This window comes from Thamnophis elegans, chromosome Z (assembly GCF_009769535.1).
Source record: "Thamnophis elegans isolate rThaEle1 chromosome Z, rThaEle1.pri, whole genome shotgun sequence".
NCBI classification, from domain to species: domain Eukaryota; kingdom Metazoa; phylum Chordata; class Lepidosauria; order Squamata; family Colubridae; genus Thamnophis; species Thamnophis elegans.
In genome coordinates, this window is record NC_045558.1 from 103385568 (window position 1) to 103457656 (window position 72089).

A 72089-nucleotide genomic window follows, 5' to 3' on the forward strand; every position below is an offset into this window, starting at 1 on the left:
CTGCCTGTCATTCTTGGCTCAGAGGACCAACATAGATGTCATATCACTTCTAATATGCTTGAAGTATATTGACTGGTAGTGACTGTTTGCAACTGTTCCTCCATGTTATTCCATAGGCAACCAGACAAAGGTTTATGTTGGGTGCAGTGGTGGGTTTCAAAAATTGTTCGAACCTACTCTGTGGGTGTGGCCTCCTTTGTGGGAGTGGCTTGCCACTCATGTGACCGGATGGGAGTGGCTTGCCACCCATGTGACCGGATATGAAGATGCCGACGACACTTGTCAGAACCACCTTAAATTACCTCACACACAGCACTGGCATGCATAAGAATATGATGTAAACTTGTTTTTTAAAAGGCATCTTTGGTTTGCGTTAAAACAACTTCAACACACGCAATGTTCTGATTGCACCACAAATGCAGTAGTCATCCTTACCTTTCACAGAGGCACTGAGTTTTATAAATATGAGCATGATAGTGTAGAATAATCATATCTAAGGACCAGTGGTGGGTTTCAAAAAAATTTGGACCTCTTCTTTGGACTGCTTAGGTGTGGCCTGCTTTCTGGTTCCACTGGTGGAACCTCTTCTAACCAGCTCGGTAGATTTGACGAACCAGTTCTACCGAATAGGTGCGAACTTGTAGGAACCCACTTCTGGTTGGGTGATAGTATCTCCTATCACAATGTAAAGGATGGAAAACGTGGGCAAGCTCTGTCCTTCAGCTGCAGATCTATGCAGGTGAGGAGCCTGCAAAGAGCCATTGACAGATTTCATGCAGCAACAGTCCGACTATCAGGAATATATGTTTCTTTGATGGGGGATGGGGGAACATTGCATGTTTTAGACCTTCCTAATTTCAATTCAGAATTTAAGATCTGGAGAGCTCCAGCAGACAATTTTCCTCAATCTGATGCCATCCAAATATACTGAGACAGCAACTCCCAGAATTTCCAAGCAACAACAATATTACAGGTATTAGTTGGGATATCAGAGATGCTAGCCAAGAGATACCTGCAACAACTCTGTGTATTCATATTCCAGATGTCAGCTACACAAGCAATAAATGATAGCTTTGGGGCAGGATTTATTTTCACCAATAATAAAAGATTATATTGTAAGGCAACAGTCTGCCCACATGACAGGCGCTGTGATAGCTATCTACAAGTATCAGCTCCTGTCAGATGAAGATGCAGCAGGATTTGCTTTCTTGTTCCAAAGAGCAAAATGAGAAGTAATGGATGGAAATGTCAAGAAAACAGATTTTACAATGTATTCCTGAGAAATTTCCTAGGTAGAAGAGATTTTTAACTACGGAAGAACTTTTTAGCAGAATATTATAAGTTCTTCTGCATTTGAATTTAAACAGAGATTATACCATTGTTGCATTTTGTACTGGAGATTTTCTACTGAACAATGGAATAATAGAACCACATTATTGGAACAGGCCATTGAAAGATAGATCCTTCCATTTTCATTTTGAGTATACAAGGTTAACAGTACTTGGATCATGACAAAAGTACTTCTTCAAAGAAAGCATAATTGTAACCCTAACATAGCTAAGGAAGGCATATTTTCAATTGTATAGTGGCAGAGCTGTAATGTTTTGCCCAGCAATGAATAATGTCAAGGAAGTAAGGAACATACTGCAGTTTGAGAAATCAATTCACTATCAGTTTCAACACCTACCAAAAGAAAGTAGCTAATTCTGCCACATCTGTAGTTCAAGCCAGATTTATGAGCTTTCCCTGTAGTTAAATCTGGCATTTATAACAGTTACTTCCCCAGCTCTGTGCACACAGAATTACCTCTAAGTTAAAAAAAAGAGATCTTACTACATTCCTCAAAAGAAATTACAAAAATAATTAAAAGAACTTTCTCTGTTCTGATTTCCTGCTCTGATTTTATCAATAGCTGATGAACTCTCATCTTTTGTTAATTTTTATTGGGATGTTACTGGGTAATTTGATCTTTTCTAATAGGGCTGTGTATGTTTCTAAAGTGCTGAAACACAGCACCTCCCTAGTATTCATTAAAAGTTTACACTTTTTAGGTTTCATCTGGGGGGGGGGGAAGCAGAGGTGGGTTGCTCCCGGTTCGGCCTGGATCGGGCGAATCAGCAGTAGCGGTGGCAGGAGGATCCGCCCATCCACCCGAACGTTTCTGTGCATGTGCACATCCACGAGTGAACTGGTAGGAAAAAAAAACCCGCCTCTGGGAAAAAGGTAGCAAGTGCTTTAAGAATCACATTAACTTTAATGTCAGCTGAAAAATAGTAAGGGTGCTTTAGCAAATAGCAGGCAATGCTATGTTTGTGTGAGGTCAGGTGCACTTTTTTCTAACCATTCCCAAAGTAAACCTTTAATTCTTCATGCATTTCTTGTTCTTTTCCAATTAAGTTGCAAGCCCAGTTCATTAGCATGCATCTGGAAGGGAAGACCTTTTGCCTCTTCCCAACTTCTACTAATATCAATTTTCTAATATTCAGACTTATGCTATGGTAATTTAGTAGCCTTCTTGGGCTTCTCTGCTGCCCTGTTGTTTCTTGTGTCTTCAGATAAATCAAAGAATCTTGGCTACACCAGTTCTTGTTTTTTTATTGCATGCTGTGCTTAAATGAGGATTGTTAATATTGATAAATTTTCTATCAACTTTAGAAAAAGTTGCCATTGTTCAGCTTTAAATCTCTTTTTTTCTTGGTAGTTGGAAGCAAATGCCTGACTTTGACTGATCTTAACATGAAAATGCTATGCAAATTGGACCTGGCATGAACTTGAGGAGCCTGTAGGGTAGATTGGGATGTTTAAAATATATTTGTAAATATCATTGTGAAGAAAGGACTCACGTCCTTACTAGAAAAAAAAAACATGTATGTACTCATGTAACAATCAGACATCTAAATCAATTCCAGAGGAGCTTTATTAAAGATACATATCCTCCTTTTCAGCAGGAGCCTTATAGCCTTATAGCCTTCTGGCTTTTACTGGATTTTTCCTGGGGCATATGATCTCCATTTTCCATCCATTTTATTGGGCAAAAGGATGTGAGCAGTGGTTGTGGAACTATATTGCATGCTAGAATTTTCTAAGGCAAGAATTCTGATATTAGCAGCCTGCTATCATCTAGCATTATGCCTGGGGAATGTAAAGCCAAGTATCTAAGATTTATTTCATTTATCTCATTTCATTCCCTGTCAAGGTTTACCTTCTGCTCCAGAGAATCCAAAATTTGTTCATTGAATCTATTTCTGTCTCTGTAGAAGTGAAGGAGTTGTTCAAGGTGGATTCATTTTGTTCCCTCACTGCAAAAGAATGGTTTGAGAATTTGATTCACTGTAAGGCTACTTCCTAGAAAGCCGTAAGTGATGTGCACACATTTCATATTTTTTATTAAATCCACCTGAAGCACCTCTGTAAACTATGTGATTGGCTACATGAGAAAGTTGGCAGAGATTCTAATTCCAAGGAAGGAGACTTGGTGTAGGATACAAGCAGAATTTTAGGTGAATAAGGAAGGAGCTGCAGGGATAGATCTATTGCTTTTCAGCTCTGACACAGGGAAATTGTATCTTTTTCTAGAAAGAGAAAAGGAGCATCTCACTAGCTTCTGCAAAAGATGGGTCTTCTGTGATAGAAACCAAAAAGGAAAAGCAGAAATGCCACCCATTCCTGACACTTATTCTGGAGGCCTTCTGCAATGGCAACAGGGAACATGAAAGGAAACACATTTTCTTTCTGCCTCTCTGAATCGGGAATGAGGAATAGTCCCCGATCCTTCCAGATGCTTTTAAGAGGAAAGGGTATAAAAGATGCAAAGGAGTATGTTGAGAACTCACATTTCTCAAGGCAGGAATGTCTTGTTATGTCAACGTTAAATTGTCACTTAATATGAAGCATGAGAAATGCAAAGCAAAGTATCTGTTAAGTCAGGGGAAGGGCAGGAAAAAGAATTAGCCAGCCTAAATTGCAAGGGTATAAGGGAAGTATGCCCTAAGCTGGCAAATGGCAATTGACTCCCTACAGTGGCATCATTTTGGAATGCAGTAAAACATGCATTTAGCCATGCAGTTTCAAGTGTTTCTGCTGAATTCAAGACAGGAGATCTGACAGTGATGTTGCCATGAATGAAAGTTTTCTGAAATGGTCCCTCTGGGTTGTTCCCAGTTCTCTCCTCTCCCCCCTCAACTGGTTCTTTCTTCACATTCCTTCTTTGGCTGTTTTGTATAACAACTGGTGATGTTTTTTCCAATGTCCGGAGGTTGTTGGGGCTTGGATTAGAAGAAAAAAGGTGAAGTTGAACCCCAAAAGACAGGACTATTGTTTGCTAATCAAGGCTCTCCATCTGCTCCTGTGTGGTCTTTTGAGGGAGTGGCATTGCCCCTGAAGCAGCAGGTTTGTAACTTGGGAGTGGGGGTCCTCTTGGACTAATGGCTATTGCTATATCTAGGAAATCATTTGCCTGGCTCAAAATGGGACACCTGTTGAGCCTTTCCTGCACTCAGGGGATTTTGAAACTCATAGCATTTTTGCAATGCATCCTCATGGGGCTGCCTTTAATGATCTAACAGATATCACAGTTTAGGCAAAATGAATACCTAGTCATTTGTATATTTACCAATTGGTATTAGGTGCCAGATTCATATTTACTCTGCTTTAGCTGCCAGTAGACTTCCAAATGTGATTTAGATTGTGATGATATAGACATTTAACAAATAAAGAAATAGTTTATTATACCTGTGTTTTTCCTTTATTATGTCAACATTTATAGTTTAATGGCAACTTGGGGATGAGCTTCTGGACACTGAATGTGAACCTGAAGCTTTAAAGTTATGCTCTTGATTGTTCAGATAAAAATGACAAGTTTACACTGTTACTCTGAAGTTGGTGATTATATCCTGCACTAAAATCTTCCTGTTTAATATGGAAATTGTAAATGGAAATGATGCAGATGATGCACAGGATTTTATACATTAAGTTTGAAATCTTGCTCTTCAAAATATTCAAGGCTGTCTACTTGTACTTTCCAGATCACCATCTGACCAATGGCTATGACTGGTCACTCTTTAAAATGGTCTAGTTCAGTGGTAGTCAACCTGGTCCCTACCGCCCACTAGTGGGCATTCCAGCTTTCATGGTGGGCGGGTTTGCTGTAACTCTGCTTTATACATTTTATAAAGTAAAGTTACTTCCCTACTTTATAAAACACCATGACTGTGGAACCGGTGGGCGGTTAGAAAGTTTTTAATACTAACAGAGATACAAAAGTGGGCAGTAGGTATAAAAAAGTTGACTACCCCTGGTCTAGTTCATCTAAAGGACTAAAGCAGATTTCCCCAGATGGATACTTTCCAGATATGCTTTAGTACAATTTCCATAGGCCACAGTTCACAGAAGACTTTGGCTTGACTGTCCTGAGAAGTGTGAAAATTGTAGGGCAGCACATCCAGATTTTTGAAGAATGTAGTTGGGTTCAGTTGGGTTTCTGTTTGCTTCTAATGTAGGAATGTCAAATGAGATAAACTTAATATCTGATTAAAATGATCGTACATTAGGTCAAACTATTAGGGCTTCTCACCAAGTCACCACAACTTTCCAATTCTAAAAAGAAATTTTGTGGCACTTCACTCAAACTAAATGTTGCCTATGTAATTATGTTCTCACCCTGATCTGTACAGCATGAATTTGCAGCTTTATCACTGTCTAAATAATGTCTAAGAAATAATGAATCTATTTAATAGATTGCAACTCTGAGAATAGAGATGAAAGGTCATGCTACTTTCTGAACTTGGTTGTTTTCTTACAAATGTTTTATTACCCAAACTAGGTAACATAATCAGTGCTCTGAGGATGTTATCCAGATGTTACCTAGTTCGGATGATGAAATATCTGCAAGAAAACAATCAAGCTCAGAGAGCACTAAGGACCCTCATTGAGCTACAAATATCTTCCTTTACTGACAGCACAGGGTTTGAGAAATTTCTCTTTTGGGCAGTTGGGATGTATGAAGCCCATTAGAAGGGGGGGGATCTTCAGTTAAGTCAATTTCCTTGATTCCACACCAATGATCCAATGCATAATTTTTTTTGTTTTTTATTTGCCAATCTGATAAATCTTCTTGGCCAAGTCTTGGAGCTTGCCTGTAGCAAAAAGCAGTATCTTTGGGAGTATCTTTGTGTGCAGGGTTAGAAGTGATTTTACCATTTGTGTTCTGCTTTTTCTCTTGCCCAGGGTTCAGCAGAGACCAAGGAACAGTGCTCCACAGGGAAATTTACTACCAGTGGGGAATGCTGCCAAGCCTGTAACTCTGGGGAAGGAGTTGCCAAACCTTGCGGAGTAAACCAAACTGTTTGTGAACCTTGCTTGGACAGTAAGTAACATATTATTAATATTGCAGTAAGTACATTGCACTTATATCCCCCTTTTTTTCTTTCAGTATTGATTCAGCATCAGCAAGGTTTCTCTTCATTATACTCCTCCATAGGAACAGTTCTCTTGCATAGACTGAACTTGAAAAAACAGATTGGTCTAAAAGTAGTAGTGAGCTCCATGCCTGAAATTTATGCAACTTTTTTAAATCAATTGATTAACCCAGTATTTGAAGGAACATTCTGGTCAAAGAAGAATCCTTTTAAAGGCAGAGTGGATGCCCAGTAATGATCAGTGATCTACTGGACCATGTGGGTAGAGGAAGGATTAGGGGTACTCCTTCAAGTGGTAATTCAAGTTGGTAGTGGGGAAAGAGAGGTCCCCACTCACCACTGAAAAGATCATCAGCATGATACTATAGCCAAAGGTATCAAAGACTACCGAGAAACCTTAAGGGCTTTAGTGCCTTGGGAACATATGAGCATTGTCCTGAACATCCCTAAGAGCACTATTCTCCTTTGTACTCAGAAGAAGATTAAAATTGCATGTCCATTTGGGTATGAACCCATTATTAAGCATGTTTTTTGAAGGCAAAGGGGAAGCCCAACAAGTAATAGTTTTGTAAAAAAACCTTTAATGTAGTTTTTTTTTTCAAGGTTAATGCTTTCCATCTACTTTATCTATTAAACTGATTTATATTCTACCTTTCTATTTAAGCAGGTAGAAAAGTTACCTGCACAAATTATATAATAGAAAATACAGAGTAAAGTTTTTAAACATAACATAAAGCTAATAGTAAAATAAGTTTGGAGTCAAAAGCATTCTGTGGAACTACAATCCACATCATGCCAAAGTTTCATGTTCCTCAGCACTTTGGCTGGACATAATCACAGAGTAACCCACTCATTTTACAAGGTGCCTTTTTGGGGAGTCCTGCTTAAATTGTTCAGGTAACAAGTTGCAGATATACTGATTTTGCCTTTGTCAGTGAATTTTACTTTGTGACAATTGGATAGAGTTTAATTAAACAGTGAAAAACAATACCCATTCTTTCCTTAATTTAAGTTCCTTTTTTTAAGAGGAGGGAAATGTAAGATGTTTCTATGAAAATTGAAGTCCATAAAATGAGCTGCTTTTCAATATATTTTTTATTATATGTACATGTCTTAAGCCAAATGTCACTAATTTTCCTGTATGCTTTAATTACAAAATTACTTTTACTAATCCTTCCATAGAATTTGTAGATAAACTGCTTTCCTGCATACATCTATTTATTATGAATCAAGTATTGATTGCTTTAGAACTTCAGAAATTGTGTTCATGTGACCATGGCTCATTCTGGGATGTTAAAATTGGAGGTAGCTAAGTACCAGTGACCATAGGGATGCTGTGATGGCCACAACTTTGAGGACTACCACTTGTTCAACATCATTGTAAGTTTGAATGGTCACTGAATAAGTGATCATAATCCAGAGCCACTGCATACCCAAGTACAGTAGCAAATAGCAAAGCAAATTGTTCCTTCTTAACCAAAGCAGTAATTGCTCTCATTGCAGTTTGTTTTTAATTGTACATTCAAATAATATCATATTTAGTTCTTTGGTAAATTTAGATAAATAATAGCATGCAAGATGTTTATATTTTGGTTATATTATTGGTCATTCCAATACAATTTGCCTATAAATAATATTAACACATATTCACTAAGCAACCAAACAGACCAAAAAGGACATCAAGTAAATTATTTTTTAATACAAATTTATCCTGAGCAAGGAGGTTGTATCACCACAACCAGTATCCTGCAAATAAAGATTATTTAATGTAGACAAATATGGAAAAAAATCTATACAAGTAACCCTCAACGCTTAACCACAATGGAGCCCCAAATCTCTGTTGCTAAGTAAGACATTTATTAAATTTCACCCAATTTTACAACCTCTCTACAACAGTTGTTAAACAAATTACTGCAGCTGTGATGTTAATAACATTCCCGCATTGACTTGACTTGTCAGAAGTCGCAAAGCAGGAATCACATTGATCCCGGGACACTGCAACTGTCACAAGTGCTTAAATTTTGGTCCCATGATAATGGGGATGCTACAATGGTTGTTATTGTGAAAAAAGGTCATAAGTTACTTTTTTCCTGGCTGTTTGAATGGTCACTAAATGAACTTTTGTAAGTTAAGGAGTATCTGTACATTCCTAAATGTCACAAATCAGCATTTTGATAGGGCAATATTTTTCCAGGATACTTTCACAATGCTAGAACTATTCCTTTAGAAGACTCCATAGGGTAGGACACATGATAATAATAAAGCCACAAACAAACAAAGTTTGGTCTCTGTTAAAGGAGAATAGAATAGAATAACTTTAACTTTATTATCATTTTGAATGTACACTAATTGGCACACATTAAAATGAAATTTCACTGCACACAGCTCTCAAAGGGTCTCCACCAATAATATACACTACATAAACATAACTAAAAAAGCAAATAAATAAAAAGTATGCATATACCCAAATATATGACATGGAGAAACAACATATTCTAATTTGGATGTAAACATGTACATGATGAGAGAAACGAATCTTGTAAGTTTGCCAGATGGATGGCATAGGGAACAAAGTAGTTACAGAATCTGGTAGTCCTGCTAGAAACACTTAAAAATCTCTTCCCAGAGGGAAGCAACAGAAACAGACTGTGAAATGGGTGTGTGGATTCTCTGACAATTCATTGAGCTCTAAGCACATAGCGCTTATAAGCAGTATTTTGAATGACAAGAAACAAGCTTCTTAAAATCTTCTCGGCTGTCCTTACTACTCTATGTATGGACTTTCTATCTCAGGCACTGAAGCCACCAAACCAAACAGCGATGCAGTTTGTTAAAACATTCTCAATCATTCGTCTATAAAAAGTGGCCAGGACAGAAGGAGAAACATGTCCTCTTCTCGTCTGAACACAGGAAATACTGTTTTGCACCTTGATGACTTTTGGAGAGAGCAGTTCAGATTGTTAGTTTCTGCACCCCCAGATATTTAATATTGTTGACCTGACAGTGGTGGGATTCAAAATTTTTTACTACCAGTTCTGTGGGCATGGTGTGGCTTGATGGGTGCGGCTTGGTGGGCATGGCAGGGAAAATCTCCATTTCCACCAACTCCAGGGCAAAGATACTGTAAAATCCCCATTCCCTTCCCACCCCACTAACCTGCTTTCCAGCTCTGTTCTCCTGTGCAAGGCAACAGAAGAAGACCCAGCCTGTCAGCTGGGACTTGGGAGGCAGCAAATAGATGGGGGCAGAGCCAGCCAGAGGTGATATTTGCCAGTTCTCCGAACTACTCAAAATTTCTGCTAATGGTTTGCTATAACCAGTCAGAACTGGCTGAATAGCAATAGCAATAGCACTTAGACTTATATACCGCTTCATAGGGCTTTCAGCCCTCTCTAAGCGGTTTACAGAGTCAGCATATTGCCCCCACAGTGTGGGTCCTCATTTCACCCACCTCGGAAGGATGGAAGGCTGAGTCAACCTTGAGCCAGTGAGATTAGAACCACTGAACTGCAGATAACAGTCAGCTGAAGTGGCCTGCAGTACTGCACCCTAACCTCTGCGCCATCTCGACTCACCTCTGGTTGACCACCAGTACAGATGCCTCTGTAATACTGAATGGCGTATGACCATGCCAGTTCTTTCTAAAATCTACAATGATCTCCTTAGTTTTATTAACGTTTAGAACCAGGTTACTTGTATTGCACCCGTCCACCAGAGCCTTCACAAAAAAGTATCATTCCTTCTAACGAGGAATCTTGCTTTGATGGTGATGGAACAGCAGTTTCCTAATTTAGAGAGTCAGAGCTGATGGCCTGGAATACACGGGTCTTAAAGGCTGCTGCTGCTGCTGTTCTTTCATCTTCTTGGCAATCCACTTGAGAGGATTGCCTAACTTTGCCTAATGTTATAGCCAGGATTCCTGCAGGTCAATATTAAGCACCTTTGAGGAACCAACCTGACATATTAGCAGAGTTAAATACATTTAAACTGTGCTCTTTTTAGACTCTAAATCTACATTTATCGAGTTTAGCAATCATGCATTTTGATCCTTCAGGATTTTCTCAGCACAAAGCTGAATCTGTGTTTGATTACCCGCAGATACCTCTGATGTCTTCAATTTTCTTGGTAACTGAGCTATTCCATAACTGCTATGAAAATTCTTTGAATGTATACGTTTATGATTCCCATCACGTTCAGGATGGATCTTCTGAGTAATTCATTTCCATTTCATTCTCAGGAAGTCATTTTCCTCCACAAAATATCAAAAAGCTGGCCATGTTTTGTTTAAAGAAAAAGACATTCCAAATATTTCAGCTCCCTTTTCTCTAGAAGGTTTTCATCTAAACTCTTTATTAGGTTGTACTTTTGTGTTATTGTTTTAGAAATACCGTTTACCACAGTGTGTCCCTGTCCCTGTAACATATTTAAATCTTTTTCTGCTTCAGTTTCTTTAAAAAAATATAATCTGTTACACACTCTATACTACATTTGCAGTACTATATATCTGAAACCAAGAACATGATGTTGCGGTAACCACTAGTAAAACATGTTCCAAGGTTATACAATATCCCATCTTTAGTGTCTTGAACCAAAAAACCTAGGTTCAAATGTCAACTAGGATTGTATATGCCCCGCTTTCATTCATTTCAGCTTTCTTGTGGAGTTTCTGCCAGAGTAAAATGCTACTCCAAACTCCTTCTGTGGACTATAGGATAGGAGTCAAATAAATCAATGAAAATGCATTTAAAACTTTCTCTTAGGCCCATAATAGTAATCCATTCAGGAAAATGTATATTAATGCTTCTGGAGGATGCTTAGTTTTAGGCTTTGGAAGTTCTCCAAGAGCAGTAGGAATAATTATAGTGTTACTGCGGTTATTGCTTTATATTGCCTTTCATTTTCTGGGTGGGATACTGTGAAACTTATTAAAGTACATACCACTCCAAAACAGTTATATATTTCTGTTTATGTCTTAGAATTAACCTTAACTGTGCTTCAGAGGCTGAAAGAAAAATAAGGTATTTCATACTCCCTCCTTCCGTTTGCTCCACAAATGGAAACCCATTGGGTAGCTTGGGGTCTATTCAATATTTTTTCTGGAAGAGTAGCAATAGCAATAGCAGTTAGATTTATATACCGCTTCATAGGGCTTTCAGCCCTCTCTAAGCAGTTTACAGAGTCAGCATATTGCCCCCAACAACAATCCGGGTCCTCATTTTACCCACTTCAGAAGGATGGAAGGCTGAGTCAACCCTGAGCCGGTGAGATTTGAACAGCCGAACTGCAGAACTGCAGTCAGCTGAAGTAGCCTGCAGTGCTGCATTTAACCACTGCGCCACCTCGGCTCTTCACAGAGAGTGCTAAACTGGTACTAAGAGCAGCTTCAACAACAGTTGGCAGCAGTGGGCGTGACTTGGTGGGCATGACTTGGTGGGGGTGGCAGGGGAAGGTTACGGCAAAATCCCCATTCCCTCCCGATCAGCTGGGACTTGGGAGACAGAGAATAGATGGGGGCAGGGGCAGTCAGAGGTATTTACTGGTTCTCCGAACTACTCAAAATTTCTGCTACCAGTTCTCCAGGATTGGTCAGATCTAGCTGAATACCATCTCTGGATGGCAGTAAGGGAAAGCGCATAAGTATCCCCTCTCCCTGGTGCTTCATTATGCAATCCCACATCCAACTCCCCAGTTATTGTTCAGGCTGCTTTTTGAACACAGTTTAATGCTGCATTCCAAGTAGCACCTAGAAAGCACTCTGAATGGGGCCAGAGTTATCCCATAAAGCAGCGGAGACAGAGAAGTCCACCTCATTCTGTCCTATTCCAGCATGTATCATCTTCTCCATCTACCACCCACCTGCTTCCGTTCAGATTGATATATTGTATACCTGTGTGTAAAGGGAGACAGCCAAGTTTGAACCATGGAGGAAAGTGCCCAGAAACCAAAGCATACCACGACCAGTCAAAAATGGCCAGTCTGTGCAGATATCTTTCCCCTAAGGATCACCCGACAGTGCTGTAAAAAAAATGTTAAATTTTGTTGAACTCTAACATGATAAAATTGCTAGAACATATTGGCTCATTAAAGGAATTTCAATATTGGAATAGCTAAAGGTGGCTTTAGGCTGCCTTAAATATGTGTTGGGAACAAGATAGAAAGTTTTGGAAGAAAGCATTAATGGTTACCCGAGCAGGCACTATGGTTAGATGCAAGCAGTAAATTGCTTTTAGACTTGATCCTGGTGCAGTAGCTCAACTAATGTCATCCTATGATGGATCTCTTTTATATCCTGATATTGCTCCACTTGCATCAATTATTTAAAAAAAAAGATCAAAAGTTATTTTCTTTCCCCCAGAATCAGCATATTGGAGACTCCGGGGCACATGTAGAAATTGAGCAATTGATTCTGTTTGTTTTGGGGTTATGTTTGGAGCTTATCTCTAAATATGAGCGAGTCTTTTTCTGCAAAACTCTAGGAAATCTCATCCTGGACCAGGCAGGCTCTGCTTCACGCCTTCAAATGCACAGGGAGGACCCTGGAATTAAGAGGGCTGGGTAGAGGAAATCTAAAGTCTCTTCTGCTCTTCACAGCATTTGTTAAAATAGCTAAAAATAACCTTGTACAAAATCAATGGCTGCTACTTAATCTCAACATGGAAGGGCAGCAGAGATGCAGGATATCAAATACCAACCAAGAATCTGACCTTGGAAGAGTTGCTGTATTGGCATTTGACAGTGCAAGGGGAAAAAAATAGAGAAGCTAGTGGCCATGTTTTGCAAGACAAGGGGGTCCGGGAAGAAATACAAAGCAAATTGGTTTTATGTCTCAGGTTCTTGTCAAATCTCAGAGGGCTCAGATACCCATTTAGTACTTTTCTAGAAAAGCACATAGCTGTATCAAAAAACAGTTTCTTGAGCTGGGTGATTCATTTAATCTGCTCCAAAAAAAATGGCCTGCCATCATTTCAAAACATCATTTATGTCTCATTTAAAATTAATTTTCAAATTGAGGGGAGGGGAGGAGAGAGAGAGAGAGAGAGAGAGAGAGAGATGGATTCAGCGTGGGCAGCATACATGAGGTATGTGAACAATAACTATCATTGTATTACTAAATATAAAGAAAACAGTATAAATAATTAAAACAAAGTAACGCAGCAGTACTGCAGAAATCATATACCACTGTGCGAATACCACTAAGAGAAATTGGATTTCCTCTCTCATAATTTTCTGAAGTGTCAGACAGCAATGAGTTAGGACATTTTAGACTTGGGATTTAATGGTTCCATCACTTCTCATACTTATTTAGTTAATTAATTATTTCAATGCATATAGCCAGCCACATCAACTCAACTGTATGATTGGGTAATTAAAAAACTGAAAAAATAGCAAAATGCAACTTTAAACATACAAAAAAATATTAAACCGTATAAAACCTATGGAACAGAACAATTGACAGTCAGCACAATCACTGCATACGTTTTATTGCACATCAGATTTCCAAACCTGATGGCAGCCAACCCATAGCTTTGAGGCCTTAGAAGCCAATTGGGGTGGGGCCAGTCTAACCTCTGGATGGATATGTTCCAAAAGGTGGATGCTGTGACAGAAAAGGCTGTCTTCATGTGTCCCACCAAATGATATTTTCTACCAGGTAGGAGCCAAAGCAATGCTGGACCTACTGGGGTGGGTAAATATAATGGGAGAGAGTCAACCTTTCAGATAATCGGCTCCTATGCCATTAGGGGTTTTATAGGTCATCATCAGCACCTTGAATCTGGAAGCATTTTGGCAATCAGTGCAGTCTATGGAGCAGTTCGTCCCAAACATGACCTGAACAACTGAAAATCTCCTTAGACATTATGGAGCAGATGTATAATCCTTTGAGGAGCATACATACAGTAAATGCTTGTACGGCCTCATTTTGCTATAGCTTCCAGATGCTGGTCAATGGCAGCCCCAACCACTGCACTTGGCTAGGTTCTATGAGTACAGATTAAGTGAGTAGTTTAACCCCTACTGAGTTAAGGAGAACTCATTCCTTCTTTTTGTTATTCAACTTAGCATCAAATTCCAGAATGCTACTGGATGGCAATGTTTCCTGCCTCATCTGGGAGAGCTATTTGAGAATATGGGTGGGAAGAAGACTTACTATTAACAGATTAATTATTTGTCTACCACATTGGAACTACAGATTTATGTCTACCACACGAGAACTCCCACATTTGTCTACCACATTGAATGCTGCACAATAATGTGTGTGGGCGGTGGTGGGGACAAACACATGTGCTTCTGTTTCATGTTAGCATTGCATACAGCTGACCTTTGTGTTGTCCTTGTGGTTCTGAGATGTTCATAAGTTTTGCAAAATGGGAATCTCTGGCTTGGAATCCATGGACCCAAGGGGAATATCATCAAGACAGGGGGAAAAAAGGAGAAAAAGTAACAAATGAAAAATAAATGAATAGACCATTCTAAGGGTTTCCTCCCAAGTAATGAAAAATGATGAAGCTTGTTAGAAAGGATTCAAGGGAGGGGGAGTTGCTTTTTAACCATAAAAAAATCAAAATTCATAGTTGGAAAATATGTTTATTAGAATTACCAAAATGCCAGACAATAGTGAAATGAATTGAGTTTTCCAGAACCCTGAAAAATGAGAGATCAGTTTACAAAGTTTGTTCCAGGGTTGAAATACAAGTCAGCTAGATTTTATTTTGATCCTTACGTACAGATTGATTTCTGCTCAGAGGTTGATGCCATTAGATAGATGGCAATTTACCTCCAAGTAAATGCATGTAAGAATGCAGTTAAGAGTTGATTAGGCCTGCCCATTTATCTGACAATATTTTAAGAATCATAATTTAAGAATTATGTTAAGTTTAACAATTGCATTAATAATTCCACTTCATTCAGAGATGAGAGAAGGTTTCAGCAGATTAGAAGAACATGGAGATCTCTTATGCCATTTTGGTAAAAAGTAGGGATACCATGATGGTTTCTGACCTGAGGGGTGGTAGATATCATGATATACAACTATGCCTTTCAATAGCCTTTGATGAGATCCTCTAGAGTCCTTCCAAGAGCAGTTGCAGTTTTGATTCTGGAAGAAAGAGAACTGAAATACAAAAAGGAAGTGTTCATAGTAATCGCATTTCATTAATTTAATTTAATTGAAACTAAACCATATTGTGTTCTTGTCTTGCCTTTGCTAACTTTTTTTACTTTGGCCATGTCCACGGAGAGGGACCCCAGATTTGCCAATTCAAAAAAAAAGGATCTCAAATCCCTTAGTGCTCTTTTGAAATACATTAGCAATGAATTCAGTTGTCCAACTGCAAGAGACTAGCATCCTAATATTCAAGCTATCTCAAGGTTTGCAGGAGTTCAAAGGGTGAGAGTGTATGCAACACAATGGAATGTTTTGTAAGAGGTTTCAACTGCCCAGCTGGTAACTGTTCTATAGTTTTGGAAGAGGGTTTGGTGCTCAGGAAGATCAGTTGTGACTTTCTTCTTATATATGTGCTGGGTGCTAATATTTATATTATTTCCAAACTGGGGGGGGGGGAGGGAGTATAATGTATACCAATTGAGAACTGCAGCTTTTCCAAATCATTTTCAGCTCTTTTAGAAATAAATGTCTTTCTCCAGTTCAAGGTTAGGTGTTCTCGATGTGAGATGTAAAATTAGCAGAGGGCACTACTCCCAAATTTTCCTCTGGTGTGAATTCAAAAAGGTTTGCCAGACTTTCTCTGCATGTCAGTTAAGGGCACAGCTAATAAAGAGAAGAGTCAGCTTGCTAATAGGAAATTTAGAAATGTATAATGATTATTTTTCAGATGTGAATGTATTATTATAACTGGCATGTATGCAAACTATGAAACTCCTTAATTATATTTCCTGTGATTCCCCATATTTATGTTTATTATTTTAATGATGGAGAAGGACATGGAAGTTTAGGAGCAGAGATTGCAATGACAGGAGAACCTCTCAGGTTGACGAGTGTTCAATTGGAGAAAGATGAGGAAGGGGAAGAAGAGGAGAAAGAAGAGGAAAAGGATATTCTATTCTATTCCATTCCACTCCACTCCACTCTATTCTGTGAATATAAAAGTTAGAAGAATGATGTTCATGGATAAGGGATCAGGCTTAGAACTGCCATTGCAGTGGAGTAGGATGGTAGCCAAATGGAGCCATTCTTTTACAGAAGATATGTGGCTAAGAAGAGCCCTAGTGTTGCAGTTTACAGGCAAATTCTGCATACAGCTTGCAGTTTGATCCTGATGGAGCTCAAGGTTGACTGAGCTTATCATCATTCTGGAGTCAGTAAAATGAGAAGCCAGATGGTCGGGGACAATATGGAAGTAATGCTTCTACACTGTAAACCACTCAGAGAATGCCGTAAAGTGCTATGGGGTGGAATATAAATCTAAATGCTATTGGTAAAGAAACAATGATAAGATACAAGTGAAACGAATCTGTTTTTTGGAACTAACCCAAAAGCGCAAGCACTCCCCAGATCCTTAAAGTATTACATCAGCCTAATTTTTTTTCTTTTTAATTATAGGATTAATTCCTTTTTAATTCCAGGATGCAATTTCTGGGAACATTTAAATATTCCCAAGTGGAAGGTAATATTTGGAATATCAGACAGTGATTTTAAGGACAATGAATTAGGACTTCCTGTTATCTTGTTACCCTTTGGTTGTGCAGTCTTTACAGCTTTGGAGGTTTTTTTATTGATTATGGGTCATTATCTTGGTGTTGACTCTTAGCAACCACATAGATAGATTTTCTTCATGATGAACTATCCTCAATCTGGTCCTTTTCCTCTTCCAAACATGCATTAATCACCATTGATTGATTAATTGTATCCATCCACCTTGCTACTGGTCATCTTTGTCTTTCTCTTTCTTTCCACCTTTCTCAGCACAAAAGACTTTTCCAGAGAACTAGGTCTTTGGACAATGTGTTTGAAGCACGATAATTTGAGCCAAGATTTTTTGTGCCGCAAGTAATACCTCTAGTTTGCATGATGATCCATTTGTTTGTTTTATTGATGGCTACAGTATTCTCAAGAGTCTTCTGTAACACCAAAGTTCAAAAGTGTCAATGCCATTCTATTCTGCTTTTTCAAAGTTCAATTTGCATTTTTATAGATAGAGTTTGCAGATCCTTTGAATTTTGGCTACTGGAGATGTGTATTAAACTTTCTTCCTCTCGTTTTGAAACCATATTTGTTTTTTTCCAATCCAACTTTACTGCTCCGCACCCTCTCCCTCCCTCCCTCCCTCTCTCTCTCTCACACACACACATACACACACACACCATGTAGATTGAATAAATAAGAAAAATATCTTAGTCTAAAGCTCTGATTCGTATATAGTTTTGTATGAGGACAATAAAGTGTTCTTTGATTCCTATTTTTTTAAACAACTTGAAGAGGTTCATATAATTGAAACAAATATTTTTCTGTAATCAATAAGGCACATATTGACTTCCTTCATGCATTCTTTGCTTCCTCAATTATCCACCATGCATCAGCAATAATATCTTGTGTTCTGAAGGCTTTTCTAAAGTCAAGATGAACATCTGGCATCACTTTTTCCATGTAAGGCTCTAACATGCATTGTATGATCCTAAGCACTATTTTAATAGCATATTAAGTAAAGCACACTGTATGACAGTTTGCACACTTTATTAAATCTTCCTTTTTTGTTATTGGAATGTGGATTGAGTGATTCCCCCCCCCCCCAGTTATTATTCTTCAGATTTGTTGGCAAACCTTGGTTAGAACTTTTACTGATTCTTATTCTGGGTATTCTATCAATACCTATAGTCTTCTGGCTTAGTAATGGCAGATTGCTGATACAATTTCTTCTAAAGTTTCTTGAAAGTTATAATGGGTAGAAAGATTGACATAGCAATAGCAATAGCAGTAGACTTATATACCGCTTCATAGGGCTTTCAGCCCTCTCTAAGCGGTTTACAGAGAGTCAGCATATTGCCCCCAACAATCTGGGTCCTCATTTTACCCACCTCGGAAGGATGGAAGGCTGAGTCAACCCTGAGCCGGTGAGATTTGAACCGCTGAACTGCTGATCTAGCAGTAGCCTGCAGTGCTGCATTTAACCACTGCGCCACCTTGGCTCTTAATAAATATGTAATAAATATGTAATAATGTCTAAAGTATTTGGATGTTGGCATCTCTACTGTACAGTAGTTCAATATACTCCTTCCATCTTTCTCTGATCTTTTTGAATTAGTTACTATCTGTACATTGTTATCTTTCATTCTGAGAAGGGAACCTGCTTCTGAATTCAGAAATCTTTTGGAAGATATTCCAAGTTTTTTCATGTCTATTTCCACCAACAGTTGTAATTTCTTGTTTCTTGTCTCTTTTCACAGTTCTCTGAAATTCTTTCTGTAGATATTTGTCTTTCTTGGCTTTGGCTTCTCTTTCCATAGTTTATTTTTATATTTCGCTTGTCTTCACATGTAATTTGTTTTCCTCTTAATCTTTGGTGGGTATCTTTTCACATTCACTTTTTGTAGAACAACTTTCAGATTTAATGTCTAGAGATAGATCTGTGAACCTTATTTGTGTTTTGCTTTCAACACTGTAGAATAACAACAACAGCAACAATTACCTTTCTCCAACTTTGTTATGTGAAATAAAAGAAGAAATAGTATCCATCACATGATGTGATTGTTTCAGGAGAGATCTTGAAGTCCTAGTTAAGGCATTAAAGGAAGCGATTTCTTACTTCACTCTAATCTATAGCAATGCTTCAACTTACTATTTTGAATCCAGTTTCCTTGATACAATTATTCAATTTGAAATAATTTGTGATGGCCAATTGCTTGATTGGAATTGTACTTTTTTTTTTAATGAGCCAAAGGCTCCAGTGGACAGAATGAAATGTTGACTAGGAACTAGCAGAGATTGTAGTTCAAATAGTTGCAAGGAATCAACAATGACCCAAAGGCACATGTAGACATACACAGAAACACAGACACAAATACAAGGAAATGAATATCTTATTTTGTTTTGGCTCTTCCCACTACTTCTTTGTAGAGCAGAGCATTGAAAAACTATTATCTTCACCCCAGAGAAACCTTTGTATCCCTGCTTTAATGGAAGAGTGCGAAGATTGTATTGGGGCATCCATACAAAGCATGTGTTCAGTCACTAAGTTATAGCACTTCCCCTATCACAGAAGTCTTCCATGGTGCTCTCAGTATCTCCTAATGGTTTCGGGGGGAAAATTATTCCAGCTGTTTAATGTTCCTTTCTTGCAATTTAGGATTCATTACTCCTTTCCCAAGAATTAACAAGGGGGGATTTGACAGAGACTACTGACGAGGGCAGGGACAAAGGCCATGCTCTCATTGATAGTGACAGCAAAGGGCAAGTTTAAATGAGCACCCAGCATGTTGTGATGGAAGCATTCAATCTGTAGAGTGACTTCTGCATCCTGCTATTCAGAAGAAAAATGGCTATTTCCCAAGAATGTCCTCAGGAGATCAGAGAACTCATTAAGGCTAATGTGGTACATTAAAAGGGAGAGCAAAATGGGGGTGAGTAGGCAGGGTCTTAGACTGGTCTGAAAGCAAGAAGGAAGGAGACAGATCAGTGGTAAATTAAAGCTGAACCCTTTAACACCCATGGGAAAAGTGGATCAATCCCTTCACTCCTTATGGTGGGCTGATGAAAGAAGGGCAAAGAAAGATGCATGGCACAATCATTGTCCATACTGAATCAACAATGCTCTATATTTATTTGCCACCGTAATTTGTCAATTGTCAATTGTGGTTTCAGAAATAGGGCTGGACACATTTTGAAAACTATTCAGAAGTGCCTCAGACTTTATCTTGCTAAAAGCTCTTCTCTGCTATGTATTAACACAGCCTGAGTTTCCACATGTGCCTGGAAAAGAAAGTTGTGGCTGCTTTAAGTGGTGCATGATCCCTCAGAATAGCCACAGTTATTTTTCAGGCTCGTGAATGAGTCTGAAAAGAGTTTAATGGCTTGAATAAATAATAGAAAGTGCTGTGTTCCTGAGAGGTTCCAAGTGCTTATTTTGAATACTGTTGGAACTATGCCCATTCTGAAAGTGTTTCCCACCCCCAAAGATATTCGTGTAAGTGTGCATATACATCTACATATATGCATGCACTATAGCTGCCCAAATAGCACAAACATCTAGCCAAGTAATTTTTCTGTGGGTTGGATTTTACTCAAATTGTGCTTAGAGTAACATGACACGCTTAGCTTTGTTAGTAAAACTCAATTTATAGTCTTAAGTGGGCTGGGTTTGCACAAAAAAACTAACCAAGGATAAAACTAACCAGCTTACCAGGTTGTAGATATAACTGTATCATCTGGTTAAGCAAATTTTGTCCTCTTCACCCGGAAGCTTCTAATTTACAGAAGCAACAATAGGTCCTCTATGCAAGAGAAAAGAGACATGTCTTTGGAGCCTGGGGCAAACTTGGAATGTAGGGAGCCTGTGGCATATGTGCTCATAATATAGCTGCTCTGGAAGACTTACCTGTTTACAAAATGCCTCCCATGGTGGGCATCATCAATCCCGAATTCCTATTTACTGGGAGATGAATGAGTCCTAGAAAAGATGGTTTCTATACAATCTTTTGGGGATTTTTGTGAGAATCACAGGTATTCCAATAAATAAATAAATATGTTGCTAGAAGCTGGAGATTTGCTTTTATTTTTTAAATATTTTAAATATTTTTTTTATTTAGCAGCTAGAGCATCAAGGGAAAGGTTAAACATTAGTTCCCTGACTCCCATGTTGCCTACATCTTTTAGGAAGGGCACTGTACCTTTAAGGATTACTCACTTAATTGAGTTCAGAAATTAGAGCACTGGATTCCAGCAATGGCAATAGATAGGTCTGCAGCAGATAAATATTTTATTTTAAGTGCAATATATTTGTGAGAAATTAAAATAAGTAAATTAGGAATAAGTAGTTTCATTTCAAAATCTTTTGATAAACCCTTACTCCAACCAGCACAGATTTTGTTAAAATGTTTTACATGATTAGTTTGTGTAATCTATAAAAGTTTATAATGACCACGTAATTCTCTACATTACAAAAAGAATTTGGAAATTGGCGGGAGAAAGCAAAAGGCAGGTTCCTGAAGGGAAAGTAAATGATGGAAATGGATTCTCTCTTTTATATATAGTTTAGGATCAAAATAAATCAGTGGGTATTTTTCTGTTCCTATTCTTCATTCAAATCAGAGGCCACAGGGAGGTGGTACTTGTGCTGTAAATAATCAGCCTGGATATCAATAAATACTTATGTTCTGATTTCCTCACATAAAAGGCTAATTCTTTTGAGCTAGCTGGTGACTGTGTTCCTAAAACCTTTAAAACAACTGTTCCTTCTTCAGACATTTTGGGGAAATGATGGCACAGGGAATTCTGTAGAAAAAAATGAGACAAAGAAGTTGGAGATGTGGGACAGGTCAAGGAAATGTTGCTTTACATTCAAAACTAAATTCCCTGCAGAGAGCAACTGAAACCCAAGACATAGGAACAAAGCGGCAGGTCAGCAGAAAGTCAGCAATTTTGGCACTCTAATCTAATGTTTACATTGGACACCACCATATTAAATCTTTCCCATAACTAATGGACGGAAAACAGATGCAAGTCAGAGCATGATCAAACACGATCCTCCCGACTACTACCTGCACATAATATGGAGCAAAGGTGGCGATGGTGGAAGGCTGCCAGATTGATGTTATTTATTTATTTCCTTCTTTCCTTAGTTAACGTTTTTATAAGCATTGTTAAAAGGGAAGAACCATATCAAATTCAGAGAGTAAAAATAGGCTTAATGCTAAACCTCTTCAAAAGGCACCCAAAACAAAGGCCATTTGATCTTCAATTTCTTCAAATGAGTCAAAAGTTGGTCCATTCCTTCTAATATGCTATGCATACTTGGGGAGCTAACACTGAAACATTGAAGCCACTAAAATAGCTAGACATTTTATATATATATATATATATATATATATATATATATGTATGTATGTATGTATGTATGTATGTATGTATGTATGTATGTATTCATTAGATAGATAGTCATTAGATAGATAGATAGATAGATAGATAGATATAGATATAGATATAGATATAGATATAGATATAGATATAGATATAGATATAGATATAGATATAGATATAGATATAGATATAGATATAGATGTATATATGATAGAGATAAATGATTGGTAGATAGACGAACAGACAGACAGACATCTTAGTGGCTTCTATGTTACAGTGTTGGCTCCACATATATGCATGGCATCTTGGAAGGAATGGTACCAACTTTTGATTCATTTGAATAAATTCAAATCAAGGCTTTGTTTTGGGTGTCTTTTGAAAAGGTTTAGGATTAAGCCTATTTTTACTCTTTGAGATTTGAGTGGGCTCTTTTTTAACAAGTTAACAAGGCTTATAAAATGTTAATTAAGGAAATTACACACAGAGACATCATACATAGACATATACATAATCACAACTGAATAGATCATCGTGTTCATGGTTCACCACCTGAACAACTCTGAACAACTGAGTTTCAGTTGTTACTGTCTGTGACACAATTCATTGTGTCATTCTGGTCCAAGTAAGTAATCCAGTAGGTTTGAGAAGACACATTGTATTATACACATATGAAGTTTATGCTTGTGGTAAGGTGAGTACCAAACAAATTTAACAAATCATAAAAAAAAAATATTTAGTTTGGATTGGTGGAAATTGAAGCTTAAAGAATCTGGAGGGCTCTAGATTCTGGGAATCTCCAGCCAGAATGTTGACTTTATAAGTAGGAAATAATCAAGGATGGTAAATTCCCAATGAATAGAATGATGCAATCTGAAGCTCACATATCTTAAAGTTGTCAAGGCTGAGAAATACTACTCTAGCTGTTCTCCCACGCATTTACTGCATATTTAAGAGTTTGAAAATGAGTAGAATAGCAGAGACAGACCTGTTGGTCTCTTTACATGCCCTTGTGGTCCAAGCACCTTGCCCTTTAGTCTCCACACGTTCATTTGGAAGTTCTAAAGGAGAGTTAAAAATGAGTACAATACACTACACAATTTTGTTTTATTAAAGGTCTTAATTGTGTGAGAGCATGTTAGGAAAGATATGGGGTGCCAAGGTACAATGTATTATAAGCTTTTATGTCTTCAAGCTAATGTCTGAACATGTTAGGATTTTTCAGTTCACTCCCATTCCCTCACATCTTGTTATCTTAGCCATTTGGTCTCTTGCTTAAGAATCCTATCTGGCATTCCTTTGACATTGTTAAAATTGGCTTTCCTAGAATTTGAGGCACCCAAGGATTCCAGCAATGCACCATTACTTCCCCACAAATATCTCTGAAACAAATCATTATGTAGATAACATGTACAAAAACACATGTTGCCACACAGTGCCACTGATATGGATTGTTGTAATTTTAGATGAATTTTGCTACAGTTGTAAATAAATGTATAAAGCAATAGGCATATGTACCAAAGTTTTAGATTTTTGCTACAGAAAAATATCGCTTCGCGTCACTGATCATTCAGCTAGACCGATTTTCATTAAAAAGCTTTTCATGACACTTGGAAAAAAAAACGCATTAGCCTATTAGGCACATTTAACAAGAAAACATTTACTCTCACTCAGAAAAGCTGCATATTAGAATCCAGTTATATTTACTCTTTTCAAATATCTGTAATTTGTCTCAGGAAAGTGTTGCTGGAACCTTTTCTTTGATTTGTAGAGTCCAAGCAAGTGTTGTTTTCATGCCTTTTTTTCCTGTTTATTTTTTTTTATATCCCACCTTTCCTTCTTCCCAACTATTTTCACCACCATCACCACAACCCTGTGAAACAGGCTGAACTAAGAGAGAATGACTGTCACAAAGTCACCCACTCGGCATCTGCATTCTGTTAAATGCTCTCCATTTTGCTCACTTGTTTGGATTTTGCCAATGTGCATATTTTGACATTAAAATTACCAGTATTTTTCAGAGTATAAGATGCGCCTTTTTTCCTCAAAAAAGAGGCTGAAAATCCGGGTGCATCTTATACATCGAATACAGCATTTTTTTGCCTTCTGAAGCCATGTCCCTCCACCAAAATGGCCATGCAGAGCCTTAGGGAGGCTTTCAGAGAGCTCCTGGGGGCTGGGGAGGGCAGAAATGAAAAAAAATGGCCCATTTCTGCCCCCCCAGCACCCAGCAGCACTCTATAATCCTCCATAAGGCTATTCATGGAATTTTTTGCACAAAAAATGGGCCTGTTTTTGCGAAAAATAGGCCTTTTTTGCTTGTTTTTGGCCCCCCCCCGGAGTACTCTGCAAGTCCCCCCACCAAGGTTATTCATGCCCTTTTAAAAAAAGAAAATGGGCCTGTTTTTGCGAAAAATGGGAAGTTTTAGGGAGGTTTTCAGAGTGCAAAAACTTTTTTCCCCCTTTTGGAAAGCTCTTTAGTTAAAGTGATTGATGAGAATTACATTGATCAAGTGCTGTGCCAGCAGAAACAAAGTCTTAGGTGCTGCAGATAGTCAGCAATTTCCTTCTCCAGCACATGGATAAATACACCTAGATACATCTACCTACCTACTTACCTACTCTCTCCCTGCCTACCTACTGTATTTCTCTCTCTCTCTCCCTCCCTCCCTCCCTCTACCTACCTACCTACCTACCCTCTCTCCACCTATCTACTGTATTTCCCTCTCTCTATCTCCCCCTCTATCTAGCTATGCACCTACCTACTCTCTCTATCTCCCTACCTATCTACTGTATTTCTCTATTTCTCTCTATTTCTCTCTCTATCCCTTTATCTACCTACCTAACTACTCTCTTTCTCTCCCTACCTACCTACTGTATTTCTCTGTCTTTCTATCCCTCTATCTACCTACCTACTTTTTTTAAAATTTGCCTCTTCAAAACCTTGGTGCGTCTTATATTCCAGTGCATCTTATACTCTGAAAAATATGGTACTTCATCCTTTTTCTGAGGCATCCCTTTGATGTGTCCTTATATGGCTACATTACAATCATGGGAGTCATCCTACCATGTCTCAGTTACACCTATAACCTCTTTGTCCTCCGCCTCTCCCATCCTTCACCTCTACCATACATGCACCACGTTTGTTTTGTCTGACCTTGAAAACTCAGAAGATTTAGTTAAAAACTGGATTGGAGAACACCCAAGAATTCCAGGACTCTAGGCTACATTGGGAAGTCAAATGCACCAGAGGAAAAAGACAACAGTCAACCGTTGCTGTTGAAATGAAAACCGCATGAACTTGTTCATGAAGTCTTCAAGTATAAGGCTTAATTGGAAGTAGACACTGCCATTTCAGACTCATCTTGTTAATTTCTCATATCTTGTGCTGTGCATAAATGGAATATAGAGTTACTGAAGACCTTGAATATTTAACTCCAGCTATTTAATTATGAGGCTTTTAGGACTCCTCATAATTTCTCTACTTTTGCCTCAGGACCTCCTCTTAAGCTACTCTCTCCATCTTGCTCTGGTTTAAATTTGAAGGGTTTCTTTTTTTTAGGTCAGGTGGACTTTGCCTCCAACAAATAATTTTTCCCAGTCCTTGTCCATCTTTTGTTGACCACTTTTATAAATTTATTATTCCTTAATAATATAGCTGGCAAGAGAAAACCTTGAAATAGCTTGGCAAGAACTGAGTTGCTTCATCAAATCCATAAATATTTTTCAGAGAAAGTTTCTTTAGCTGAAGTTCTTTCTTAACCTTCTGTGGGCTGATTTGTTTGCTTAAATGGGAAGAAGAGAAACATTTTGCATAGATTATGGTCCATTGCAATTCAAATGGATGTAAATTGTGAACACAGAAGTGGCTGGGATGGGCAGCCAGAATTGGATTCAAATAATATTGTGTTAAATCTGTACTGAAATTTCTCTTGTTTTTCTTCGTGTGAAAGAGGCTCCTATTTTTCTTATTTTTACAGGGCTTCTTAATTTATTTTGAATTTCTTCTAGTGCTATTTTATTGTTGGAAATGGTGAATGTCACTACTGTGGATACCATTTTGGGGGGTTAAAAAATGTCCATCTTTTCCTTCTTCCTCAATGTGAAAGAAACCAGTGAGAGGATTTGCCTTAGGAGGTGTTTCTTTAAGACTTATTAGAAATGTGAGAATTCAGGAAGAGATCTGCAGACCATTGAAGAGATTTCACTGCAACCTCTAATCAACCATCAGGCTTCCACTCTTCAGAACCTTTGGATTCAAACGCAACTGGTAAATGTAAGACCTATGATATATGATTAGGGAAACTAAGACAGGATTAATCCTTTTAAAATTCATCAGCTATTTTTATCCTGTAATTAAAGAAATCCATAACATCTGATATATTTGATGTATCATATATTAAGAAATAGTTTAGAAATAATATTGGGGAGGGGAGAATTAATGTGAGCATATGCTTGTAATGAAAACTGTCTGAAAAAAGACAAAAGATCAGGCCACATGGTTATTCTCCTGCCTCTTCTGAAAAGAATCATTGTGCCAGCTCCCCTCATATCTCCTGGGTCTTTCTTGCCTTGTATAAGACAAATGGAAGATACAAAAAAATGTCCTGCAGATACTCAAATTCATTTCCAAGTTTATGTTTGAACATTCACTGATAGACCCCCGGGCTTCTTCCAAATAAATAAATGCAACAATGTTTTACTCATGATGAGAATTTCAGACAAACCATCCTTTTCTTTGAAAGAAACATTGGAAGTGATTTGTCTAATTCTTCAACTGAATTAGAGCTGAAGGAAAAATATCAGAATAGCATTTCTGCATGGACCTCTTCAACTGAATACTCCTCAGAAGCTATTGAGACTAAGGACCAAATTTTCTGATCAATCTATGTAGTTGCAATCAAAAAGTATCTCTTGGTAGTGTTGTTCCTTTTGTGACATCAAAATTATACAGGGTTCTTTAGTGGCCTCATCCTAGCAATAGACATTTAGTGCTGCCCAACCTCTAGCTCTTCGTACCTGTGAAATTGGAGAGCTTCTGCTCTTGTTTTCTATGTAGGCAGGCACGCTGGAGCCAAAGCAAAATCGTAATGCATTGTTTAACCTTGTCAGCTTGTGTGCTGAGCTCCTTCTACTGGTATAACTCCCCATTAAATCATAATATATGGCTTCTTTAGGCAGTAAAATGCACTTTTATAATACTCAGTGGTGTATGATTCATCCTATGAGATCTTTGTGAAGGAATTGGGTCAATTTTATTGATATGAGCAGATGATAACTGCAGCAATTAATAGCAAGTGAATTTTGCGTTCCAAACCTAGTTACACAAAGTCCAACCTATCTCCACTCCCCTCCTTCAGAATTCACGAGTTACTGCTTAATTTGGGACCTGAAGGGTCAGACAAGGGATACGCTTGTGAAAGGTGACATAATAGCTTTCTTGAAAGTATGTTCAACTGCATCAATCAGAATAGAGCTGGAAGGGACCTTGGAGATCTTTTAATCCAACTCCCTGCTCAAGCAGGAGACCCTTTATCATTTCAAACAACTGGCTGTGTTATCTCTTCTTAAAAACCTTCAGTGATGAAGCACCCACAATTTACGAAGGCAAGCTTTGCCACTGGTTAATTGTCCTCTCTGTTAGGAAGTTTCTCCTTAATTCCAGGTTGCTTCTCTCCTTGATTAGTTTCCATTCATTGTTTCTTGTTTTGCCTTCTGGTACTTTGGAAAATAGGTTGATTCCCTCTTCTTTGTGGCAGTCCTTCAAATATTGGAATATTGCTATCATGTCGCCATCAGTTAGAGTTATCTTATCCTTATTTACCATGATAATACTGGATAGTTTGAAAAGAGTATAAAAAATATGTCTCAAGCAGTAATGTGTTGATCCTAATTTATAATGTGGACATCTATTTAAATGCATTAATCTGGCAATGATTTATTAGGACTGAACAATTGTCATAAATCAAGGATCCTACCACTTAGAGGATCTGAATTTGTAGACATCTTTGATTTTAAAAAAGCAACATATCCCAGTATCCCACCCTCTCATTCAAACCTACTGGTTGGCTGCCTAGATTTCTTTTTCTCGCCCTGTTCTTATTCTTCTCCTTAAAAGAAGGGCTGACAGAGTAAGTGGAAAGAATTGTCTGAAATCCATGGTTATCTCTCAGACTTGAAAATACCACTAAGTGATGATTATTCCAAGTTAATGCTATGGACTGAAAATGGTGCAAAAAAAAATCTAGCAAAAATAATTAGGATTGGAAATTTTGAATGTAAGGCAATGTTCAGGTTTTTCAGTTTAAGAAAAAAAAATAGTTAATTGTGATCTCAAAAGCATCTAACTTTTTTGGTAAAGACACATGAAAATTCTATGGATAATCAAGAACAAACAAATCAACCTGGAATTCTCCCTTCAAAGGATAAATAATCAGGCTCAAATTATCATATTTTGGATACATGAAGACCTAACCTTTTTGAAAGTCTATAATTCTGGGAAAGGTGGAAGGAAAAACAGGATGGCCAGAAGTATGATGGATGGACTCAATTACAGTGATAAGAGATCCATTATTAGAAGATCTGCAGGACCAAGTTGGAAACAGGTTATATTAGGGAAAATCTATGTGGTCACTAAGAGCCAGCTGTCTTGATGGCACATAATCAATCATTCATACAAGACTATGCAACAGTAAACTTTTAGGAATAATTAGCACTTAATAGCAAGTAAGTAAGTATGGAATTCCATTTCCAATTTCTGGAAACAAATTTATTAAATTTCATGGGAATTGCTATTGCACTGTAATAGCCAATGTGCATATAAAATCAAAGATCTTGATTAAGATTTATGGGGTTTTAGCTTAAGGAAAGAGAAGTTGAATAAAGGATAGCCTAATATAATTGTATATAATACATTACACATGTGAACAAAATGGATGTGATTCATATTAGAACTCAAGGTCAACCCAATGAAATTGAATATTGGGAGATTTAGGACAGATTAAAAAGAAATTATTCTTGATGTAATGCACAGCCAAATTGTGGAATTCATTACCATGAGACGTAATGATGCAAACATAGAAGATTAGACCAGTTTATGGCTGCTAAATTTATTAATGCTTGTTAGTCATATTTTCTTCATATTATATCCAGTTTTGGAGACTTAGCTTATAATACCAGTTATTGGGAAATGCAAGATCCAATTATATCTTGCTTGAAGTCTTCCTATGGGCATCTGGCTTTCTTTGTGAGATCTTTTTCTTCAGTCCAAAATGTTTTTTATGTCCTTATAATGTTCAGTGTAGAGCAAGAAATAAGCCACTGAATACTTCATTACTCTAAAGTAAGTATAACCTGGCAGTGGAATCAGAGCAAGACCATGGCATTGAAAAGAGATAGGACTTAACCTTTTTACTCCCATACGTTCCTATAACTGTTTCTATTTACGAAAGTGGGAACACCAAATACCAATTACTAAATTTCTATAGCATGTTTAGTTTGGTTCCACTACTTTGGGGGAAAGTACCCTTAACTATCATTTTCTCTTTTTAGAAACCATATAAAATAATTTTGCTAACGCAAGGACTGTTCAAGGACTGGAAGTTATGTATGGTGTGGAAAATGAGAAATGTATCCCATAATCTGGAATTCAAGTTTTACAGTAACACTGATTGACACAGAAATTTCAAAAGACAATACAGGTAGTCCTCGACTTATAACAGTTGAGACCAGAATTGTCATTGCTAAGCAAGATGGTTGTTAAGTGAGTCGTGCCTAATTTTATGAACATTTTTACCATGGTTGTCAAGTAAAACACTGCCGTTGTTAAGGGAATCACATAATTATTTATTGAAACCAGGTTCCCCTGGGTTTCATTGCTTATCAAAAGCCAATTGGGAAGGTCATAGTTGGTGATCAACTGACCCTGGGAGACAAATATATTTATATATGTATATGTGTGTGTGTGTGTGTGTGTGTGTGTGTGTGTGTGTGTGTGTATGTATGTATGTATGTATGTATGTATGTATGTATGTATGTCAGCTGCTCCTGGGATGCTGGGATAGTAATTAGTGTAAGAATCAGTCATATTTTTTTCCAGTGGGCTTTTAATTTTAAACAGTCACTATATGAATGGTTGTAAGATGAGGAATACTTGTACTTCATACAAGCTGTAATTAATTCATGCAATTCATACCAAAAGAGGTGATGGTGACCATTGGTCTCAATTATTTAAGGTTTGTGTGGAGTAGGGATGGGGAGACATTAGGTTTTATATTTAAATAGAATTTTTGTGTTACTACAACCTTTTTTACTACTTTTTTCTGTGGGTTGAGACTAAGGTACTTTCAAAGATATTCTGAGAATAAAAACTAAACAATAATGATGGAGAAATGCTTTGGTCTGGGAAAATTAAAATCCTACTACTTTTTATTTTACCTCAAAAGGCCAAAAAGAGATTAGGAGCATTAAAGTGCAGGAGGTTTGTGGTTCCTTCAATTAAACATGATTGTATTATTAAGAAAAACAAAAAGTTGTTTGAATTAACCTACCAGGATTTTGCTGTTTGAGGTGAAAAAATGGGAAGAAAAGGCAAACATTTTCCACTGAACTGATTACCTGTTATTATTTTTTGTCAACAAAACATTTCTGAACTTTGATTTACCGTATTTATCGGCGTATAACACGCACCGGCGTATAACACGCATCCCCCATTTTAACACAAAAATTTGAGTAAAATTTTTTTTCATTAAAAATAAATGACTTGGAAGCTCGGAACTTAATGTTGGATTAAAATTTATAACATTAGAACATGAATTATAACATTAACTCCTCAACATAAAGTGCCTTCCTTCCTTCCCTCCCTCCCATCCCTTTCTTTATGTTTTCTTCATGCTTTCTTTTCTTTTTCCTCTGCTCTTTTTAAATCCCCCCCCTTCTTCTCCTCCTCTACATTTAGGTTGGATTAGTTTGTACAACGGTCATCAAACTTCTGAAGTAAAAATAAATAAATAAATCATATTTAAGAAGAAGAAGAAAAAGGAAGACGTTTTTAGTTAAGTCAAACGTTTTAATAAAAGTTTCATCTTTTAAGATTTGTCCAACACATCCAATTGTAACCTTAACAGTAAAGAATATCACCCCAGCTGCTAAAGGTTCAACCAGTCTGAGAACCATTGAAAAGACAACAGTGCAAAATCCAAAAGACACAACTTCCTCACCGCCATTGCTTTGGTACCAAATCTTTGAGGAAGGGGCTCCAGAAAGAAGAAGGAGGAGGAGGAGGAGGAGGAGGAGGAGGAGGGGGAGGAGGAGGGAACCAAAGAGAGGCTTTTACCGAGTCTGCGCCCCACAGCCAGGACCGTCCTTGCGCCTCAAGCCGCGTTTCTTCCCCGCAAAGCCCTTCGGGCAACCCGAGAGTTCCTTTTGGCGCCAGAAGGGCTTTGCAGGAAGAAACGCCGCGTTTCTTCCTGCAAAGCCCTTCTGGCGTCAAGCGGAACTCTCGGGTTGCCCGAAGGGCTTTGCAGGAAGAAACGCGGCTGGAGGCGCCAGGACGGTCCTGGCTGTGGGGCGCAGACTCGGTAAAAGCTCTCTTTGGTTCCCTCCTCCTCCCCCTCCTTCCACAGTCTGTGTGACGCTGCCGCCAGGCTGAGAGCTGCCGCTGAAACAAGTTTGGGGAGGTCCTTTGCAGGCAGCCAGTTCTAGCTGCCTGCAAAGGACTTCCCCACGTTTGCTTTGAAAGAAACCTCTGCGCGGGAGTTAGAAACCTCTGCGCGGGGGTTTCTTGCCATGTGCGCGGCCGCGCGGCCGCGCACCTTAGAGGGAACAGTGGACCCGGCGTATAACACGCAGTATCGGCGTATAACACGCAGGCAGGGTTTAAGCTTGCAATTTTAGTTTTAAAACTGCGTGTTATACGCCGATAAATACGGTAAATAAGTCTAAATAGTTTGTAACATGTAGCTTCCTGTTTTGCAATCTTCAGGTCCCAGAGATCAAACTGCCAAATTTCTATGAGGAAAAAAATGGCAAGGAAGAGGAGTGAAAGTTTAGTGCTACTTTTCTGTATGGAAAAAAAATACATAACTGAAGTTGCTTTCTCTAAGTCTCACAAAACCAAGCCACTCTACAGTGTCAGGCCTACAAAACTCCCAGAAATACTAACTCGTCAAGCTTCAATGATTTAATGGAATACCTGCATCCACTCTAGCCTCCCTCAAATAAAACACTTGCTTGCTTAACCTCAGCCTCAATCTTGAACTACAGAGCAGTTGCTTGCTCTGTAAGCAAACAGAGCAAATCTTTGGGAATAAGAGACTTTGTGCTAACATTGCTAATTATACAGCCCTGTCAACTTGTCTTAGCCCAGACAAAATTATAGTGGATCTCTTCTTCCTAGCCATAAAGCTTTTCCTCAGAGTGCATTTTCATCCAGTTCTTGAACAGGCAAAAAAAATATATAGTTTCATAATTGGTGCTACTTTCATAGCTAAACTCTAATCTGTGTCTACAGAACAAAAGAGATTGATGATTACATCAATCCTTATATACCCCTTACATCTGTGGGACAATTTAAGGGCAATCATTGGTGAATTTCCCTGGGTTTATTTCTGCCCACTTACACGGTGGGCAGAAATGGTGGGGTAGGCTTGGGGGAAGACGGGCAGCATAGGATGGATAGATAAGAGAGAGGGAGGGAGGAGAGAGAGAGGGAGAGAGAGAGAGAGGGAGGGAGGATAGATGGATGGATGGTAGATAATGGATGGATATTGAAAAGGGTGGGGGAGTATCAGAGATGAAACAGCAGGTTGCTAATGTACAGCTGCTTCATCAAAATAATCTGTTTGTGACTGCCACAGAATACAGGCCTACTGGTCTTTTGGAAGAAGGATTTGTGAGGAGCATTAAGTGTACTCCTGCCTTCCCATTTCCTCCAACTCTAACTATAATAATACAATACAATAGCAGAGTTGGAAGGGTCTTCTAGTCCAACCTCCTGCCTAGGCAGGAAACCCTATACCATTTCAGACAAATGGCTATCCAACATCTTCTTAAAGACTTCCAGTGTTGGGGTTTTCACAACTTCTGGAGGCAAGCTGTTCCACTGATTAATTATTCTAACTGTCAGGAAATTTCTCTTCAGTTCTAAGTTGCTTCTCTCCTTGATTCTCTCCACCCATTGCTTCTTGTTTTACCCTCAGGTGCCTTGGAGAATAGTTTGACTCCCTCTTTTTGTGGCAACCCCTGAGATATTGGAACACTGCTATCATGTCTCCCCTAGTCCTTCTTTTCATTAAACTAGACACACCCAGTTCTTGCAACCAATCTTCATATGTTTTAGTCTCCAGTCCCCTAATCATCTTTGTTGCTCTTCTCTGCACTCTTTCTAGAGTCTCCCACATCTTTTCTACATCATGGCGACCAAAACTAAATGCAGTATTCCAAGTGTGGCCTTACCAAGGCATTATAAAGTGGTATTAACACTTCACGTGATCTTGATTCTATCCCTCTGTTTATGTAGCCTCGAACTGTGTTGGCTTTTTTGGCAGCTGCTGCACACTGCTGGCTCATATTTAAATGGTTGTCCACTAGGACTCCAAGATCCCTCTCACAGTTACTACTATTGAGCAAGGTACCACCTATACTGTACCTGTGCATTTCGTTTTTCTTGCCTAAATGTAGAACCTTACTCTTTTCACTTTTGAATTTCATCCAAATCATTTATGAAGATGTTGAAGAGTACTGGGCCCAAAACAGAGCCTTGGGGTACTCCACTACATACTTCCGTCCATGAAGATGCAGTTCCATTGCAGATTACACATTGAGTGTGGTTGGTCAGCCAGTTATGAATCCATCTGGTAGTGATGCTGTCCAACCCACATTCTTCTACTTTATCTAGTAGTAGGTTATGGTCTACCTTATCCAATGCCTTACTGAAGTCCAAGTAAACTATATCAACGGCATTCCTCTGGTCCACTAATTTTGTCACTTTGTCAAAGAATGCAATAAGATTAGTCTGGCACAATCTGTTTTTGACAAACCCATGTTGGCTTTTGGCTATTACTTTGGTTACTTCTAGGTGTTCACTAATTCATTGATTGATTATCTTTTCCAGAATCTTTCCTGCTTTGAGGTCAGGCTGATAGGTCTATAGTTTCCTGGATCTATTTTTTCCCCCTTTTTTGAAGATGGGAACCAAATCAGCTCTTTTCCAGTCCTCTGGCAGTTCCCTGGTGCTCCAGGATCTCTGAAAGATATAGTTCAGTGGTTCTGAGATCTTATCTGCCAGTTCCTTCAGAACCCTGGGGTGTAATCCGTACAGTCCTGGTGAATTGAACTTGTCTAGGGTAGACAGGTGCTCATTTACCATTTTCTTCCCTATTTCAATCCTAATCTGATTTTTGTGGTACTGTTTTTGATAGGTTGGACTGTTTTATCCCTTTGTGTAAAGATGGATGCAAAATAATGAGTTAAATAGTTCTGCTTTCTCCCTTTTGTGGCAAGCCTTTCTTCATTGTGAGCCTTAGCTTTCCTTACTTCATATTTACAGGGTCGGGCTTTTTGCTGATATTCTGCCTTAGTTATAACTGTAACCCATCACTTGGGCCAGACACCTAACCAAACTCATTTCAATTTCTCTTCAGCCCTCAATTGTCTCAAATGCTAAGCACAATGAGAAACCAAAGACTCCCTGTGGTACTTATGGAAAATTGGATAGGGAAAACAGCACTCCTTCCCATGATAAAAATACTAAAAAGACATTTATTTTCTTGTAAGAAGCAGCAGCAGAAAATTGGAACGTAGTCATTTGGAATGAGTATGTGATGGATGCCATTTGGAAAGCCAAAGCGATGATGTTAGAGAAATAGTTACAAAGAAGTAAAATTTAATGAAATATAGTTTCAGGCAAACTTGTTGCATCTGTTTCCTGGCCTCGCCTACCGTAAAAGTCTGATGAATCACGAAATACCCATTTATAGAATGAGAACTTGATCCCAAGAACAAGTGCTATCATTCTCAAGGATTTTTAGAAGTTCATCTTGACGGTTCCACCACAAATGCGTGAACGACAAAAGCGTGCCTCACTAAACCGCGGTGACAAAACCGCACCGACAAAACCGCGCGACGAAGGATCGACGAATGAGTCCTGAAGCGCGCCGACAACAGCGCGCCGACAGAAGCGCGCTGTAACCTAACCCAAAACCTAACCCTAAACCTAACCCTAACCCTAAACCTAACCCTAAATCTAACCCTAAACCTTACCTTAACTTAAATCGTGCTTCTGTCGGCGCGCTGTTGTCGGCGCGCTTTTGACATCACGGTTTTAGCGCCGCGGTTTTGTCGGTGCGCTTATGACGTTCGCGCTTTTGTCGGGTCACGCATCTTGACAGGCATTGTGAGAAGTGTCTACGTTGTCCTGGGATCCACATTACTTCCTTGGACATAAGCCCAAAAGAAAACAAACATCTTCCCCAATTTTGCATATGCAGTTTTGCCACCTATATGACGGAATCATGATTGATGTCACTGTCCCATCCATTTCAGCCTTTCACTTCCCCATAACCATTGTGCACTATTGTGCAGGCCTCCAGCTTCCCCGGGGTTGCCTATACCTGGGTGAAAGGAGCCCACTGCGGTCAAATGGGGGTGGTGGTGGTGGTGGTGCTCAACTCAGTCATTTGATAACTCACTTCTCAGTTTACTTGCTTCGACCTTCCAATGTTTTACAGGCATCAGCTATTCAGACACGGTGAGTGCCACTGAGCCATGCAAGCCCTGTAAGGAGTGTGTGGGCCTGGAGAGCATGTTGGCTCCTTGTGTGGAATCAGACAACACCATCTGCAAATGCATCTATGGCTTCTATCTGGACGAGAACAATAATTGTAAAAAGTGCCGCATCTGTGAAATAGGCTACGGGCTTGTCTATCCTTGTGGGGAGAATCAGAACACGTTGTGTGAGAAATGCCCGGCAGGGACGTATTCTGATGAAGCCAACCATGTGGACCCCTGCTTCCCTTGCACAGTGTGTGAGGAGGATGAAATCATTGAGAAGAACTGTACTCCAACTTCAGACGCCAAGTGCAGAGGTAATTATACGTTTCTAAAATGGCGGTGGTGGGGAGAAAATGGAGCTAAACAATGTGCATAATCCTGCTATGGAGTAGCACAGATCCTGCCCCTTCCTAGCCGATATTCAGAAATAGGCAACTAGCATTATGCTTCAAGCAATGAAGTATGGATGGGGGTTCAGCAAAATGTCCTTTGGATAATGTTCTTGGTTCATCCCCCCCCACGAAGGCTATCCTGGTTTTCTCCCAGTGTAGTCCTGAGTTGTTGGGAGTTTTTTCCTCCATCACTCTTTACATGTATGTTATGGTGGGTTGCTCCCTGTTCGGCCTGGTTCAGCCGAACCGCTAGTAGTGGCGGCAGGAGGCCCGCCCGCCCGCCCACCAAGACGCTTCTGCGCAGAAGGTTAAGGAAAGGAATATGCTGATTTGTTCTTTTCTTTTTCTTGCTGTTTGAATGTCCAAATAACAAAACAAATGGTAGAGCCATTTGGAATGATCAGCTACAAGGAAATTCTGGTGGTCCCCAGTGGGAGGATGGGGATGTCCAGTGGGTGAGCACACATTAAAAATGAAATTATGTTGCCTGCTCTCAAAAGTGTAAACATACATAACACACATACACACATGTTATATACATACACAGATACAGAAACAAACACACAAACATACACACAACACACACAAACATATATCTCACTGTCCTTCTTGCATTCATATCAGAAAGAGGAAATTTGGGAGTTCACAAGGTTGATACTATATGGATACTATATATGTATATGTATATATGGATATAATATATATAATATATATATATATATATGTTATATTTACGCTGATAAATAAACAAAGGGAGACAAGCTATTTAGCTCTCATCAGCTAGCCACACCCTTGTTGGGAATCGAACCTGTGCTCTATTGCCTCTTAGGCAGATGTGTTAACCATTGAGCTACAGAGCTCGACTCCTTATCATTCATATATATATATATATATATATATATATATATATATATATATATATATATTTTCTGAGGTTTTCGCGGGTGTTAGTATGTAGGTCTCTAGTTGTTCGGGTTTTCTCCCGCGTAGAATTGGAGATGTCTTGGCGACGTTTCGACGAAGTCACATTCGTCATCTTCAGGCTGCTGCTGACTACTTCAGGTTTGGTGTTTCCAGGAGTACTGGAAACACCAAACCTGAAGTAGTCAGCAGCAGCCTGAAGATGACGAATGTGACTTCGTCGAAACGTCGCCAAGACATCTCCAATTCTACGCGGGAGAAAACCCGAACAACTAGAGACCTACATATATATATATATATATATATATATATATATATATATATATATATATATATATATATATATATATATATATACAGCCCATCTTGCCAGCTCAACTTTTTTTATACATTTAAAAAGTCTAGAAAAGGGTGCCTGGAATCATAGAACTGAAACTGAAGAGATTTATGTATGTATTAATCTTTTTAAACCTGCCCTTATTATTTTTAGAAATAATTCAAAGTGGTGAACATACTTAATAATCCTTCTTCCTCCTATTTTCCCCACAACATCCTTTTATGTGAAAGGTGGGACTGGAACTCACAGTCTCCTGGTTTCTAGGCCAGCACCTTAACTAGTACAACAAATATCAGAATTCCTGAACACATGAGATATTGACATCCATGTGCACATAAAGAAGATTGAGAATGGTGCTGTAAAGTGAAATAGCTTAAGGACCACACACTATTGAGCAACTCCTTTTTTCCTCCATATACACAGGACAATATTTGCAAGAAACTTCATAGTGAGATCATGAATTTCACTCAACATTGTACTAATATTTCTCCCTAGTGGAATGCAAAGGAAGTTATCAGTCCCTGATGTCTTTTGTTCCTGATTCTTCAAAAAATCATTCTCAAGTTTATGTTTCGACTGGATAAACAAATCAAATCAGAAGTGGAAACATATTGTGTAGTTGCATAAATATACACAAAGATATATAGCCAATGACATGCCCAATTCAACCTCCACTGATGAGAGGTGGCTATGATTACAATTTTCCATTTACAATTTTAATTTTTTTAATACGCTCATGAAGCTAAAGCATATCCTCCCCCACAAGTCCCTCCTTCCCACATATTATCAGTCTCCCAGCACTATTTTTTCCTGAAATATATGCAATAAATGAAAACAAAATCACCCAAGATGCATTCCTTTTTTTGGGACTTCCCAAACAGTTGTATGTTAACTATCAGAAGAGGAATGTGGTGGCTTGCGTGGTTAGGATGCTGGGATTGAGGTCAGCAAGCTCGTGTTGGAGAACCAACTGCTTCTGTGGGGCATCCTTCGCTCCAAGTTCTCCAAACATGAATGGAGGCACCCAACTAGGCATCCCGCTGGCAATGTTGATGTCACCAGCTAATTCTTTCATCCTGGAATCTCTTCGGTGCTCCTAACATGAGTGCAAACTCTCAGAATTGTTCTCCCCTGGGCAGAAGCTGAAGCCCATCTTTTGACATAAACATAGAAGCAGATTTGTTTTGCTTAATCCACAGAGGGATGAGTTTTTCCCGTGACTGATAACACAACAAACAGAAATCAACCTGCTCTCTTCTTGCTTCCTAAGTATGTTTTGACTTGCTTCAAGGGAAATGGCAAACTGTACTGTAATAATAGGGTGCAATTCTGAACTTAGCAACCAGTGCCAACATTAGAATTGGAGGACTGTTTGGAAACATATTCTTAAAGACATTCCCCTTTTGATTGGGCTTGCTGTCATCACTACTGTACATATGACCTCTCCTTGTTGGTCCAACCTCTGTCATTGTTTGAATGACAGGATAAGGCTAATAGACACTTGTTTGCCTCCTCCTCTTCCTCCTGAAGGTTAAAACATACAATGAATGGTTGCAGGAACTGGCACGGCTGTTCTAGTGAAGAGAAGGACCAGGGGAGATATGACAGTAGAGTTCCAACATTTGAGGGGCTGCCACAGAGAGAAGGTCAACCTATTTTCCAAAGCACCTGAAGGCCAGATAAAGAATAATGGGTGGTAACTGAACAAGGAGAGATTTAACATAGAAATAAAGAAAATTTTTCTGACAGTGAGAACAATCAACCAATGGAACAACTTGCCTTCAGAAGTTGTGGGAGCTTCATCACCAGAAGCTTTCAAGAAGAGACTGGACTGCCATCTGTCAGAAATGGTGTAGGTAGGGTTTCCTGCTTGGGTGTGGGGGTTGGAGGTGACCTACAAGGTCCCTTCTAACTCTGTTATTCTGTTATTCACCCTACTGGCTATTTGGCTATGTGCTTGACTTTGTCTAGCAAACAGCTGATAATAGCATAGAGAAGATTTGGGCTGGATCAATAGTGGATTCTCTTCTGAAATGTGGATGCTGGGTTCTGGCATGGAAACGACTGTACAGTTTTTGGTACTAGTCCTCTTATTTAATTAATTAATTAATTAATTAATTAATTAATTAATTTGTATGCCGCCCACTCTCAAAGAGACTCAGGGCGGCTTACAAGTAAAAAAAGGAGGGGGGGACATACCAAAAAATATATAAAAAAACATTAAAAATTCAACAACATTCATAACTTAGTATGGGGCTGGATACATCAACAGCCACAGGCCTGCTGGAACAGCCAGTTCTTTGCGGAAGGCTGGAAGGGTAGTAAGGGTCCGGATCTCAACGGGGAGATAGTTCCATAGGGCCGGAGCAGCAACAGAGAAGGCAGATTGGCAGATCCCACTTTCCCCTTTTTTTCTCAACCATTGAAAAAGAGACTATATATTAAATGTGCCATTGTATCCATCTTCTGTGTAATCTTAGCTATGTCCCATTATCTAATGCTTGCTTATTAAGTCATTAGAATATTTATTGGGATTCTCAGAATCCCAAGAACACATCAGAATTGATGTGTTGTATTTCTCATAGTGCAAAGCAAATATTTGACAGTATAAAACAGAGCATGGAAACCAATCTTTTTGCTTGGCAACATTTCTATTAAAAAGATAGGAATTCCAATATGAGATTGATTTCATGTCATCCCAAGCCTTCATGCATGGCCCACTTTGCAGAATAGTAGCAAGCAGAGTTATTATCAAAATACAGACATCTACATATTTATTTATGGAAGAAAGAGCAATGGGAAGTGGGTAGGGGTGATTTGCAGAAAAAACAGGTATGCCTGTTATTTATGTGCATAAATAAAATAAATATCAATTTCATCATTTTTCTTCAGCTTTTTTATAAAAATGAGGTTTTGGCTTAGGAGCCACTAAGAAATACTTCTTCAAGGTATCTCACTCTTAAGCTTTATTTTGAGGCTGTAGAAATTGAATGTAATAAAACAGTCACAAGACAAACAAACAGAAGATAAAGATAATCACCTACTACGTTCACACTTGTGCTAAGTTATAGTGTGGTTTAACTGTTTGTAATTCAGTGTCTGAACACAGCCATTGTGGTTTTGATATCCAGGCTTAGTGTGAACCGAGCCAAGTGTGGTCTCTCCAGTAAAGCATGGTTAAACAGAAGAGTTTTGACTTTGAGCCGTGGGGAAAAATCAAAGCTGACTTAAACAAAATTACAGTTCTATGCCCACTACTGTATCTGAGAATAAAACAATTGTGTTTATATGATAAATGCCAGAACTGATGTGGTTTGATTTGCAAGCTGGTTTTGATCCCAGCTGAGCAAGGGAGTTCCTGGGCAGTCTTCAACAAGCTTAACCTTCCCAGTGTTTGTTATGCTGATCTTTTTTTTCAAGATCGCTATGAAGGTTTCTGGCACTCCAATTTCACTGATTCAGATGCAACAACTCCAATCTGAGAAACAGTGATACTACAGACAGATATAAATCTTGTCCCTGCCCACTTCTCTTTCCCCTTCCTTCACGGCTGGTATTGACAGTATGACTCCTCAGGGTAGCACTCAGGGTAACAGTGAGATCCGAACATATTAAAAGTATTTTTTTTAAAAAAGAAGGCCAAAATCTTTTTACATAATGATTTTGAGTTAAGTGAATGAACAAAAAGAAAATATAAATGCAATATCATCAGTATTTGTGAAATTGTATAACTTCAAAAATCGGAATGAAAAAGGAGGAAGAAGAAAAACAGTGGGGCTAGAAAAATAAGTTGTAAATAGAACAACTCCAAAAACTGACCATTTTTCTCAAAAGTCTTCTCTTTGGGTATAGCTAAGAGAAACAAATGGATTTTTAGCATACTATTTGTTTACTTATTTATCTATTGGATTTTTATTTCATTTTCATTTTGACTTATGTTGACTTTCAGCAGCCAGAACATCTATGGTTAAATATAGCAGTAATGCAGAGTGACATGTTCAATCCTCCTTGTTGCAGTTCCTAATGCAGCAATATTAGGATAAAATAAAATATGAATTGTTTTTCTAACTTTTGAATTACAACTCCAAGAGTAAGGTGATTTTAACTACGCTTTATTGAAAAATTTCTGAGGTGTCCTGCATCCACAAATATTTTTGTTGTTTTAACATTTTAAGATGATAAAATATTAATTTCACATTATTTACAGTGATCTTCTATGAATTTACAGAGATGGGACATTATGCCTGTTATTTATGTGCATAAATAAAATAAATATCAATTTCATCATTTTTCTTCAGCTTTTTTATAAAAATGAGGTTTTGGCTTAGGAGCCACTATTAATTTTTCCAAAACCTCTAATTACGGTATAATTTCTGAGGCAGTGATAGCATCTGGATTAAATAAACCAAATAGCAAATGATTAAACTGAATATATTTCCAAGAACATTCAATAAAAACTTTTTTAAATTTTATGTTAAAACAGTTTCCTTGATCCTAATTAATTATGTTGTGACAAAGCCGGTTTATCACAAGCATTGTTTAAAATGCTTAATTTAAGTTTCTGAAGGGTAACAAGTCAACATAATGTTTGTTACCAGGTAATTTTCATCTATGCTTTGCAACATTAAATGTAGATATTGAAGATATTAAATGTGGATATTGAAATAAAATATAAACAAGGTTCTCAGTATAGTATTGGCCAGAATTCAATGGGTTCAAGTAATAAATCTTGGTTGAACTAAAGAAGACTTGAATATTGAAGTTCTTACAGCCAAAACCCAAAGCTGGATTAAATGCTAATGATAATACTGAAAGTATAGAGAATTAAATCTACCTTTCTCTTTGTTTGCATCCTTCCTTTATTATTTTTATAAATATCTCAAAATGGCAAACAGATTTAATGCAACTGATAGTTGTCATTTGTGAAATGAAGACTCTTCAAAAATATCTATTTGGTGTTCTTAAAATAATGGAATGGAATAAATGTAAATCAACCCCAAAGGCTAAATTCTGGCAGACACTTTTATGTTCTTACTCAGATTCCCAGGAAATTTCAAAACTTTTTTCATTTTAATTTTTTTTTCATGCCTCCAGTTTTTTAAAATCAGTATGTTATATCATGTTTTGAACAAAAGCCCTTAAAGTGTAGTTTCCAGAGGTGAAATCAACTTACCTTCGCTACTGATTTGCAAATGTGAGCGCACTGCCACCTCTGCACATATGCACGACCTTCTGTGCATGCGCAGATTATCAAAAACGGGGTGTGATGAGGTCTGGCCGAATCCTTCTGTTGCCATTGCTACCAGTTTGCCCAAACCAAATAGAACCGACTGAATTGCCCCAGTAGTTTCCCAGTTTAGATATCATAGGATACTCAGGCAACATTAAGTACTGTTCTTTGTGAAATTGATTGTAAAGAGAGGCCCACAAGACTGGACAGTTTCTTCTAGGTTGTTTATAAGGAGGATTCTGTAGAAAGGACCTCCTCAAAATATATTGAGCTTAGCATTCAGAACAGTTTTACAAAGTACTTGAAATTTCTTTTTTTCATTCCTATGTTATTACTTTGGTTCTTCTTTTTTGTGAGCTAGCAAGGGAAGCACTCTTGTTTATTTCTTTTTCCTTTTTAGATTTTTATAAATCCTGCCTTTATTATTTTTATCAATAACTCAGGGTAGCAAACGTACGTGATACTCCTTTCTCCTCTTTTCCCATGCTACAACAACTCTATTAAGTGAATTGGGCTGAGAGGGAATGACTGGCCCAAAGTCACCTAGCAGCTTTCATGCTTAAGGTGGGACTAGAATTCACAGCCTCCTGGCTTGTAGCCTAGTTTCTTAATTACTAGAACAAACTGGCTCTCTTTGAACTAGGATTGTTACAACAGAGCGAGCACTATGTTATTAATTTGACTTTCCATAGAAATCATGCTCTCACAAGGTTTGATGATGGAGATTTGTTTATTTGTTTGTTTGGTTAATTAGTTAGTTAGTATATAGCAATAAAAGTGGAGGAATTTATAAAAATAACTGGAATAGCATCTTTGGTCATATGTAGCCAAGCAGGACAGAATTGTAGAAAATTGGAGCAAAGAACTTCCAAAGATACCACAATCAAGTCAGTGGCACCAAATGTAACTTTCAAATAAAAAATGGACATTCTTTACCTTTTTAGAGAAGAGAACAAAATGCTAATTTCTAGCCAGTGGATAGAAAGAATTACCTTTCTATCCATTGGCTGGAATGGATTACCTTTCTATCCATTGGCTGGAACATTAGTTTTCTGAAGATGAGTCAGGAATCAGTATTGCTCTGACGTCAGCTGTTTCCAAGGGGAGAAAAATTGTGCAGGCTGCAGGGCAAAAGGTTCAACCGTTCCCTCAGGCATAGCCAAATTTCATAAAAGCCACTCAAGGAAAAGGAGCGGCAGCCTACAGTTGAATAAGAAACTCTTCTCTCTGTGTGGCAATTGGGTTTCTTCTTTGGAATGAAACAATCAAAAGGCAGAGCTTGCTCCACCCAGACACCCACATAATGTTAAGTGGACAAAAGGTGCCAGAAAGGATATTTCTTATGGAACAAGTTTTTTTCTTTTCCAAAACCTCCATCACATTTAGAGCTACTATAGCAGAGTTTCTCCATTTTGGCAACTTTAAGATAGGTGGACTTTGGCTCAGAATTCCCAGCCATGAAAGTCGCCATGGTTGAGAAACCCTATGTTACAGATTATCTTGAAAAGAAGGAACACATTTCTCAAGATATTGTGTGGGATTTCTGACTTTCTAAGGACCACCTATCTTGTTTTGAATCTGATTTACCAGCAAGGTTTCCACAGGGACTAAGATCAGAAATGTTGAGAAAGAGTTTTCTGCTTCCTCCAGAGCTATGATTGCTTACCTTTCTCTTTAAAAAAAAACAAGCACATCTTGACCTTTAAAATTGCTCCTGTATTTTATTGGTGTAATGGTTTTTGAATAGTTTCACTCTGTGATTTGATTGCTATCTTATTTTAATTTGTTTTGGTTCTGAACAGGAAAAATGATATATATGTATATTTTGTTAGCAAAATGATTTATTACTGTAGGGGAAGGGGAAGTGATCTGTTCAGGATTGTTCAAATATCCCTAATGTGGCAGTCTGCATTTATTGCAGATTAGCTTAAATGGCAGGACATCAAGTTACTTAAGGCAATAAAGCAAACTGTGTAGCAAAATGAGAATCCTTCACATCTGCCACTTCTGCCTGCCTTCTGAAAGGGTGTCACATCTCTGACCTTCTCATCTGTTTGTTGCAAGAATTATGGTGTGATGAGAATTTCTGTGTATTCACATCTGCTTCGTATCTTAAATCCTTAGTTAATTGTGATTCATTTCTAAACTTCCCAATTGCCACAATTTCTCATTCTCTTTTTACTAAGTTATTCCTGGTTTTCTTGGCAGCAATTAATCCAAGATTTGCGATGACAACCAAAGTCCCGATGGATCCCAGTGATACCAGTGATAGAAATGCAGACGCAAATACAGATGTAATCGTAGGTATGGAACACGGTACCTTGTTTTTCTTTTCTTACACAGCTGAAATAGTTCTTCATTTGCTCAATTGATCTAACTCTCATGAGGACTTTACTTGACTTCATGAAATAAATAAAACCACAAACTAAAACAACATTTTGGAACCACTCATGGAGTTATTGTTCCAAAATTTTTCTGGAGAGAAGCCATAGATGTAAATTTACCAATAAAGATCAGATTTAGATTTATCACTTTATGGTGACTTCTTTCCTATCTTTAGTATTTCCAACTGGTAGTCATAGGAAGGAAGTGTTTAAGCTCACTGGTACTAGCAGGTTTCACAGACCTCAAGAGTTCTACCTTATGTTACTTAACAGAGCCCTCCCCTATTGTATTGTCAAGTTGTTGCCTTGACCACTACTGTAGTAGGCTTCTGATCCAATTATAAAAGTGCTGGTTATTACATTTAATAGATGTAACACAGGGACATATCAGGCAACATCTTGTCACTCTTGAATCTGCCTGTCTGGTCCTTACATCATGAGCGGATCATTGAGAGTTCCCTTCCTCAAGAGGTAGATAAATCTTGGGACAGGTGGCAAACCTTCTTGGTAGTGGCTTGCATTTTTGAATCTCACTTTTCCTGAAGTTACATATGATCCCTACTGTTCTTATATTTCATAAGCAAGTAAAACCAACCCATCTTCCAAAAACCTTTGGCCCCGGTTGACTGTGGGTATCTACCATAGGAACTTTACTGACTTAATGATTACATTGTCTTGATGTTTTCTTTTCTTTCATTTTTGATTCTATTATCAGTGGTTCATTCTGCAGAGTCCCTCCAGATTGGAGCAGCTATAAGCCTTGTTAAATAAACAAGCAAAATCCTTTTGAGGGAATTACATTGTTTCAGCAAAGATGGGGTGGGAACTTTTGATCATGTTCACACTCGCTTAATTACTGAAATGTTAATTAAGTGATACATTCCTAATTGTCTCACAGTTTTTCACTCTCTTTTGTTAAGTTCTTCCTCCTTGTTTCCTTGGCAGCAACTAATCCACAATTTGCAGTGGCAACGAAGACCCCGATGGATTCCAATACCAGTGATGCAGAACCAAATGCATACATAGATATAGAGCATGGTATCTTGTCTTTTCCTTACACTGCTGAAACAGTTCCTAATTTCCTTAGTTGGTCTCACTCCAACAAAGATCCTACTGAAACCCTTGACTGCATACAATAGTTAAGACCACAGATTATAACAACATTTCTGAGCCCTGTGGGGATTATTATTCCTAAGCATTTTGGAAGAAAGCCATATAAGTGAAAAGTATAACTAACCGTTATAGTTTTATTTGCAGCTAATATGGTATGATGTGATTGCAAGTACTAACAGAATCAGTGATCTCACTTGGAGCCAAAAAGAGAACTTCCTTTAATTCCCAGTATAGAAATGTTCCTCCAGCTTTATTTCATTCTAGAATTTTAGAATGCTTGCGATAAATATGGATATATTCTATTTGCCTTCCCACCAGGATGTAAGAGTGTTTAAGAAATTTTGACATGAATTAGATCACTAACTATTTGCAACTATATTAGTAAAAAAAAACCAACCATTTGTATATTTCTATTTCATAAAAAAGGGTGTTTAAGCCCCAAGGGAATTTTACATTTCCAGAAAGCCAAACACTTTGATGCATGAACTGCCCTGGTGATAAAATCAATCAACAAATGATTTTTCAACTTTAACTCAAAGATGGGGAATGTGGAGTGACCTAATTATCCAGCATTATTCCAGAGTGATTGAAACTACATTCCAATACCTACTTACTAGTGATTAAACCTCGTAAAACCCAAAGGACTTTCTTATTAGGAGACATTATATGAATGCACGATCTAATAAATATTTGCATATTGTTACACAAAGCTCTGATTTTCTAGAGAGACCTGAATCTGTGTTGCTGTTGTGGTGGTTTAGATCATTATCCACCACCCAAATTCAGGAGCTTAGGTAGTAAACATTTCCTTCTCTCTCTTTTCTCTACCACAAACCTGTGTGATAGGCTGGATAGGAAAAGGTCCAAAGTGTAAACTTGAATCTGAGATTTGAATCTGGATTCCCCAGCACTAGCCAACATCTGAACTATTGGCTTTTGGATCATTAATATTATATGTACAACAAAGGGATACAGATTAATCTAAATGCAGCCTCATTTTTGCATATCGTTTCCACAATTATTCTTCTGTTTTTTTACCTTTCCAGATTTTTACCCAGGGACTCCCAAAAGTCCCTTTCCTGTTACAAATTTTTCAGAGACTCTGGATATTTCGGAGACCACTGTAATGAGCACCACAATGACCACTGTTATGGGCAGCTCCCAGCCTGTCATTAGAAGTGGGACAGCTGATAACCTCATCCCTGTCTACTGCTCCATTTTGGCAGCTGTGGTGGTGGGTCTGGTGGCATATATTGCCTTCAAGAGGTAAGTAGCAGAGACGGTCCACAAGACTAGTGTGCAGGAGAAATGTTGTGATGGACGAGCAGTGACAGGCAGTGTCTAAAATTGATCTCGCTCACTGACTAGATGTCCTTCAGTTGTTTAAACTACTTCCTGTACCTGTTCTAAGGATGCAATTTTGGTTGACCATAGTGAAACAAATTCATGACTAGCACATTTTGCAGTTAAAACTATAAACTCCAGCATTACCAATGACAATATGATGATTTGCATCCAATTCTCATTTTCCTTTCAAGAAAATAGTGTGTAAAATGTCATATCATTGACTATACTTGAACAGTCCTCTAGAACCTAAATACTGTTGCCTTCCTGCAACCCCACATAATTTGCAAGCAGGGGAGGCTAAGAGGCAAAGGAGAAAAAGGTAGCAGTGGAAGAGGAAGCCACTTTGTGAGTATGTGCTTACAACAGATGCACATTTTTCATACAGTACTTCAAGCATATTTGACCTTTAAATATAATTCCAGGGACACTCAAGAAAGTAGATGGGGATAGGATGCAATTAATTTGATTTATTTTCATGTGATGATTATTTTTCATATTTTAATAATTTCTAATAAGAATCTTTTGGTGAAGTTCAGGGGCCATGTCTCTGGCGTGCACTAGAGAAGAATGGAACCATTCTTTGTTCCCATCCTCCTTCTACCCGTATTTTACATCCTTCCCTTAAGCGATAGACATCTTTATAAAGACAAATGGATATACTTCAATCATTTCAGAACTGGCCACATGCAATTATCCTTGAATGGCAAGGATGAATATCCTCTAGAAATAACTATTCAGGGTTGAAATTTGTAAGTAGTTGTTATTAGAAATTAGATCCTTTTCAGTGCCAATCCAGAAACAATCTCCTTTGAGATTGCCAATTTTTAAGTGGCTACTCTACACATATGGCCATAAAAGAATGGGAAGATGATAATGATTATATCCATGCTATGAATCCCTGGCTGACTCCTATAGCTCAAGTGATTGATAAAGGCATAGAAGCAAGCCAAACGTAAGTTGGTTTGTTGTTTTTTTCCTATGATTGATAGGCATTACTCATTTTTTGCATGAATGCTGATTTCTATTATAAGATAAAATCTATTATTTTATATCTCAAACTTCTATCTATCTATCTATCTATCTATCTATCTATCTATCTATCTATCTATCTATCTATCTATCTATCTATCTATCTATGAGAAATACCACTGATGCATCATCATGACATCTCCAGTACTGTAAAGCCTATAAACTTGAAATTTGGCACGTATGTTCCTTTTGGCTTCTAGGTGCTTGCTAAGAAAGGATTTTTTGAAATGACCATCAGATCATCAGTATTCCTTATTCAGTATTATATTAACACACGTTGATGCTAAAGAGTCAGGTATTCTACTCCCCCTATCCCTCACTCGACCAGGCATGGGCATGGCCAGCTCATGACTCATCTGGCTTGCAGGCCTTACGTATCAATTTATCAAGCCCGATCACATAGTTTTATAGCGAAGCACGGGTTGTCCCTATCCTAGCCATAAACAAATGCTTTTCCTTCTGTATGAAGAAAGAGAGCTAACCCTACAAATTCACAATCTGTGTTGGCAATTGCAGTGACTTTCAGAAGCCAGTATAATTGAAAGCACTGGATTATCTTGATTGGCAAATTAATTCGTACAGTGAGAGTTCTGTCTGGACAAGCCTTGAAAAGATAGCATTCACCACGCCCCAGACGTCATGAAAGGAAAGAAAGAAATTAATTCTTGGTGGGACTGCCAATTTTGTAGTGTACTGTGGGTCAGAAGAAAGAACAGGTATCCTTGGCTGAACTCTCAAACATTTTCACCTCTAGGTGGAACAGCTGCAAACAGAACAAACAAGGTGCCAACAACCGTCCTGTCAACCAGACACCTTCCCCAGAAGGAGAGAAACTTCATAGTGACAGCGGCATCTCGGTTGATAGTCAAAGCCTCCACGATCAACAGCCACCAACACAAACAGCATCTCTACAAGGCAAGAGGAGGGGTCAAGCTGAAGCTGGGAGGGGAAGAAACCAAAGAGCAGGCATGCAATTCAGAAAGACAGGAAACGATACCAAAAGATACTATAGCCCTGGCAGACACCAAGAGGACAGTTAATCCAAGAACCATCTACTTTCTAGATCACATCCCTCTTGTTGCTTGTCCTGTAAATCAACCACTGAAATCCCAACTATGGTTTGCCCTGGGCAGATAGCAAGTATACACAGGTTTTTGTTGATGCAACTGTAACTAGCAAACCAAGTAAAATTACAATGGGGAAATAAGCAAGGTGGGGCAAATAGCTTATTCCTCTGCCTCCACATTTCACATTTTTTCCAGAAATATCAGATTTAGTGTTTTTCCCTTTCACTTCTGTCAAATTAAATTTATTACTGTGGAAATTCTATGTTTTTATTTGTACTAAAATTTGTATGCATTGTGGTACACATTGCTCTAAACTTTTTTTGTTATCTACTTTACTTACATACACTGTTTTCACAAATAATTATCTAATATAGTAGACAATTAGTAATATATATTTTTAGTATATAATTCATGAATATATATTTGGGTTAGACTTTTCTCTAATATATAATATCTCTTTTAAGAGATATTGTTGGTGAGCCGCAGTGCAGATTTGAAAATTGGGGGTGGGATCTTAGTTTGATCTATGTTTTATTTAAAAATGCAAAATATGGTCAAGTTGCTGTCAAAGATAAAGTTAAACATAGTCTTCTCCCATTCCTGGGAAGAAGGCTGGTCTTCACTATTTTACAGGTGCCAATACTAATCGAAAGTGTGGAAAATTATTAGTTTCTCAAGAAATGCTATAGAACAGTGTTTACTTAATATTGAATTTAGGTTCAGATTTCAGTTCTAGGATATAGTTTGGAAAATCCATTGTTGTTGTTTTAGTGATTTCAAATCAGCGTTGATTCCTGGAAACTGCTGGGACAAGTTCTCGCAGTCTTTTTGGAAGTTTTTCAGATGTTTTGCCATTGGTTCCTTCCTAGAATTGAGAAAGAATGACTGACCCACCGTCACCCAACTGGCTTTATGCCTAAGGTAGGACTAGAACTCATGGTCTTCCAGGTTCTGTCCTGATGCCTTAACCACTACACCAAACTGGGGCTCTTGCTACTTTTCTACCATGCTTCAAATTATTTATGCTAGAAGGTTAAGTCCAGATGAAATACAAATATTTGCAGAGGAAAAACAACAGCTCTCAAAACTATACTTTTTTGCTTCCTATACTAAAAGTTGAGATCAATTTTCACTCTAGATGGATGAATTTATGTGCAATTGGCATGAAAGCTAGTTTACTTCTATTAGGCAAATAGATATGGTCATTAAAACCATATTTTGCCTAGTAACTGGGAGACATTTTTGTACCTAAGAACATAAAATTAAATTATTTTTCCAAAAATTATATCAACTCTCACTCTTACTTCACCATGTAGATTATTTTGGGTTAAATTTAATTTTTTTTAAAAGATCAATCCAAGGATTTCACTTCAGGTTTAGGATTAGGGGCATAACCCATTGAGATCATACTTAAAAACACGCACAATTTAGGAAAAATAAGGAATTTGTTAAATATACAGCAGGAAGCCTTGTGGTGCAGTACTTAGAATGCAGTACTGCAGGCAAACTCAGTCCATAGCTTGAAGTTCGATCATGACCAGCTCAAGGGTGATTCAGCCTTCCATCTTCCGAGGTCAGTAAAATGAGGACCCAGACTGTTGGTGGCAATATGTTATCACTGTAAAGCTCTCAGAGAGTGCTATAAAGCACTGTGAAGTGGTATATATAGTAAGTCTAGATCAGTATTTCTCAACCTTGGCAACTTGAAGATGTCCGGACTTCAACTCCTACAATTCCCCAGCCAGCGAATGCTGGCTGGAGAATTCTAGGAGTTGAAGTCCAGACATCTTCAAGTTGCCAAGGTTGAGAAACACTGGTCTAGATGCTATTGCTAGTGCAATTGCTATACAAGATTTTCAATAACTCATAGCAGATGAGAAAGAATCATTTTAGATTCTGAATGGTGCTGTTTTATCAAATTATATTGCCTACCATTGCAACTCTGCCACCCACTAGTTATGACTCACTCTATGAGCCCATTTCTTCCTCAAAAGATTTTACCAGGTTGATATCAACCTATGGCATGAGGTTTACATTTGAGAGAGTGGGCATTTGTTGCTTTTTGATACTTAGATCTTCTGCTGTTCCACTTCACAATTTCTACCTCTGTGCTCTTTGCAAACAAATAATTAGTGAATAGTATTTCTTGTAATGATAAACACTAGTTAATTTAGTCATAATGTATGTCATAAATCATAACTAACAGTGTCATAAAACATAGTAAGCCATAAATTATAAATTACAGCGTCTGAGTACATGGGTCATATTAAGCCAAAAAGAACTAACCACATTTTCCTTAAAACCAGTAAATGGAGCAAAGAGTAAATAAGAAAAGATACTCTTTTTCTATTTCGGGAAGTCCATGCCAACTGGACTGTTATGAATAAATGTTAATATGGAGAAGAAGGAAAAAGTCTCCCTCAACATCATATGCATGTGGAAGAGCAGTGCATTATCTCCCACTAACCTTGGTGTGTCTTTGGTTTGGTTTGGTTTGGTTTGAATGCCACTCCCACTCCTGGCAGTTTACAATAGTAACAAGCATAATAAAAACTGCATGAAGACTTGAATCGAACTGGGCTTAAAGGGCCTTTCAAAATTCTTCAACATATTCATGAATGGAAGAATTGGATAGACCATTTCTTTGACTTTCTCTAAGTGAACAAAGAACTCTCCTACAAAGGATAGGACTTCCATTCTGTGGAGACACAAACATCACTCCTGAAAAAGCCACATAAGAAGAATTTTGGCTTGAGGTTGGTTTGAGGTATCAGAAGCCAAGGAGGTTGGAGAAACGCAGCCCTCTGTCACTTCTTAACTAAGGAAGCTCAAGAAGGCCACAATCTTTTCTTCTTTGAGCTTCCTCTGCCTGATTCTGGGTTTTCACAGGCAACCCTGTCCTCTTTTTCTGCTCTCCACATGTTTAGCTGGGAGGCCTGAAGGTAAGTTGAACAAGGATTATTTTAAATGTCATAGCTCTCCATGCCATCTGGAGTCCCAGAACACACAGCAAGCTGCACTGTATTCCACAGAAGCTAAATGCTTGGTGCTTAGTAAGAGCTGTATGGAAAGGGTGAACGAGTAGTCTTGTCCTTTACTCGTTTGTAAGCCCAACTGGTGCTCAGATGACAATTTCTCAAAATTTGGAGCCACCATTCTTTCTTTCTACAAATGCATTGGGATTGTACCAAATGGGAAATCCTGGAACTAAAATGAATATTTATACATTTTTAATTTGAGAGATGTTTAGAACGGAGTGGTTACAACATTAATTGTAATACAGACAAAGAAAAGAATATCAGGATATTAATGTTTATGTCTATGTGAAAATAATGGTGGTTATAATCTTACCTGGATTATTTATAATAATTCATATTCTGCCTTGCCCAGTGAAGTTCCTGAAATTATCCAGAAAAACCTTCATCCAAACCTTGAATATGATTTATCTTTGAAAGTATATTGATCTGTTTATATTTCTTATAAATCACAGAACACAAACATCAATAATTCCATGCTTTTCAAAATGTTCTAATGCTATTTTAAAAAAAGATACTATAATATGTGCTAAAAAGAATATTTCATCAAAGGAATTTTACATGAAATGCAAACCTAGATATTTTATTGTGAAATCCATCTACAACATTTTTGCGCCAATCTCTCTCTCTCTGTGTGTGTGTGTGTGAGAGAGAGAGAGAGAGAGAGAGAGAGGGAGGGAGGGAGGGAGGGAGGGAGAGAGATTATACAGAAATAGGATGGAATAAATTCACATGACAAATAGAGTTTGAGTCTCCATAGTAAATGATTATCTATGGCTCTCATAATAATAGCTGATAATTTCCCCTTTCCCTCCTGGGCTTTCCCCCTGGATCATGCACAATTGCTGAGGATTGTTGTGGACAGCTAAAGCCTTAATGGTGTAGGGTCTGCTTGGGTGGGGAATTGGACTAGATGACCAATTCTATTAATCTGTACCATCTGTATTCATTTTAAATTTGTCACATTGTTCTGGGGCTATGTGTGTGGCATTGCCACAATTGCTAAAACCAACTTTGGGAACATAGAACAGGTAAATGAGTGAGTGACTCGCATGCAGTTATGATCTTTTTTTTTAACCTTTATCTCAAACTCATTCCTCAATTTCAGGTCTTAAAGGAGATGGGAATCTTTACACTAGCCTGCCCCCTAACAAACGCGAGGAGGTTGAAAAGCTGTTGAACGGTTCCACAGAGGAGACATGGCGTCACCTGGCCGGAGAACTAGGCTACAAGGAAGATCACATAGACTCCTTTACACAAGAGGAATACCCCGTTCGTGCGCTGCTCTCTGATTGGTCCAGCAAGGACAGTTCCACCATGGATGCCCTTTATTCAGCCTTGCGCAAGATTCAAAGGGGGGACATTGTGGAAAGCCTTTACAGTGAATCCACTGCTAGCTCTCCAGTGTGAAGGAGGAAGAGGGGGCAGAGGTTAGCTCTCAGTTAGCTCCTCATTTCCCCTGCCCCACTGGTGCCTCTTGGAAGAAGAACATGTGAAGGAAAAATAGAGCTCATTCTTTCCGGGGACACTGGAACAATCCTGTAAGCACTGATTGTTATTTAGTTATTTTTCCCTCTCTGCCCTACCGTCCTGGTATTTTCGTCCAATAGTTCCTGCTAGTAACAGATAATAAGATGGTAAAAGCAAATGAAAGAAGGGAAAGGAAATGGATGTCTTGTTTATACTCTATATGCTCCTTAAAATCTCCTGGACCTATAGTGGACTGCTGATTCTGAACTGAGACAAGAATGAAGAAAGACATCCGTCCAAAGCGAATTGCTTGACTTCTCTTTCAGGTGCCTCTGACATTCATCCCATGTGCTTCTCTCATGATCCCATCGACATTAGTTCTCTTTCTTCTCTTGTACATCTTCTTTCCTTCAGCCACCAGTTTACCCTATTCAAGCACATCTGAAATCAGGAAGAAAAAAAAACCAAGGAGACCAGCCAGATATGCTACAGAGTGATGGATTCAAAGAAGGCAGAGAGAGCAGGAATGCTGGGCCTGAAACTAGGAGACATATGGTGTTTAGAGGACAAAGTGAACATTTGTTTTGAGGCAACCTCCTGGAGGGTCTCTGAGTGGGGAGAAAAGAAATGTGGACCAGGTTTCTAGCTATCAAAACTGACAATATGAAGATCAAAGTGAGAAGTTAAGGGATGGAACCCAAAGAGAAAATAACCACATTTCCATCCAAGTATTGGTGACCACATCAAGACTATATTTGATCCTACCCTTGTTTTCTTGCTCAGATTCATTCTTCCTAGCTAATAAGGATTTTTTTTTAAAAAAAACAACCTTTTCTCTTTTTCTCTTTTTGGGTCTGACTCAAACCAGTTTAAAGTCATATAAACCCTTGTTTAAAGGAGCCAGATAGTGGCCGCCTTGCGTCGCCATGTGCAAATGGGTGGCAATATAAATTTCCTAAATAAATAAAATAAGCCACACTGATGAGTGGACCTAATCAGAAGCAAACAAAGCAAGTGGTCAGACATATTCATTCATTTTCCAAGGTATGCTGCTTTGATGAAGCCACAACCTCTACGTTCTTCTTCAAACTGGTAAACCAATCACTGTGTGTTAAGAAGCTGTTATCTCTATTGCGTTATAAGGGGAAGCAAGCAAAAAAAAATCCCTTAGTGGCCTTACTGCACAAAGTAGGGAGCAATCTATATGAAAACATAGCTATTCTCAGAGGTAGAATTTTGTTGAATGTTATTCCTGTGTCAAGCCACTAAAGCAACCTGGTATTTTCTGTTTTCAAATATTAGAGGGATATGACAGTACTATGGGGATAACATGGTGGGGAAATTCTACAAGCTAACAAGAATCACCAAAAGCTCTTGGGCAAAAAAGAGAGAGAGAGAGAAAGAGAAAGAACTAGAACTGAACATTTCCCTCCCTCTGTTTGTATTACAAGATTAATGTTGCTTTCTTTTATTCTTATTTTGATGGTATTCATATAGACCGGATGAAAAGAAATGGTGGCATTTGAAAGCTGATAGGGTTTTAAACAGTTGACTGGGTTGTTCATGGGAATTTAGCTGCTCATCTTGTTTCTCTGATTTAAAACCATGGAGAAGAAATCTCTCCATCATATGTATGCACGCACACGTATATATAAATATATACTTAGAAAGTAATGGGAATACTTCCTGGGGAATGTTAGTTAGGAATGCTAATTAATTTCCTTTCTCAACCAAGAGATGATTAGGGAAGCTTGGCAGGCTGCACAAAGTGTTGCTATTCTGATCATTTTTCTGTCATCATACCAGTTTTAATGGTTTGCCTCATCAGAAAACTTTTATTTTAACCTTGACATTTTTGCTGTCAACAAAACTTAGTAGCAATTTTAAATAGGATAGTACAAACAGATTGAGAAAAGTTAATTACATTTTTGCTTTCTATTTAAAAACTTTTTACAGAACAACTAAAATCATGTCTTTATTCATAGAATGTTGCTATTACATAACAATGATAATAAAGCAACCAGAGGAAGAGCTAATAATATATCTTCTTAAATTGTTTAGAAGAAAAATATGGAGATACATGGACGTACTTGTGGCCTTGCTGATTTTGGGTCTAACTACTGGCCCACCTAGCTTAACATTCTTCTTTGATCTGGAAGCAATCTTCATTTATTCAGACATAAGCCTTTTTGTATCAATTCTGAAACCCAAGGTCCCTTTTTATGGCATGAAGGGCAAAATGCTTGTGAAGAATATCTCTTCTTGTAGAGATATGTGCCTTGTGTTCAGTGACTATACCAAAGAAGCAAAACAGTGCCAAATGGTTTTGCTTTTCTTGAACATGCAATTAAACAACTCTGCCTTTTAAGATCTACATTAAGCCTGCCATTTTTCTTTGGGGACAACCAAATCTATACAGATTAAGAGATACAGGCAAGATAGAAACCCCACAGGAATTTCGGATTATAGCGAACTATAGCAAAATTTAGCAGGTAAATTTTGGCACATGACACATATGATTTGGAGCTTTTCCTGCAAAAGAGAGAAAGCCCTTCTTCTAAATAATATTCCTTATTGTTCTGAAGACAGAGTAGGAACAAGAAAACCAATAAATATAAAAGACTGAATGATTAGTATTCCTGAATAATAAAACTATGAGGTATAAATTGTCATATTGTAACTGTGTTTTGCAACAGCTACATCTCTTCCCAAAATCATGTTACCAACTGCATAATCCTAGGAAAAGATGGGACTATTTTTTAAATGTCGCAGAGACATCCTATGTCAAAGCTTCTTTTTGGAATGAAATCAGAAATGTGGTACAGTTGTGTTAAATATCATAATCATGTGATTGATTTGCACTGTTAGTACTTGCATATGAAGACCCCCTCCTCATATATGACTAAGAAGGACACAGTGTCAGTGAATTACAGTGCCTTTGGAGTACAACTTTTTCTTTTAACCCAGGAAATTTTTATGGGCTGTTCTTATGTTAACAGCCCATAAAAAGAGAGGGAAATATGATATGGCAAAGAAAGGCAGAGCTTAGTTGAAATTTGGCCTATTTTACCTGGAGTAAAATAGAGTATATCTCTATAGCAGAGCCATGCTTAGTTGTAAAGATACAAGTATAGAAGAGAATAAAATGAGAAAATAACACTTTATTATAATTCATTGTGGCATATGTCTCCATTTTATTCACTGCATTGAGCACAGTAAATCTGTGGCTTTTCTTTGTGGGTTCAGATGCCAGACTATCCAAAAAGCTCGATAGTTCCTGCTAGTCTCCTGCTAGAAGATTGAAGGAGAATAATTGGTTATTTTCTCGGGGCTACTTAAAATGTGTATGGGAGAGTGTGTATATATGCAATACACACACTTCCAGGTTAGAATCCATGTTGGATTTACAGATTTGGTGGATCCAGGAAAACCCTCCTCCATTCCATTGGAGAAAGGAAGTTTCCAAAGTTGAACTTCTTCCTTGAAAATTAGAACTTTTTCTCTAAAAAAGTTGGTTGAATGACAATTTATAGTTCAAACCATTTTATGTCTTCATTTGTTTATGTGGGGGTTTTATATCTTATCCCAAAATACTGAATAAATATTTCTCTTGACAGAAGCATTGGACTGGTTAGTAGGTTTCACTGTGGCTAGTTAGTAAGTTTCAATAAGATAGACTGGAGATCTACTCCCTTCACTTCTATGTTGGCAAGGGTGGGCGACTTAAAAGTGATTGGGAGGAGAAAAAGGTCACATCTGCAATGTAAATGTAAATGATTTTGTAACCGCTGCATGGCCATGTACATGTGTACTGCGCAAATATGAATAACCTTATGGATGTATTACAAAAATCAGATGAGGAAAGGGTACACTATATTAAGTATTCAGTTGAGCCCCCCCCCCCCCTGATGCAATTCGTGCATTTCAAGAGGTTTGAATTTCTCTGCCCTCATTCTTCCCTATTCCTTGAACCAAATTGACATCACAAAATATCCCCTAAATTTTGCAGCTCCTCCAAGTTTACTTTGCAATCAAAAAAGACAAACTGAGCAGATTTAGATAAACATACCTAATGGGCCTACAGCTGTTACAGACATTTTGGTACAGACACAGATGTTAGCTTTTAATGATAAATATCCTGGAGTCCATGGCTGATGTTAAACTGTTATATGTGTTTGAGTTCATTTCAACTAATTGATGAATTATAATTAGCAACTAATCAGTTTTGGTGATTAGTCAAGACTGCTGTGTGGCTAGATAGCAGCAAACCACTTTGAAGAGCAGCACCTTTGTTGAGTTATCATTCAAAAAAATCATTCAGTTTTATGTGTTGTATCCTTCTTCTTTTTCACAATAGCATGGGCTATTTAGTATCTGGGTGGTCTCTCGTCCAATTGCTGCTCTGATCCAAACCTGTTTACCTTTAGAAGCTCAGTTGAAGCAAAGGTACTTTCGTAAACATTGATTATAGCACTAGTAGAACATCATTTCTTCATCTGCACACTATAAAAAAGTGAAACTATAATTGAATTTCCATTACCATTAAGGGACATTGTGGCTTTTCCATGCATTCATCCCATTGTATTATTCCATCCCTAAGTCCTTAGCACTATTCTTTTATCTTTTTAAAAGATGTAGCTTTGACATAGTCAGGAACATAATGCAGCTAAACCTAAGCTAGACAACCCCTTAATATCATTTTTTTTGTGTGATGTGGTTCTATTTTTAAATTTACTTTTAAATAGGACCAAAATATCTTCCCAGCTTTAGCTCTGTTACAGCAAAACAATACTTATATTGAACTTTCTGAAGAGTTCTATCCCTTTGATGTCATAATGCAAAATGTTTCTAGATATAACTGTTTTAACAAGTAATCAGTGATAAGGACTGGAGCAATATTTTTTAAAAAATTGTTAGCATAGCTTAGTTTTAATGTAACACTTAAGCATTAGATGGTTAATTTAAAAAAAATTGAAAAACTACTATTGGTCATACTGTTAAGCTATGACTGGAAATAATATTCTTTCATTTGTAACACACTTGAGACCGCCTACTGCCAATTACCTCCACTCGACCAATTAGATCACATAGATTAGGCCTCCTCCGAGTTCCATCTGCCGGTCAATGTCGACTGGCAACCACGCGGAGGAGAGCCTTCTCGGTGGCAGCTCTGACCCTATGGAACGATCTCCCCGTGGAGATTCGTACCCTCACCACCCTCCAGACCTTCCGCATAGCCCTTAAAACCTGGCTGTCCCGTCAGGCCTGGGGTTAAAGACCCCAACCCACCCGAATTGTATGAATGTTGTGCTTTTAAGGATGTACTGTCTTATGTGTTAATTTGTTTGTCCTCCCTTCCTTCCGAATTGTGAGCCGCCCTGAGTCCCCCCAGGGAAAAGGGCGGCATATAAATAAACTACTCATACTCATACTCATACTTTCATTTATACAGAATTTTACTTCTACTTTATTTTAGACCATGTGTGTGTGTGAGAGAGAGAGAGACAGACAGACAGAATCAGAGAAAGGAATTAGAAAAGCAATTAAAATGGATGATGATTAAAAGGTCATCTGATTAAATTGCAGGCATGATGATGAACTAAATCTTTTGGTCTCCCCAATCTTTTTTTAATACAGTTTTTATTAATTTATAATATAAAATACAAAAATATAAAAGCAAATAGTAGGAAAAATAAGGGAGGGAAAGTGAAGGAGAAGTGTAGAAAAGAAGGGAAAAAAGAAAAAAAGGTATTGACTCCCGACTCCCTCTGTTGCAATAGAATAAAACAGTAACATCAAACTTCAACTTTTTACTTTTACATAATACCATAAATTATCCATTTCAATAACAAGAAAATATATCTAATCAGTAAAACCCAAAAATAACCTTTCATTTTTTTCCACCTCAAGTCCATAAGCGGTTTCCAAGTAGAAACAAAAGTAATTATGTTTTTTTTCTTTTATCAAAGCAGTCAATTTAGCCATCTCTGCTAGCTCCATCAATTTTTGCAGCCAATGTGTCCATTGTGGGGATCAAAGTGTCCTTGAATTTCTATGCATTAAGTAGTCTTGCTGCTGTCAACATATATAACATCAAAGTTCAAAATTTTCCCCCATGTCTTTTTTCCATTAAACCAATGTAATGCCATACTTTCATAAAAGCAAAAGAAAAGTGCTAAAGGCATTTTACACTTGAGTAACTTTGTTATTCCTCCTCCACTTCAACAATCATGGAAAACACCACCTACAAAATTCAAGATAATTATAAATGAGAGGTTGTACTATGCAGACACTATCACATTGGAGTAAATAAATTATGGTTACTGTACCATAAACATTTACTGGAGAACAGCCTTGACAGTTCCAGACTGTAATCCAGGTATCATACTGGAAGTAATGTCCCAAATAAGATCACGTTCTTTGAAGCTCCAGACTAAAGTAGGAGCCAAATGACTTGGTCCTATGTATTGGCCTGAGCTCAAATTCCTCAACTCAGATCAATCTGGGATTGAGAAGGGCATCCGGTGCATAGAATAAAGAATCAAGGTTCCTCTCAAACTAGCCACCCCATTGAAATGTTTAATAAGGGGCAACATGTTAAATACTCTGAGAGTAACTACATTTATTTAATCCAATCAATGCATTTTGTCATGGGATCATCCATTTCTTTATCTTTCTGACTTGCCCATTTTTGAGAAACTCTGCTCAACCACCCTTTAAAGGTTACATGTGGTGCTCAACTTGAAAAGGGTCACACTGCCTACTGTAAGTTGTCTTTTGTCATTTCTTCCTAAGCCTAAATGAATACACTCACACTGCAATGAAACTAAATTAAATGTTAAAAAGTTATATTTATGTAGTTACTTACCAAGCATGTCTAAATTATGTTAAAGTAACCAGAATATTTTTACAATCCCAACTTTTGAGTACTCTTAATGTTTGGAAATCAGGATGCGAGTTAGCTCAGTGGCTAAGACGCTGAGCTTGTTGATCAGAAAGGTCGGCAGTTTGGCGGTTTGAACCCCTACCGTCGTGTAATGGAGTGAGATCCTTTTACTTGTCCCAGTTTCTGCCAACCTAGCAGTTCGAAAGCATGTAAAAATGCAATTAGAAAAATAGGGACCATCTTTGGTGGGAAGGTAACAGTGTTCCGTGCGCATTCGGCATTTAGTCATGACGGCCACATGACCACGGAGATGTCTTCGGACAGAGCTGGCTCTTTGGCTTTGAAACAGAGATGAGCACTGCCCCCTAGAGTCCAGAATGACTAGCACATATGTTCAAGGGGAACCTTTACCTTTATCTTCTTAATGTTTGGAAATTGAAAGTTGAAAAATTTGACACACCTTACCCAGTACTTTAACTAGTGTAAGGTTTTTAAGTTTCACACAGAACTATGAGCTTAATGGACTGGATCATGCAACAGCATCAGCCCCGAAGAGCAAACTAAGATTATTACCAACCAGGCTTAGGAGTTTGTACAAAGGTGGCCACTAAGTATTCAGCTGGTGAAGCATATAGTCTGAACACAGCCATTTTGGAAGTGATGATTTGCTCATTAGAAAGAGAAGGTGTTTAACACATACTAGAAGGTCCTTGCCTCCATTAGAACATAAATGCTTTGAAACTTTTTATGTGACAAGCACATTAAAAAATCAGCACTTCAGTCAAACTGTTGTGACTGTTAATGGTAATTTTCTTGACAGCTCCACCCCTCAAATGCCCCTGCATAACTTTTGGCATTTTTCCCTCTACTATTTACCTAGAAACCACCTAAAAATAACACTCACAATGCCAACAGGTCAAAGAGTGGATGAACCAACTTTCTGACTCCGGAAGAACAAATAATGTTAAGCAACAACTTATTTGAATCCATTTCTATCTAAACTTCAAACCTTTCCCCTCCCCCCGCAGAAGACAATCTAAACGGTAAGTAACAGACATTGACAGAAGCAGCCAGCACCAGAATGAGGAGAGCTGCCCAGATGTTCCTTATTTTAAAGTCAAGTTTTGTTTTACATCTTGTTTATGTGCTAAGAGATACCCAAGGTTGTTTAATTCTGTGTTATTATCTTGCTCAACCTTTTGTAAGCAGATCTGAAAGTGGAAATCTTTCATAATCTCAACATGGAAAGGGGATTATGTGGTTATTCTCGGGAGACAGGAAAGGCTCTTTTTATAGGCACAGGAACTCATGTTCCACTGTGCCCATGGAAAATGTTTTCCTTTCACCTTTAACTAATTGACAAGCTTCAAATCCTCATCTATCCATCCACCCACCCTATTTCTAAATGATCAAATTTGGCTCAGCACATGCTGACAGATTAAAAATGAAAGCTGCAAAATTCTGAGTTTCTTATAAGGAAATGATTTTATATAAAAGTGATAAAATAAAGATAATTGGAAGACACAAAGAGCAACATTAGTTTTTGAGGCAAACCTTTAAGAACACCTTTTGAATCTTGCACACATGAAATAATGTACAAATGTTTGCCTGCGTGTTTCTATTTTGAGCCTGAGTCCACAGCAACTCAGCTTCAGTTACATTTTTTAAATCAACGTATTTCCAAGGGAAAAAAGAATATAGGTGAGAAAGACTTTGGGAGATGGGGTGAAGAGATGCTGACTAGGGAGTGATGAGATAAGAGAGGGCATAGCCTGCACTCAAAAGTGTTTCAGGGTGTAAAGAAGATGGTGAGAGATTTGTACTTTCAGATTTGCAAGATTCTGTTAATGTAGCCTTACAATAAAGTAGAATTAACTCATCTGGTATGTTCTCTGTCTGTTCTATCTGGTAAAACTGACAACATATGACTAGAAGACAAAAACAGAAAACCAAAGGGCTCAACCATCATCCTTATTCAGGGCATAGAAAACAATAAGTTTTTAACAATTTGCGGAAAGCTAAAAGGACAGAAACAGAATAGTTCTCCCAGGGGATATCAGTCCACAGGACGGGAGACATCACTGAGAAGGCACCCTTCCTAAAGTGGGGCTACTTAATGATAGAATGTGGAGCATGCCTACTTTAGGAGCATGCCTACTTCACTGGATGAGTAGAAACCAGGGGTGGTATTTACTTACCTTCCCTACCAGTTCACATATGGACACTCCACGCATGCGCTCCGCCCTCCGCACATGTGCTTTGCCTAAAAAGGGGGGCCTAAATGGAATGCTGTGGAGCCGGGGTGGGCGGACGGGGCCACCTGCAATTTCCGCTACTGGCTCTGGCGAACCAGTCTGAACTGGTAGAATACCACCTCTGGTAGAAGCATATGGAGACATGTGGTCCCTCAAGTAAACTGAGTTTTCGTCATGAAGGTCTTCTGTAATGGTATGTGAGAATGACCATGGGAGACAGAAGGAAGAGCTGCAGACCAGGAACAGGTCAGACAAGGAAATGGGGAAATGGCAAACATCTTTTCCTAGTTTGCTGGATTGTAAATACAATGGGGAGAGATTTACTTTCAGATGGAGTTGAAAGACTTTCTTAATGTAATCTTACTATAAAGTTAGAGCTAATAATTCTGAACGTGCTTCTTGTTAGGAAAACTTTGCAGACTGAAAACATCATAGGTGATATTCAGCATTTTGAATTGTACCAATTGGCAACCAATGCAGTTCATGAAGCATGTAATTAAATGTAAGCATATGGTTTGCTCATACTGTTCAAGGAAATACACTGGGCTGGAGTGTCCAGAGGGGAGTCCAAAAAGTTAAGAGGGCAGGCACAACTACACAATTAATTAATTAATTCATTAACTACACAATCTCTTTTTTTACATGCAACATGATGGTGGCCATTATCTTCACTTCAACAGCATTAAGTATCTGGCACAATTACTTGTTCAAAACAATACACCACCCTGTGCAGATAGAGTTTTGTCACTAACCATAGGCAAAATATGGGCTAAGTAATTAAAAACCCTTTCCATCTTCCAAACTTGTGGAAACCTCACTTGGGCATGTGATATCTCCTTGTTTTATTGGCAGCACCAATAAATTATGCATTAACACTGCATTTTTCTCTTTCCTGATGGTACACAGCTATCTTTTTGAAGAGTTTAAAAATCATAGAAAAGGATGGAGACAAAAAGAAGAAGCATGATGGGAACCAAATAGGGAAAAACAAAAACAGATGAACTATTCTCACAAGGTGGTCAAATAGGCAGGAATCAGGAGACAAGTATTTCCGCTATCCCCAACAATTTATAGTTATTGCAGGAGGCAAAAATATTATCCATGGAAGATGGAAATGAGCATGAGGCTAATACAGCTTGGAGAAGGGAAAGGAACAGGAAAGGTCAAAGGATTTCCTCTTCTTTGGCAGTTTTATAGCTTCCAAAGGAAAAGTAGAAAAATGGATGAAAGAAAAACATCTTACATCTGGTTTAATTAGACTCACCAATTGGGCCAATCTGGTTCTTACTGATGAGCTGAATCAATTTCCCATCATTCCAAGCTGGCATGCCCAGTGGTCAAGAAATCTTTCAAGTGAGGATCAGGACAGAGAGTATTTGATCACAAACAAAAATTAGCTAGTTTTATTCTAATAAACATCTGTGTTGTTTCCAGTTGGACAACTCCTAGTATTACAGTCAACAGAATTTGCACAGCTATTCCATTCCATCTTTTGCTCTTTAACAGATTATCATTTTTTCCTTTTCAATAAGGGATGATTGGACTTTAAACCTCTTGAATGTAATAGAACAATTGCAGAATAAAATCTTTGTTCCAGAGGGTTGATGTCCTCTCACATTTATTAATTCAATCATTCCATGTGAATGAATTGTGCTTTATAATCCAATGCCACTTCTATTAACTGCAATGCTTCATGTATGCTTAGCCAATCTAGTTCATGTATTACTGGATCATACTTGAATTACCACAGCACCCAGAGCCAGAACCAAATACATCATGTGATAGGTAAACTGAGTCACTCTCTCTTTCTGCCTCTCAGGATCTATTTACAAAACTCCTTCTTTAGCATCATAACTGATTTTGAACATCCTGTCTTACCATCTACCCTATTCACTTTATGACAAACTTTTACAAAAATTATTCCTGATTCTCCATCAGCTTCTTGAGGTTCATATTTGTCCGGGAAAGAGAAATGGGGCTATATATATGTAATAATACATCTATTGAAGTCTCTTATGGACATTTATGAATCCATAAGTCTTGGAGCAGGCATCCTCCGGTGATGTGGGATTTCCCTCCCATGATTCTCAGCCACTGTAGTCAATTGAGCTGCTGTCTTGAATACTATAGTATCGTCTACTATAATAAATACTATAAAAGTTGTTGCAGACCAATGCAGCTTGGTTGCAGACTAGCATTCCACCCAAAGTACAATCCAATATTTGGAATATTTGAATGAATGAATGAATTTCAAATATTATATTTTGAGTGAAATACAATATTTCATTCAAGATAGTAGAAAGAGTGAAGCCAAAACAGAATCTCAGTAGAAACATTTCTGCATTTTGAGTTTCCTTGCAGATACTTGCTGGGCCAGTAACTTCAGAGAACATAAACAAAGAAGTAGTGGAAAAAAAATACATGGTCATAGAGTGTGACTTAAAGAGAGAAAGTGCTCACTGGAATCTTCTACACTTTGTTCCTCTCCATCTTAATTGGGCTTTAAACACTACTTGTTGTTGGGCCTATATTATCTCAGAAAATTATTCACTGTCAAAAAATGAAGGATTCACGTCTTGGTTCCTCCCCCTCCCCTTTCTCCTTTCTCTTATTAGTTTTTGGGATGAAAAGGCAAAGGCAGAGATTGAACTGAGTCAAGGAGTCAGGCAGTGAAGCAGAGCTGCCTGCTTGCCACCCCATGTGCCCCAAGGCACAATCTGTCTCCCAGATGTAGAAGAGAGCAGTCGCATTCCCCAGTAATGTAAAACAGGTTGCTTTTGCAAAGCCTATAGAGGCAGCAACATGTCAGCTACATGCCAAACTGCAGGTCAACTTTGCCCCCCAATAGTGCAGCTTCATGTCTTTATAAACACAGGGGCCGCTCAGAGCAAGAAGGGTTTGATGTGGAGAAGATGCAAAGTCCTGGTAAGAAGATCCCTTCTTGTCACTTTTTTCCTAAACTGACAGGAATTTCTGGGTCAGATTAGGAGTGGGTGAAAAATTATTCTTAAATTAGCAAGCATTCATTTACTAGAAAGATGAAAAGATGAGATTCTGAAGATTGAATGTGTGGGAAAGCAAATGGAAAGCAAATCTATTTGCTTCTACACAGACAGACAGACAGACAGACAGACACACACACACACACTCTTGCTAGAATGCTTTTGGGTTTAAAGCCCTGTATATTCACACACACTTATGGTCTTGAAATAGAATTGCTATTTACACCCCCACAGCCTTGACTTACTCCTCATCTTTAAAGCTACATGGAAGATAGGTATACTTTTAGCCTTTCCACAGATTAACAAATAATATCATTTTGTTCATTTTTAATAAGAAGTTGTTACAATTCACTAACTTGGTATGTATATTACTTCATTTGTATTAAGATTTTAATGTGGAAGCAAGCAAACTTTAAAGATTAGGCTTAATTTAGAGAACTCAATATCTTTAGGGTTCAGCCCTATAACATGCAAACCAAAGAACATCTGAGCAGAATAGAGAATTAAAACAGATTAAGAGTAAAGGATCCTTAACCACCATGCTTAATTATCCCTAGTAGAGAAGCCATGTTTGTTTGTTTTTATTCCACCTTTATTATTTTACAAATAAATGAAGGCAGCAAATATAAGCAACACATCTTCCTCCTATTTTCCCCACAACAAGTGGGTTGGGCTGAGAGAGAGAGAGATTAGCAGGAGCAATGCCCATACCAAGATATAAGGAGATGAAGTGGTAGTGAGTATCTACAGCAATGCAAGGGGAAGATGAAGGCTGTAGTATAGTCCGGTCTATTTTTAGCCCTAGGTTTAGGCTGCCATCAGGATACATTGGCCAAAGTAGCTTTTCAGGAGATCAGGTTGACAATACAATACAATACAATACAATACAATAGCAGAGTGGGAAGGGACATTGGAGGTCTTCTAGTCCAACCCCCTGTCTAGGCAGGAAACCCTATACCGTTTCAGACAAATGGCTATCCAACATCTTCTTAAAGACTTCCAGTGTTGGGGCATTCACAATTTCTGGAGGCAAGCTGTTCCACTGATTAATTGTTCTAACTGTCAGGAAATTTCTCCTCAGTTCTAAGTTGCTTCTCTCCTTGATTAGTTTCCACCCATTGCTTCTTGTTGTACCCTCAGGTGCCTTGGAAAATAGTTTGACTCCCTTTTCTTTGTGGCAGCCCCTGAGATATTGGAACACTGCTATCATGTCTCCCCTAGTCCTTCTTTTCACTAAACTAGACATACCCAGTTCCTGCAACCATTCCTCATATGTTTTAGCCTCCAGTCTCCTAATCATCTTTGTTGCTCTTCTCTGCACTCTTTCTAGAGTCTCCACATCTTTTCTACATTGTGGTGACCAAAACTGAATGCAGTATTCCAAGTGTGGCCTTACCAAGGCATTATAAAGTGGTATTAACACTTCACGTGATCTTGATTCTATCCCTCTGTTTATGTAGCCTAGAATTGTGTTGGCTTTTTTGGCAGCTGCTGCACACTGCTGGCTCATATTTAAATGGTTGTCCACTAGGACTCCAAGATCCCTCTCACAGTTACTACTATTGAGGAAGGTACCACCTGTACTGTACCTGTGCATTTCATTTTTCTTGCCTAAATGTAGAACCTTACTCTTTTCACCATTGAATTTCATTTTATTAGATAGTGTCCAATGTTCAAGTTTGTCAAGATCCTTCTGTATCTTAAGCCTGTCTTCAGGAGTGTCGGTTATTCCTGCCAGCTTGGTGTCATCTACAAATTTGATGAGTTCCTCATTTATTCCCTCATCCAAATCATTGATGAAGATGTTGAAGAGTACTGGGCCCAAAACAGAGCCTTGGGGTACTCCACTGCATTCTTCCTTCCATGAAGATGCAATTCCATTGAGGACTACACATTGAATGTGGTTGGTCAGCCAGTTACGAATGCATCTGGTGATGCTGTCCAACCCACATTCTTCTACTTTATCTAGTAGTAGGTTATGGTCTACCTTATCAAATGCCTTACTGAAGTCCAAGTAAACTATATCGACAACATTCCTCTGGTCCACTAATTTTGTCACATTATCAAAGAATGCAATAAGTCTGGCATGATCTGTTTTTGACAAACCCAGGTTGGCTTTTGGCTATTACTTTTGTTACTTCTAGGTGTTCACTAATTCATTGCTTATCTTTTCCAGAATCTTTCCTGGTATTGAAGTCAGGCTGATAGGTCTGTAGTTTCCTGGATCTGTTTTTTTCCCTTTTTTGAAGATGGGAACCACATCAGCTCTTTTCCAATCCTCTGGTAGTTCCCCGGTGCTCCAGGATCTCTGAAAGATATAGTTCAGTGGTTCTGAGTACTCGTCTGCCAGTTCCTTCAGAACCCTGGGGTGTAATCCGTCTGGTCCTGGTGATTTGAACTCGTCTAGGGTAGACAGATGCTCACTTACCATTTTCTTCGGTATTTCAACTTGTGTTCCTAATCTGATTTTTGTGGTGCTGTTTTATCCCTTTGTGTAAAGACAGATGCAAAACATGAGTTAAATAGTTTTGCTTTCTCCCTGTTGCTTGTCACCTTCTTGCCACTTTCTCCCAGCAATGGACCAATTGTTTCCTTAACTTTTTTCTTGTTTTTAACATGTTAGAAGAAGCTTTTTTGTTATTTTTTTACTTTTGTGGCAAGCCTTCCTTCATTGTAATCCTTAGCTTCCTCTTAGCTTCATCTTTACATGCTCGGGCTATTTGCTGATATTCTGCCTTAGTTATGTCCCCCCTTTCCACTTTTTATACTTATCTTTTTTGTCTTTCAATTTGTCAGAGAGTTATTTATGCAGCCATGCTGGTTTCTTTTGGGAGCTGTTATTTTTCTTCTTAATTGGTATTGTGCTAGACTGGGCTTTTGTAATCTCATTTTTCAAAATTTCCCAAGCTTCTTGAGTTGTTCTCCCCTTGAGGATTCTCATCAATGGAATGTTTCCCAAGCTCTCTCTAAGTTTATTGAAATTAGCTCTCTTATAGTCCAAGATTCTAGTTTCAGTTTGTTCTACTACTTGTGTTTGCATAATGTTGAATTCCAATATTGCATGGTCACTTGCCCCCAGGGTCCCTGTGGCTTCAACACCTTTTATCATTTCCTCTCTGTTAGTGAGAATTAAGTCCAATATGGCTGATCTCCTTGATCTCCTTCTCTACTTTTTGGGAAACAAAGTTGTCTGCTAGGTTCATGAGGAACCTGTTGGATCTTCCACTTGGTGCAGAGTTTGTTTCCCAGTTGATGTCAGGGTAGTTAAAATCCCCCCTACTGTTGTGGTGTGCTTCCTACATACCTTAGTTAGCTGACTAGCAAAAAGTTCCTCTACTTCCTCTGCTTAGTATAGATCTATGGCAATGTCCCCCCCCCCAACCTTTAATATTGACTCAAATGCATTCAAGATAACAAGGTCTGAAACACAAATTTATAGGCTTTAATATTCCACCAAAACTAAGTTGCAATTTGTGGCCTGGTTATTTATCCTAATTAAGGTTATCCTTTCATTGTTAATATGATATATATGTTAGCGACTAAACATTCAATGATAATCTATAAGAGTCTACAAAATACTAAAATCCCTACTTATTAACCATCAAAAATTAGCTAAATTTTATCATCAATTGGCATTATCAGCCAGTGTCTTTCCAGTAGCAAAATAATCCTTTCTCTCTTGCCAGCAGCTGCATCATTTCTCTTAATAGAATCTTTTCAGAGTTTAACATTTCTCTCCGCACTCTGTAGCTTAAAGGTCAGTGAAACCAAGTGAAGCAGGACAAAGGATACATTGTATCCAAAAGAGAAACAAAGTTCAGACTTTGGCTTCCAGGTGGCAGATTCAATAATTAGTCAATTGTTATTTGTTTTGCTTTCCCTTAAATATCTTTCAAATAGTTTTAACCAATAGAAGGAAAAAAATTGTTGAAATAAGAGAAGTTTAATTTAGCCAACCCAAAAAAATTAGGGTAGTAAAAAGGAAAAAAATAGGAAAAAAAAGATCAGTCCATAGACTACAAGTAGGGAGACAGGAAATGTTGCAATTACTTCAATCCACAAAACATCGTTACTAACTAGAGCAGGAAATCTTCTAGTAGCAGTCCAATAAGTGTCAAAATCGCCGCTTTATTCTTACTTTGGGGACTAGTTGTTATTATTTTTTTAAGAAAAAAAGTTTCTTAACACGGATCTTCTGAAAAGAAAAAAAGAAAAAAAACCCTCACCAGATGGAACGCTTTCGCTTCGTCTCTTCCTTCAGGAGCCGTCTCCGACTATGCCAGCCCAGAGGCTGCCTGTTTGTCCTCAGTTAGAAGCACTATCCTTGGGTCAAACAGGGACTTTGCGATGTCCCTGTGGCCAGCAAGGCTTTGGCTTCTCTGTCACCATCTCTTCGGGACGGTTTAGGTCCTCCCCGACCATCCAAAGACAAAAGTTTCATCGATGGACCCGGACTGTCGGGTCTGTGCGATGTGTCATCGCGACATTGGCTCCTCCCTCTCCCTTACTTGCATTTTTAACTATCTTAAGAATACGCCTCTCGTCTCTGCTGGCAGTAGCACCTGGCAGACATCTGACCTCTTTTAAAACTTCCATATCCTTTCCTAAATTTACATCCCTTATGATTGAATCACCAACCAGAAGGTGACTTCTCTTTTTGCATACCTCTTGTGCAACTGATGTGTGATACCTGGTTCCCCATTTCGCCTTTCCGAAGTAAGTTCTTCATTTTGGACCATGATCCCCTGCTTATTTGAGTCATCATTATCACAACTACCTTGACCTGTCTCTTTAGTGTCCCCATTAGGGTCAGCAAGGGCGCTATATCTGTTATACTGGATCACAGCAAAAGCTTTGTGTTTATGGTTCACAGCTCTCACCCTGATAGATCCTACGGTTGTCCAGACTGCTCTTCTCCTGTGGGATACAGAGACCTTGAAGCTCATTGGTTAACTGTATCACTTTAGTTCAGACAGAACACTCTTAATTTCATTCTCTTGTAGGGTTTTTGTGAAGAACTATGTACTTTGCCTTTAGCAAAGTATGAATTCAATAAATATGGAAAATAATAAAACTCACAAAGGAAGTGGGCAAAACAATTTTGCCTTGAATTCTAAAGTGCTGCCTGCACAAGTCTGTACGGGGAAAAACAAAGTGGATTCCAACTCTTATTATCATGTTAGAAGAAATTACTTATATAACTTCCAGGATGGAGTCAAATTCTGCCCATGTTGCGGGCAATACAAATGATGGTTCCCCAACTATTTTGGATGCACCTCTCTTTAGGTCTGTTCTGCCATCAAAGTAAATGAGGATTAGAAACTCCCTGATGTAAGGAAACACTAAACTTTCTTGAGAGTTCCTGGGATGCCATTTCGAAGAGCCATTGGACAATCGCTTATGCAGAT

At 38.2% G+C, this 72089-nt stretch overlaps 1 protein-coding gene across 1 annotated transcript; it reads left to right on the forward strand.

Moving 5' to 3' along the window:
* Window positions 1–6231: 6231 nt before the first annotated feature.
* NGFR (nerve growth factor receptor) lies at window positions 6232–57660 on the forward strand. The gene is made up of 5 exons (XM_032234809.1): window positions 6232–6364; window positions 36171–36527; window positions 47637–47856; window positions 49721–49881; window positions 54177–57660. Exons 2-5 carry the CDS (start codon window positions 36245–36247, stop codon window positions 54476–54478), a joined length of 966 nt encoding a protein of 321 aa, XP_032090700.1. The 5' UTR covers window positions 6232–6364; window positions 36171–36244; the 3' UTR covers window positions 54479–57660.
* The last annotated feature ends 14429 nt before the right edge of the window (window positions 57661–72089 follow it).

Excerpts from the sequence above, each read along its gene's own strand:
- NGFR (XM_032234809.1), top strand. The coding sequence starts at position 36,245 with ATGTTGGCTCCTTGTGTGGAATCAGACAACACCATCTGCAAATGCATC. Across the intron at positions 36,528-47,636 it reads TTCAGACGCCAAGTGCAGAG|ATTTTTACCCAGGGACTCCC; the intron begins GTAATTATACGT and ends TTACCTTTCCAG. Across the intron at positions 49,882-54,176 it reads ACAAACAGCATCTCTACAAG|GTCTTAAAGGAGATGGGAAT; the intron begins GCAAGAGGAGGG and ends CCTCAATTTCAG.